This window comes from Corapipo altera, unplaced genomic scaffold, assembly GCF_003945725.1.
Source record: "Corapipo altera isolate COAL_440 unplaced genomic scaffold, ASM394572v1 49, whole genome shotgun sequence".
In the NCBI taxonomy this organism is placed as follows: Eukaryota; Metazoa; Chordata; class Aves; order Passeriformes; family Pipridae; genus Corapipo; species Corapipo altera.
Genome location: NW_020884879.1, coordinates 9,339,330 through 9,411,418, shown reverse-complemented (window position 1 = coordinate 9,411,418; position 72,089 = coordinate 9,339,330). Strand labels below are relative to the sequence as shown.

At 38.9% G+C, this 72,089-nt stretch overlaps 1 protein-coding gene across 2 annotated transcripts; it reads left to right on the top strand.

The window, feature by feature from the left end:
* The first annotated feature begins 15,054 nt into the window (after positions 1 to 15,054).
* ATP6V1H (ATPase H+ transporting V1 subunit H) lies at positions 15,055 to 62,181 on the top strand. 2 transcript variants are annotated; one of them, XM_027638677.1, is made up of 14 exons: positions 15,055 to 15,145; positions 16,459 to 16,585; positions 23,856 to 23,958; positions 25,391 to 25,480; positions 30,796 to 30,909; positions 33,548 to 33,652; positions 34,704 to 34,757; positions 37,366 to 37,463; positions 38,907 to 39,099; positions 42,115 to 42,293; positions 42,963 to 43,088; positions 45,344 to 45,445; positions 51,448 to 51,561; positions 61,798 to 62,181. In XM_027638677.1, the coding sequence occupies exons 2-14, from the start codon at positions 16,482 to 16,484 to the stop codon at positions 61,856 to 61,858; spliced, it is 1,443 nt and encodes a 480-aa protein (XP_027494478.1). In that variant the 5' UTR covers positions 15,055 to 15,145; positions 16,459 to 16,481; the 3' UTR covers positions 61,859 to 62,181. The 2 variants fall into 2 exon arrangements, with proteins under 2 accessions (XP_027494478.1, XP_027494479.1); XM_027638678.1 differs by lacking the exon at positions 15,055 to 15,145 and adding an exon at positions 15,337 to 15,454.
* The last annotated feature ends 9,908 nt before the right edge of the window (positions 62,182 to 72,089 follow it).

The window sequence follows — 72,089 nt, the reverse complement described above, 5'->3', positions numbered from 1 at the left end:
CTTCATTCACTTCCAGGGAGGGGGGCATCCACATCTTCTCTGGGCCACGTGTTCCAGTGCCTCACCACCTACACAGTAAAGAATTTCTTCCTCATATCTTATCTAAATCTACCATCTTTCAGATTAAGTCCATTCCCCCTTGTCCTATCACTACATGCCCTTCAAAACATCCCTCTCCAGCTCTCTTGTTGGCCCTGGAATTCTGGACTAAGGTCTCCCAAGAGCCTTCTCAGGGCTGAACAACCTCCATTCTCTTAGCCTGTCTTTACAGGAGAGCTGTTCCAGTCCTCTGATTACCATGATAGTGTACCCCACATCATTTTCCTGGTCACTGGAAGGATTTGCTAATTAGAGTGGACTTGCTGACACCTGCAACTTATTCTGTGTATTGGAAATAAAGCAGAGGGTAATGGGAACTCCATGCTCAGGTGGTCTCTAACATATCATGGCATCTAGGCAAAACCACAAGTCAGAGCAATACCAACTGTATTATGTTGGGCTGGTGATGCAAAAAGGTACATAATTTTAATTTTGTATTTTAGTGGAAATCATTTACTTTCATCATTCTGGCTGTGAGAAACATATTATGGAATAAAGGTAAATTCCTTCTGACAAAATTCCTAGACACCCAAACCAGATGCCTTTTCAAGAAAGTCTCCATCACCTTCCAGAGAAATGCTGCTTTTCCCTAGTGTCCTTTATCTAAACTGTTAATTCTTGCTGCTGAAAGGGTATCCTAAATTAATATCTTTGTAAATCTGAATATCTCAAATGAGTTGATTTAGTCTTAGGCCGAATAGCTTATTTATTAACCAGTATGACATTTTGTTCCACTTAAAGAAGGTCATTGTATATTATAAAAAACAATCTCTGTAATTCAGGTCAGTATAGGATTGTTTCACTGAAAAATTTACAGAACTAGTGTAGAAACAGTTTGCCTTTTGATTTTCATATTCATTAAATTCTTTCTGACAGTAACATCCTAATCAGCCCAGGAATCTGCATTTTTTTCTATTTCAAAGGTACACACCTGAAAAGGAAGCTTTAGGACTAATTCAATAGTAAAATATGTAAATCACTAAATTGGAAAACCACATGATTGCAAATTAGTACAAATTATCTCTGAGGACTAGAAAATTTGAACACCATTAATATGCAAGTAATCCACCCATTAATGTGTAGTACATTATTATTTTGACAACTTTTACAAAAGAATGCCCTCTGATTGCTGTCTACATGCTATTATTGGCTCACAGACAATTGCTGGCTGAGCGATACAGCCTGCTATTTTCTGAACAGTTTTTCTGGACGCAAAACAAATTTTTTTATGAATTAAAAATATTATTATGCCATATAACTACAGAACAGTTTAAAAAGAAAGACTTTGAAGAGCTCTTTATTTCATGGAATAGTTGAGACTGGCTGGGGCCTCTGTGTATTTTTTGGTCCTGCCTCCTGTTCCTCATGTTTGAAGACCTCTGAAGATGGAGACTTCAGAACCTCTCTGGGCAACCTGTCCCACTACCCCATCATGAGAAAGCACACAACTTTTTCTGTCTGATAGTATAATTCCTGCATAAGCCACATTCATCTTGTGGTAGTTTGGTCTAGGCCTTCCTTGGTGACCAGTTTATAGCCAAGGAAGGGCCCAGATTTACCCAGTATTCTCTACGATTTTTACGTAAGCCAGACTATAAGAAGAAAGGAGGGAAGGCTTTTGTTCTCTTTCCTTCCGGCGGCTTGGAGGTGCAGGTTCCCTGCTGTTGAGTCTGCCGTGTTGGGGAGCGAGGCCTGGTAAGGCCTTGTCGACCTTGGGAGGCGGAGGTTGCCGGCGATCGTCCCAGAGGGACTCTCGGTTGTCCCAAGGAGAGTGGAGGGATATTTCTTTGCTAACTCTTTAGTTAGTAGATCTCGGGCTACTGATTGGGATATAAATATATATATTTTATTTTGGTTTTGTTCCTTTTCCCTTCCCCCTTCCCTTTCCCTTGTGAAATTATATATATATTTCAATTGTATATAAGTGTAAATATATTTATATATATATCACTTTAGCTGTCTCTCTCTCGTTTCGGGTTTTCTTAGTTGTTTTTCTCCCTCTTCTCCCTGAGGTCTCGGGGGGGGGACGGACACGGGACTTCTTGTGGTGAGGTTTGGAGACTTGGCAGGGAGCCAGCTTCAAACCTTATCACATCTGTTCTTACTTTCATGCATAACGCTAAACATTAAAACATACAGTTTTAAAAGGAGTTACATTTAAAGGTTTGAGCTCCCGGGAGCAGACTAGTATACTATGGACATTCAGAGGAAATATGACAAGAAAACTCCAAACCCAACAAGAAAAGTCTCTGCAAGGCTGCCCAGGGGTAGCAAGCAAGTGGTGAAAATGAGTCCTATCTACTGACATTAGCTAAACCAGTGTCTGGTTTAGCTGCATGTCTTTCAAGGCTAAGCTTGCTGGAGGGTGTCCCATTCACAGCACATTGTGCTCCTCCACTGTTCCCAGCATGACCATAGGGCTGAATCAGCCTCTCCTGGCCAACTGTCCTCAGTTTATATACTGGGCGTGACACCCTATGATATGGAATATCCTTTTGTCACATTCAGGTCAGCTGTCCTGGCTCTGCTCCTTGCTGGTTTCTTGTGGACCTGCTCAGTGACAGTGTGGAAAACTGAAAAGACCTTGTCTTAGGGCAAGTGCTGCTTAGCAACAACTAAAACTTCAGTATGTTAGTAATGTTAGTCTCATAGTGAATCCAAAACACAGCTCTGCACCACCTACTAGGAAGAAAATTAACTTTATCCCAGCTGAAACCAAGATAACACTGCAGATCTCAAAAGGATTTATACAGTCTGTAAAAATGTGCAGGAGTAGCCCTTTCTTAACTAGTGAAAACATTTCAGGAACAGACATATCCTTGTTATAAAGGACACATGTCAAGAAATAAAAATTAACCACCACAGAAGATCACAGAGAGATGATGTTCTCCAGCTTGTTCTAGAAAAAATTTTGCTTACCTTTAAAACCAAGTGCATATGATTTTATTTTATCTTAATCTATACCTATCTAGCAAAAACCCCACTCTTTACCAAAAAGTATACTGTATCACCAAAGAAGCTGTCAATAAGACTAGTTGCTCATAATTTGGTGGTCCTAAATGCTCTGTAATACTCCTAATTTCTTTCCCAGAATTCTGTCTCCCTTTAAAGCATTGCTCCTGAATAAAACAGAGCATCAGAGATCAAACATCTCAAATTTTACATCTGCTATGTAAGAATAACTATTTTTGACATAGACAAAGAATGCTGGCTGCCAAGTGATTCAATCCATACCCATACAGTTTGCATCCCCTGCCCATCTCAAACATAAGAATTAGATAAAATGTGACTGTCGAACTATGTTTCAGTTATTTATGCACAACACCTGCTCAAAAGAACAGAAGGAATGTGCTCTTGGTATAAGTTACTGCTTGATTTGTTCATAACACCCTGTGACACAATCACAAGCTTTCAGACATACAAATGTCACCGAGACTAAGTATGAAAAATAAGCTTCACTCCTGACATAAAAATGTACCTAGTAGGGATTATATTGCCTAAAGAGGGTGAGTATATTTATATAATATATTATATTAATATAATTATATATTACTAATATCAGAATTGTTTCCTACTCTCGTAAAAGAGAAAGACAATATCTGACTTCAGAGGGACTGTCAAGAGTAATAGCAATTAATGACTGACAGCACTCGTTACCTGAGGGTACTAGAATACTTGGCAAGGCAGTGCAATCATTCAACTAGCGTCTGGCTTTGAAAATAACATCTTTTATGATTTTTGAGCTTTCTGGAGTTGTTTGTGAATGGATTCCTCTTTTATCAAAGAAATCATGTGACCAAGCTGTGCATGGTCATGAGTGACTTCCACATTACAAGCAGTTCACAGAATAATGTTTGACATCTCCAGACCCAAAGGGTTCTTCCTGCAGACCTGAGATTAACTAGGTGAAGGAAAAAGGATGCCATATTTCCCTTGGGCTGCTCCTTCAGACAGTATGCTCGTGGCCATTTCCATTTCTGCCTGGAAATGGACTTGGTAAGAAGAAAGGCCATGCTGGTATAACCAGGGTATCACTATGTCTCAGCCTACAGGTTATTGTTTAAGGAGGCTTAATACTTGCTCTCTACCTCTCCTTGGCACACACCTTCTCACTTACCACTTTGCTTTTCTTCACCTCTCTTCTCCATGCCTTGAAGAGGAAAGAAAGCCTTTACAAATGAGGCAAATGTCAACAGGAGCTGGAAAGGACTCTGCTTGAATCCCCAGCAAGAACAAGGCTGCTCCCTCAGAGTAGGTGAGCTGGAAGCAAGCGGATCCCACATCCCCTCCCCCAGTACTTGAGCAAGGTAAACTGCACAGACACAGGGACAATCCAAGAAACATCCAGATCATAAGACAGTATCATAGCAAGGTGGAAGTCAGCTCCTCAGATCAACCACCAGGCAAGCCCACACTGACAGGAAACAGCCAAGGTCAAGCCAGAAAGCCAGCCCAGGGTAGAGGTTAAGGGCTCAACTAGGTTGCTCCACCACATGGCTGTTACTTGACTGGCAATGATCACTTCAGAACAGCTCAAGGGAACAGGCCCTCAGAGCTAAACTTAAACAGATCTGCTGCGTCCACCGGTGAGGGTGGAAGCCCCAGCTGAGGTTGGTCAGGGCCATTAACATTTATGAGTGCCCTCAGGGCCCAGTCACTTATTGTCTGTAGGTGTATTGTTCATGTAACCTCAAAAAAATCTGGAGATTCTAGGTTTAGAAATCATAATTATGTTATAGAAGTGAAACAGGTTCTCTCCAGGTGTAATCTGGACATGAACCAAAAGTGGTATTCCTGTGGAGAAAATAATATAATCATAGAATCATAGAATCATAGGATCAGCTGAGTTGGAAGGGACCTCTGAGATCATCAAGTCCAACCCTTGATCCACTATCGCTGTGGTTACTAGACCATGGCACTGAGTGCCACATCCAGTCTTATCTTAAAAACCTCCAGGGATGGAGAATCCACCACTTCCCTGGGCAGCCCATTCCAATGTCTGATTACCCTCTCTGTAAAGAAATTCTTTCTAATATCTAACCTAAGCCTCCCCTGGCACAGCTTAAGACCATGCCCTCTTGTCTTGCTGATAGTTGTCTGGGAATTCTCATCATCTTCTGAGGAAGCGATAGCAATGAGCTCTGTGGAACAAGACTTTCACCAAATTTTGTTAATAAGAAAAAACTGTGATATGTTTGAAACCTTGCACTAACTCCTTGTGCTATGTAATTTTTCTGGAGTGTTTATTTTGTTAACTTGCAGAAAGCTCATTGGGAGCACACAAGAATGTGTCCATGTTAGCTCTGGGTTAAGAAAATTCTTGCATCTTTGTGTTGAGATTGGTAAAAAGAATTTATTCCATTTTACTTTTTAACACTTCTACAAATCAAGATACAAACATGTCAGAGGGAAAGGCTTTTTAAGCAATGCAAATGGAGATTAGAAACAAGCAACTTCTTGAGCTAATGTAAATGTCACAAAGAGTATTTTAAGAGGCCTTTAAGCTCTGTCTACCACCTTTCACAAACCTTTCTTTGGTAATTCAGTTTCTTTTTGAAAGCATGTTCAAGAATAAATAAACCTAATTCAAGTGTACTGCTAATTTTTGAAAACGATCTATTTAATATTTTGACTTTTATACTCTTCAGCATGTTGAATTAAATGCCAGCTTGCTCTCAGAAGCAGTCACCACTCATATTCAGAAGCATCAAATTCAAAATCTCATCTAAAGTGAAAGGGAACATGGGAATTAATGAGGACTGTGGAATCAGTCCAGTCAAGGACACTGCCAGTCACACAAATTACAGGTCTAGGAACATAATCTGTCTATTTTAACCAGTATCACATATAGAAATTTTTTACCAGAAAGAATCTGAACTTTCTGTATACTTTAATGCCATAAGGACTTAAAAAAAAAAAAAAAAAAGTAAGTTTTAACATGATCTCATCTATTCTGGAAGTGTAAGTGACAAACCAGTCTTGAACCTTACAAACTTCAAGTTGGTTTCCTAAATACTACTAGGAAATCATGTAAACCTTAGAGCCATGGTTCCCTATTGGTAAATAAGAAAGGCATTTCTTTCCTATGTTAAGTAAAGCTCGCCATTTATTTGAGTTCCCTAGCCTTAGGGCTGTACACATTTCTAGATGGGTAAGTTTTCTAACTTCCTATCACTAACACAATTCTTGTAGACTCATTAACTACTAGTAACATTGCTTATGTTACATATGTGAAAGGATCATTTGCTGATATGGTTTATGAAGTTTTGGAGATGTGTTCCCCCAGAGTATGTAGCCTCACACACGAGATTCCATGTGACAGCAGCTTCAACTCAGCTGAGATCAAGAAATGGCTATAGAGCATCTCCTGGGTAGTCTCTGCAGACTGCCCCTGCTTCCAGAGATGAGAGCCACATCAGCAGAGCTGCAGCACTTATAAACAAAAGCACTGAACAAAGGAAATGGGACAGATAGCCAGCAGAAAGGAAGGTGGCAGCACTGCTGTTAAAGGAACCAGGGACAGTAGGTGGCTCTGAACCTTTCAATGGCATTTAGATACCTCTGTAGATAAATCCCTTTGCAGATCAGAGAAGTAATAAGTTGTCCTCTGTGAGGTCCCTGACTCAGTCCTGTGCACCATGTTCTCAGAGACTCAGCGACAAACTACAATTTCAGGTAACATCCATAAAAGTAATCACCAAGCTGAAGGGAACAGTTAACCTGAGAAGAATTAAAGGATGGGTAAAACAGAAATGTCTGGGAACACGAGCTGTCAAGAACTCAATATATGTATTTCAGAAAGGATTAAATTCAGGAGCCATTGTACCTGTGAAAAAAAATCCCTTTGCCTTCAAGAGGGCCAAGAAGTCCCCCGGCTCTTGTGCTAAATGGACAGATAATGAGACAGATGACATGAAATTCTGAAAGGAGTGTACTTTGTTCATTAGCAGAAACAGTTTCCCAATAGCAGCAAAGCAGACTGAGCATTTCCTCTCAGCAAAAGCAATGAAAGTTATTTAGGATGAGTGCATTCCTATAATTCAAATGAAATGGTCTTGTGGAAATGGGCATGCATTGGCTAAGGAGATGGGATGGAGGAGTCAATTCTAGCTTTAACTTGAATCTCTGTAGGGCAGATGTGGAATGGAGAACAGCTTCTTTCCCTGTCTTGCCTTTCATCAACCCTGCCAACAACCTCAACTGGCTGCCTTAGCCCCTCTCTACTGGTTTTAAGTCTGAAAAAATGCCAAACTTAGAGTGGTTCTAAGAATGCAGGACTTTGCTGTCACATTCTCTTCCCTATCATACACCAAGGGTGCACTACTTCTGCACCAAAGCTTTAATAAGATACAGTTTCTTGTACCTGTCTCTCTTGCTCTGCTGAGCTGCAGAAGAGCTTGCTTCTCACCATAAACAGTAACAGCTCAGCCCTCAGGCAGCTTTCAGGCTTTTGACAAAATCTAGAGGATACATGATTGTTGTTTTTAATTAAGGAAAATAGTTCACCTCTACATGCTTACTAAGGGGGATTTACTGTAACACCCTAATAGATTTTAGTATTATGCTGTGTTTGATTTCTTTGGCATATCTTCTTTTGTTAACTACCAATAAAAATCAACTGAGACAGCATCATTAAAGAATGCAGACCTCTTCAGTGTCTAAACACCATGAAGCAACATATTTTCCCTCACCATATTTTCCCTCCCTTTTAACAACAGATTAGCTTCACAAAGTATGAATCATTTTTATGAGTTAGATGGATATGTTTAAAATGTTCTTTGAAAGCAAATACTTAACAGGAAGGCGGATCACCACCTCCTTTTTCACTGTGGTTGGGACACACTGAGGAACAGAGTGCAGAAGACAAGGCTCAGGAATAAAGGAAAACTACATGAATGTGTTGGTGATAAACAATCTATGGCTGTTATTCATGACGTTAACATTTTCTTTCTCCTTCTTTCCAGATATAACACTTCACCCCCTCCTTCAGGACATTTGGGTAACCCTGCATTTTTTTCTTACCTTGAAAATCCATTGTGTTGCTTTAATCTCCATTTCTTCTTCATTTTGTAGGGTCTCCTTTGCTTGACAGTTGTCTGCATGGTAGCTTTGAGTCCTGAAGTAGAGCAAAACTTGCCTCCACATCAAGAAATAGAAAGGCTGTTCCTGAATCAAAATTTTCAATGATGTTCTTGGAGAAGCACCACTTTTATTTAATGATGAAACTAAACCAAATCCCAGACATCGGGCTGAATGACAACAACATAAAGATTGTTCGTCCTTACACTGATGGACAAACGTCAGGGCCTCTTGCAGCTTGCCAGTCCTTCCTGCAGCCTCCACAGCTCTGGAGACAAACAGGATTATCTGCCCTCAGATATCTGCAGTGTCTCATCCCCTCAGCATGTGCCAGCTTAGAGATTAGATTTACAACTTTGTAGGTTTTAGTAAGTTGAAAAGGGGAAAGACAGGCACATGGGAGTGGAATACATGTCAGAGAAACAAGCTGTAATAATCATGAGACACATTTTGTCACCTCAGAGTGAATGTATTTAATTTACAACTTGCAGGAAGAAGCAACTCAGTACACATACTCATACTCTGCAGGAGGCACCAAGAGGAGATGTCTGTCTTAGGACAGTGGCACCTGTCAATCTCATTTTTTCTCTCACTGACTGAACAGATGGTCTGCTGGTAATCCTCCCAGCACCAATGAAAATGGCACATGAGTCACAGCCATGTCTTAGGATAGAAACAAACTAAATATAAAGACTAAGGCCCCACTTAGATTATTAATAGATTATTTCTCCCAGCTATATAGAGGGCTGCCAGGGTTTCGCCTTCTGTTTGTCAACATTCACTTGCTATTGTTTACATATTTTTTCAAGTTGAAATTTTTTTTTGCCAAGAGTCCAAAGTTTTGACAACTCAGAATTGTAGATACAAGGTAGATATAACACCATCTGCCCCCACAGCACCTCTTGTGAGAAGAGCTGCTGTGGTCACATCTCTATCTTTTTTTTAGAGAAATCCAGTAAGTGCTGAGGAGAAAAACTAAGAACAATGAGGCTTGACAAGCTGAATTGCACTAGAAGTCATTGTATAGTAAGAAAGCTGTGGCATAAGCTCTGGTAATAAGTCTGACTTTGGCAGAGTTGTTGCTGAGGTCTAGGAAACTACCTTTTTTTTCCTTCTATCCTTTAGCCAGGCTTATTGTCAGCATTTCCTTTTTTTCTCCAAAAAGATACTGCTCTGACCTTGCCTCTTCCTGTGTGAGAGGATGAAGTTAGAGGATTTATTACCTTTCTGTTCCTACTTCTGCATAGTACTTGACTTCCAATTTTCTGTCAATAAAGCGTTGTTGCATTCTATCGGGGGGAAAAAATAGAAGATGTATTAGTTACAATAAAAGGTTTATTTTTCTTTCAAAAACACTGCTTCTATTGAGGGTAAGTACAGTTCCTTCACTGAGCATGCGAAAACGAATTTCAAAAGGGTAGTGGGTCAACAGAAGATTGCCTGCTACAACATATGCACAACTGTGGTATATTAGCTTTGCCAGGTCCTTTGGGCCAGGATCTGATTAATTTAAAAGAAAAAGTGATCCATGTGCTATGACTTAGAAGTCATATAAGTCATTATTGGTTGCAGGAAGCAGAATTTACATGTTAAAAGAGATACTTACTAAATAATGTTCTCCCACGATGAAACAGAAAATAAAATGAAGGTAAAATAAGAGGAGAAAACAAACACAGATGAAGCAGTAAAAATCCGGTTCACAGTGGGCCAATTTTGCTATAATTACTCAGAAAAAATGTCTAGTGAAGTACTCCATATCTCCTCACATCGAAAAATCACTTCTGTTTCTGTACAAGGAAGCCTCTTCCGTGATAACCCTCCACATTTAGACAGGAGAGCAAAAAATATCTCTTCAATGTTTTGTGGATTAGAGAAGTACATTAGCTCTTCCTGACCTTCTAAGTATGTTTTGCTTGGATAAACTTTCTAAGCGTTTTCTTCTATTCATGTTAAATACTTGTACAGACATGCAGGAGACAGCCTATACAGGTGAGGTATAGAATGCTGAAAGGTTAAATGGCAAAACACTTCTGTAATTTGCATAATAGGTGATAGACAATGACACATCATTCTTATTACAAGAAGGAAAGAAGAACAGAAAAATACTCTCACGATCCAGCTGTCTGTAGTCTTATTATGAGGGTGACTCTGTATTAATTTTTTAGTATTAAACTATTGAGCATTTTTATTCTTTGTGATCCAGGCAATTGATGAGTTTTCTTCCTGCATGCTGATATGCTTTTCATTTTTCACTCTGTCTCACACATCAATAAAGTCACCTAAATATAGGTGCCAGGAGTTAAAGGACAAGCACTGATGCGACCAAAAATAGTTAAACGAGAATTGTTTTGCACACCTGAATCCTCAAGGATAGATGTTGCCGAAAAATAGGAGCACAGCACTTTTACAGTCATTACCTTTAGCAAGATCCAGAGAATCAACTAGCATGAATAAGGTGCCATGAGGTGCTGTCCAAGGCCGATGACACAGGATGTGTTTGTACTGGCTGCTGAGAATTGCCTCTCACTGTCATAGTGATGACATGCACACATGAGACAGGCTCCTACAATGACTATACAATGCTTTTCTTTCTCAAAGCCTATCATTGCAGTGCAATGAAGTTCCCTAACACAGAGAGGGCCTCATGGGACTTGCACTGAGTGAAAATTTTCACATGTCCCCAAGTGTTTGACAGATGGGGCATAAGAGCACATGTGAATCTGCAGCTTACCCACCATCCTCTGAAAAGGTGGTTCAAAATTTCACTGTACACTTGTCAAAGGAGCAACACCGTCACCAGCAAAGTTTTCACTACACTATTTACCTCCTTTCTCAAGCATTTCTGAGTGTGCTGAACAGTATAGACTCCAGTCAGATGTTTTTTACACCCTGTTGAAGACCCTTCTGCATTGTGAAAGCTGGTAATTTCCTCCTACCCTATCTTGTATATATCTCATTCAGGAGTTATGAATCAGTTCATAGATTTTTCCCTTTAGCCCAGGAGAGTTGTTGGATGGAGTCTACCTGTACACACCTTGTCTATTCACATGAAGAACTCCTGCAGAGCTGTGAGACATGACTGTCCCTTACAGAGCTTACAATAACCTTTTGTTATTGTTTTGCCTTTTTTTCCCTTACACGGCATAGAAGTATATGTAAATTAAATAAATTTCTATACAGGTATATTCAGGAACAATGTATTGTTTTCATCCTTTAACATGGCACATTGGGTTCACTAATTTGATTCCTCTGCTAGAGATTCTACTGCCTTGCCTGGCATAGATGTCATGCTTACTGTTTTATAGTTCCTTAAATACCCCCTGGAACTCCTGTTAAAAAAAGAAAAAAGTAATACAATTATTTCTCCTCTCTTTGCCTTTCTCCTTCTGCTAATTCAGTAGTTGCATACTTTCAGACATTCTGCCTCACTCCAAGGTTACAGAAATGCTACAGGAAAAATATTTTTTACTGTAGCCTCTCAACAGCCTGGGAAATGAATAGTAGAGCCAGAGGCTGCCATTTATGACGAAGTCAACATGCCAAATCACAGCTTTTCAAATTTCTTTTCTCTAGACAAATGATTATGTTGTTGTAGTATAAAAATTTTGACTGGAAATAGCAATCCATCTTCTTTTAGCCAGACTCCAGGCTGAATGGATGGTGCTAGACTCTTGCAGGTCGTGGAATTAAGCAAAAAAATAGCCTACTATAAAAAAAAGGATGATCACTGATGACCTAATGCATGCTCCAAATAAGAGATCATGTTGGGCACTGAAATGAAACCACGAATTTATAATTCTCCGCTTAATATAAAGTACTGAAACAATACTGGAAGCAGTGACTGGAAGGGGGAGAACCACAATCCTCTTCATATGCAGGTTCATGCAGAGTACTCTGCTACTGGTGCTTGGGTTAAGCAAGAAATGTGCTAAAGGGATGGGAGAAATATGCTGTGCAAAGTAGACTACAATCCAATGTTTTGAATAATTTCCTTTAAATAGGTGATTCCCAGCAGAATAAATGTCTTTGCAAGCATTCAGGACATTACTGGGCTAGACATGGGGGCACAGGATGGGAAGCGACTCTATTTGTGTCTTAAAACTGGCAGCTGGAAATGCACATTAAGAGGTACTGATCCAGTTTTCAAGGGTTTACTTAATCTCTGAGAACAACGATTAGACTGAGCTTGGAAGGGTGAAGGTGGAAGAATACCATACCTGGCCTAGGTAAGAGAATGCACAAAGTTGTCAATGTCTTAGGTGCTGGGACAGTTTGGGGTTTGGGCAGAAGTAATATCGTGGACAATTGAGGAAGTTTCATGGAGGTAAAGCCTGATGTGACCCTCAGATGAGGGCTGACTGGTAGCTTGCAGGATCACTGAACAGGCCTTTGATGCCTTGCTGCAGTTTAACCCCAGGTGCCTTGGTGCTTTGCAAGCCCTGCTCTGCAGTGATGGAAACATCCCTGTTTTCAGCACTCATCCAAAACATAGCCTCATACTAGCTACTGTAAAGAAAACTAACTCTATCCCAGCCAAAACCTGCCTTCATTATGCAAATTGCATTTAAAAAGCTTCAAACCTTGTTCTGTTTATCTTGCCAGACCTTTGTGCTTTGGTTTATTTGTAAAATGGGTAGAGCCATATGTATCATCAGTAATGTGGTTTGAAATGACTGTGGAAAAGGTGAATATGTGTATTCCAGATAGCTGATGGTGGACTCAAAACAAGAGTGGCAAGTGAGACATCCCATAAAAAGGCAGAGCAGAGGTAGGAAATACAGAATGCCACAGGACAGAAGTTACAAGCAACGTTTTAAAAGAGGTTAAAATAAGGTCAAATTCTATTTCTCAGCTATGAAGTAAAAATCAATTTCAAATAATCCTTAAAAGTAACAGATTTTTTTTCAAGATTGTGTGGATATTTCTATGTCAGAGATCAGGAGTTGTGCCAGGTTTGTTATCACAGTACGTAGGCAACCTGCAAGAACGCAAATTTGTTAGATTAAATTTCCAAGTCCCACATGCTGGGTAATCCACAGAATCATATTAATGGATGTGTTTATTACAGACTAGATGACACAGAGTGTACTCAGGGCTTAGAGAGCTTTCTTCTGATGAAGCATAAAGAAATGCAAATGCTGTTACTTGGATTGTGCCTCAGATTTAGGCTTGTGCTATCAAGAAACCAAGAGTTTTATTGTGGTATGAAGAAATATCCATTTTAAAAGCAAAATTCTATGGAAGTATAAATCAGTGGCAAAGTAATGACAATACTCCTTGAGTTAAAACAAGCAACTATAGAGATACTTGCCAGGTATAATTTAAATAACAGTGTAACCTCTAAGTGGAAAATGCAGAGAGCTGAGAAAAATTAAGTTAACTGTACACCAGTTCTAGGCCACCTCTACATTGGCTGTCTTGATTTGCTCACACACAAAACTCTGATTATTTTTGTTTTCTCTGCTTTTCCTCCTTATATGTTAGCAGAGTTGTCCTTCGGGATCATTTCTGACTAGGAGTGGTATGTCTACGCACTTCGTCACAGTAGGACTGGAAAACCTCACTCAGCAACTGAATGCAATGAGAAGTTTTTTCTCAGAAACATGGAAATTTAAGCCCATAGCTGCTGAAACACTTGGGCTTTTAGTCTGAAGAGTTTCCTGCATCTTTTGCTTGCAGAGGAAAAGCCCAACATATACAGGCCATCTTTCAAAAAAAACACAACAAAGGAGTTGTGCAGGGTGTATCTCCCACTGAGGTATGACTGAGGAGGAAGGAAAATGGTGTGACACTGATGCATATCACAGAATGAGTGGCTCATGAGGTGAGAGAGAGCTGTGACACAGCGGATTCCAGGCTGGCACAGCACAGCCAGCATAGGTACTCAGGCCTTGCTGCCAGGAGCAGGAGCCCAGGAACACCTGCCTGCTTCCCAGCTGTAGGAAAGAGCAAATTTTGCATTTCCATTGCAGCATGAGAGGCAGAGAGCAAGAGAATGCTGGGTACTGGAAAAACAACACAGCTGGGGCATTGCCTGCTTTGTTCCCAGCCCACCCACCTTCTGTGGCTCTCTGCTGAGCTTGGTGACCCCTTGCCTCTGTGGGGTGCAGGGGAGAGCCACAGGAACCTTCCAGGGGCCAGGAGGAGCTTGCCCTGGGGGACAGCACTAAGGGGACTTTTGGCAAAGGCATGTAGTGATGGGACAAGTGGTAACAGCTTTAAAATGAAAGACGGCAGGTTTCAATTAGATATTGCGAAGAAATTCTTTACCGTAAGTGTCATGAGGCATTGAAACAGATTGCCCAATCCCTGGAATTATTCAAAGCCAGTCTGGTCGAGGCTTTGAGCATCCTGGTCCAGTGGGAGGTGTCCCTGCCCACAGGAGGGGGGTATTGGTCTCTTCTGCCAGGCAACCCACCAGTAGGACAAGATGACACAGTCTTCAGCTGCGCCAGGGGAGGTTTAGGTTGGATATTAGGAAGAAGCTGTTTACAAAGAGAGTGATTGGGCATTGGAATGGTCTGCCAAGGGAAGTGGTGGAGTCGCCGTTCCTGGAGGTATTTAAGAAGAGACTGGACGTGACATTGAGTGCCATGGTCTGGCTGACAAGGTGGCGTTCGGTCACAGGTCGGACTCGATGATCTCAGAGGTCCGTTCCAACCTGATCGCTAAGGTCCCTTCGAATCCAAAGCATTCTATGGTTCTAGGTACGTGTATGTATAAGTGCATATATATATATATATGAGTATATATGCGTGTACTCTAAACGCACACGGTCACGCAGGCGCTGCCACGCAGACAATCCCCCGTCAGCCGGCGCGCGCTGTCCCTCGCAGGCCGCCGTCGCGCTCACGTGAGCGGCGTCACGTGAGGGCGGCGGGGCCGGGCCGGCCGGTGCGCGGAGCTCCCGGGCTGCGAGGGACGCCCGCGGCCGCCTCCCTCCGCCTGCCCTCCCACGGCCCCCGCGGTGAGTGAGAGCTGCCCGGACCCTGGGGCCGTGGATTGCCGCGGAGGGCTCCGCTGCTCCCCCGAGGGCTCGGGCTGTGCCGGGCCCCGTGTCTGAGGGCAGTGCAGGGAGCGGCAGGACGGGGCCAGGGCTCTTCTCCCCGCCTCTCCCGGGCGTCTCTCGGCTCCTTCGGCTCAACTGTAGCTCCCGTACTCCTGGAACCGCTGCTGCCGACTGTGCCCTCGGGGGGTGTTTAAGCGGCTCTGAAAGGGTCACGTATGAACTGGGAAACCTTCAGTGGTCATCGAAGGACGTAGTGGTGCCGCTTTTGTGGGTGTCTGCTCCTAGAAGTGGTTTTTAAAGGGAGGAAAGTTTTGCTTCTCCATTTGTCCAGAATGGTTCCTTTTTTCTTTTTCTTTTTCTTTTCTTTTTTTTTTTTTTTTTCCTTTTTAGAATCGTGTTTTCCTTCAGTCATACAAACGAGCTGTGCTTGCTCGGGACGGGGCAGAATGTGCCAGTTTGCTCTTGCTTGCTCTGTAAGGGGGGAGTCAGAACAGTCCAGAAATAGGCTGCGTGGAGAGGCTCGGTACAGTTTAGGTTGTAAAGAATTCCAGCTCCAGCTGGGTCTGAAGGCTCTGCAAACACAGTTTTTGTTTTGGTATCAAAGTCAGGTGATGATTAAAGGAAGGAGGAAGAAGTGGTGAAGGTCACTGTCTATGGTAATGTGTGTCCTGATGAAGGGCTTCTCTTCATATTTATTTTTTGATTTGTTTCTATACAGTAACGATCTTAATTTTCTTGTTGGTCTGTATAGCATGAGTTTTAATTTATATACTTATAGGTGGTTTTTTTTCCCTGAAATTGTAGTTCACATGTTTCTAATGTCTAAATACTTTTAAAGAAATAGGGGAGGTAAATTAGTCCTAATGTGTAAGAGTGGGGAGGGTATGCACTCAATTTTAACCCTGATTTGGAAGGAAGATGACTTCTGTTATCTGTAGGGCTACTTGGATATTGCCTTTATTCAAATAACTTCTTTCCATTGTTCAAGGCTTTACAAGACTGGAAGTTATTTAGTAATGGTATATGTCTTTTATTTTAGCAAATTTATGATTGGTTACAATTTAGTGTGTTTGTATGGCTTATTTTTGTTTCAGGTAATCTACATTTTGAGTACTTTACAGAGCTTTGATTTCTCAGAAAGTGCTCAGTACAGTTTTAGGGAACAGGATACATGAAAACAGATTTTTATTTATATTTCTTTAAAATGTTGGACAGATACTCTGGTCTCTAATACTTTAATAAGAGATCTCAAATCTGACTTGTATTTCTAGGTGCATTTTAATTATCAGTCAAGATGGATATCCGAGGTGCTGTAGATGCTGCTGTCCCAACAAACATCATTGCTGCCAAAGCTGCTGAAGTTCGGGCAAACAAAGTAAACTGGCAGTCGTATCTCCAGTAAGTAAAAATTTCCCATGAAATTTTTCCCTCTTAATGTTAGACTTCTTGAGATTTTAAGCTGTGTCGGAACATTAGGTTACAGTGAAGAACATTCCATGGAAGTAGTTGGTAAAAGTCCACATTAAATGGAAGTGGTTGTGGAAAATTTTCTTATGACTTATTACCAGAAGAGGAACTCTATTTTTGTCAACTCAACGCAGCAATATCAAATAATAAGTTTGCACAAATGTGTGGTATAACTGTCCATTTTTTCCCTCTTCATTCAAACACCATTCTCAAGTTTAGCCTTACTGGGTGAGTACTGAATTAAGAAAAGTTTCCAGTAATGATTGTCTTATATGTAGGTCTGTTATCTCTATTGCTGAAGTGCTTTTTGTGGGAATACAAATTGTACTAGCAAAAGTGGACTGGTAGTCCAGGAAAATAGGCTGTACCTTAAGTCAAGGAAGAGCAGTACTGGAGAGCAATTGAAGCAAGTAAATCAGGGAGTAGGCTGAAACAAATACTTTGGTGTGGGGAGAGCTGTGCTGGTGTTTCAGGTAAGCTCAGAGTTGACTTTGACATGGATATGTTGGCACTAGGAGTAGCAAGAGAAATACTGTCCTAAGAGGATATAAGGGCAAACTGAGGAAGATAGATTTGTGCATGAAGTAGGGAACAGGGAGCAGAAACGGACTTTCACTAGTCCTCTGTACTCCGAAGTGAAATGCAGCATCCTTGCAGCCCTGCCTTCCTGATGAGAGGCACCTATAAAAATATTGACAAAGTGTAAATTGCCATTATCTCATGAGGGTCCACGTATATTAGCAAATTACTTCATAGTTCATTGCTCTGTAACTAAAGTGACAGAAATCTTCATGATTGTAGAGGTGCAAACCATACTGATGATGCTTTGTGATTATCAACATTACCCCACTTAAAAAAGTTTTTTTCAGATTGCTGTCATACATATGTAAATAAGTGTTGTATATTAAGATAACCCACAAGACTGTACATACACATGCAAACTGAGAAATGCTAACCCATTAGAAGCTTACTAATGACTACCTGCTTTGCCCTGTCCTATGTATCTCAGACTTGCTTATTCTGTTCATTGAATTGTATTATTTTTATCCTCTTTGTGATTGTATATCTGCATTATAAATCTGGATAAAGGATCTACTGAGGAAACTTCTCTTTTCTAGGCTATTTTTAAGGTGGATCAGTTCCTGGTTCAGTTTATAGTGTGGTACTCCAGTGGCTTTGCAGGCAAGGGAGGAAGGCTGGTGTGGTAACTTGACAGTGGCAGCTACCAAGCACTTTTCAAATTATGGCTTTTGCTGTTACTGTGTGCCCTGTTATCCATCTGGTAGGAAGTGTGTCCTAAGGAAGCCTGAGCAGCTGTGCTGTCCTAGTGGCAAGTTTGCAGTTACTTGTGATGAAAGAGGGAGTACAGTTGTACACTGCTTATGTAAGTGAATATGAGACTCTTTCACTGCTTCTTGGGTGGTTTTGACTGTAGGGCTGGTGAGATTAATCTGTTGCTTTTGTTAGTATAAGGGATGGGTTCTGTTTGACAAGGAGTTGTATTTTGAATATTAATGTAGTAATATTTGTTTGACTATGCTTTTTATAATTTTCATTCATTCTTGGGATTCTCTTTCTCTGGTGCTGTATAAGGATGGGGGTGTTTTGTTTATAAATCTGTCACCAAATTTTTATATAGCTTCTTTTGACCAGGAGGCAGGGTTCTTTTTCAGGATTCTATATGTAGAATTTGACTTTGTTTTGTTCTGGAATCTGTGAAAGAAGAATATATAGCTATTTCCTGTCTTTGAGCCAGCCAAGTTTTGGAAGCTGTTGTAGTCTCTCTGGCTAGTGTTTGTGATCAGATTGTGAGACTGTTTGATGCTTGATGCACTTTGTATGTCAATGACAGTGTGTCCTCTTTGTTTTTACTTTGAACTGAATGTAATCTTGTGTCTTGTATTTACTGATAGCAGCCTGGCTGTGTGGCTGAGGTAGCTCAAGGATTGACTTAAATGGTGCCAGAGGGATTGTGGAGCATCGTGAAGTAACTGTAGTTCCTTGCCTGAGGAGTTTTCTTATAATTAGTTATTGAAAAACATCAGCAGAACTTTTGTGCTTCTGAAGAGGAAATAAAATCATAGCTTGTGTTGGACATGTCCTTTTTACAATGGACAGGCTTGGATGTGATAGTGTCTTTGAGGCTGAGCTTTAAGGGATTTCTTCAAAAGTCAATCAGTGCAGCTATATTGACTCATTTCTAGAATGAAGCACATTATTAGATGAGTGGAAACTTTATTCTGATGCACCTGTTAGAGGCAGCTCTGATTGGTGTGGTTTTGGTCTTAGAGCAGAAGGAAAATACAGTCCTGGTGAATAGGAAGGGCACTTCTCTTTCTTTTGAACTCCTTTTTCTGATGGCTGGTGCACTTAGTGTGGTACACTTGCACATAAATCTATGAAGGCATACTTAAGTCTTCAGATGTTTTTACATTAGAGGAAATATTTTTATTTTCTCTAAGTTCTCAGCACATTAGTGGAGGCATCACATAATTTGTGCTCCTTAAGCTGTAAGTAGTATTTATTTAGTTGAAGTTGAAGAACTTCACGGGACATTCTGACAAAATTTTTTTCCCCCTGACTGTGGCAGTTGTATGTGTATGAAGATGCTTAAAGATTGCATTAGTTGCAACAGCTTTGGAGTCTGGGTCACACAGAAAGGTGTTCAGAAGTTCTTTTCTGCTATCTGTTCTTCAGTGCAGAAGTAAAATGGCTCACTAGTAGTTGGTCAGACTCTAGTAGCCTCACTTCTCTTGTAGAGTTAGTTCAGGCTAAAGATTAACTGACGTAATGTTTATTCCACCTCTGAAGGTTGTAACTGTAAACTAAGTATGAAACTATGCTAACACACATCTGCTGACTTCTGATGTTTTTTCTGTATACAGTTGGCACAAAAGTGAGGTATTTAGGTATTACAGCTGTACATATTACCAGTTTGCTAGTGTGTTCACTGCTCCCTACAAAATTAGGCTGTGGAAAAAGATAATTTGTTTTCTGGTGCTAAAATTTACCCTTTCTTTGTGTTGAATTCCAGCTAGGGTCTGTGCCTGAGGGAGAAGGAAGTAGCAAAACTTGGAACAGTGGAAGGTGATGTGTAGGTCTGCCAACCTTTTGGAAACTAAATGTAGTTGAAGGCATTAGTTCTGTACGGACTTTCTTGCCTTTAGTTCTTGAGACTTGTAACAGTTTAGAGGTGTGGAGGCCGTTTGTGGGTTGAAAATACAGTAGGTTGTTTGACTGTTTTGTGGTTGCTTTCAGTGTTTGTGTCAGGGTGTCAGAATGCCTTTGAGGAGGGTGTATTGGCTTGCTTGAAGTAGGTTTGGTTTTGCTTTCTAAGGGTAGTAAATGAGTTCTGTAGAAAAATGAACTTGTTTCAGAATTTAACTTGCATATTACTGTACTGTAGGTTTTCTAAATATACAGCATTTGACAGTACTTCATATTTAATCAGATGAGATACCTGTTGGTTAATTTGTAAATAGCTTCCCATGTGTCTTCAAGTACTTCACATACATGTTTGTGAATTCTGATATTAAAATATCTATTCTATGTTCCCGGGGGTGGGGGAACCTTCTAAAGTGGTTAAATATCTCAGACTTTAAAAGCCAGTCTTATGTTAGAGAAAATATAGAAGTTTCTTGATTTGTAGTATGTGGGGTTCTTTTTTTTAAATCTGATCCAATCTTGTAGAGTACATTCAGCCTGTTTTACTGTTTCAAGTTTCTATATGTTAAAACTGTTGGGCAACTGTATAAAATGAGTATTTCTAGGTACATGCAAAGTACTGTAGAAACCTGGATAAAAGAAAGTTTGGCTTCATATGAGCTTCATATTTGCTGCAGATGCAGTAAATTTTTTTGATATTAAAAACAACAACAACAAAACCAACCAATGGAAAAACACCAAAAAATCCAAAATAAAAATCAAACAAAAATACTCTGACCTCCAGAGTGTCTTTTGTTAAATCACTCAAACAAAAAAAAAAGGAACAAAAGCTACTGGAGGAAATGCATAATTAAAAGAAGGAATCACAAGTTTCTGAATCATATTGAGAGACCAAGAGGTTTTAAAAATGGTGCTTTTGCAAATTCATGCTTTCTAAATCTTACAGTTTGATTTTACTCTCCTGTAGCTAGTGCTCTCAAAGGCAGGCCTTGGTATATCAAGCACGGAGCTTTGAAATGTGGTTCCAGGGCTCCTGGTCTAAACCTGATATACTCAGACAGCCTGCTGTGGTTTAACCTAACAGGCAGTTAAACACCACACAGCTGCTCGCTCACTCCTCACCCACCACAGGGGGATGGGGAAAGAATTGGGGAAAAAAAAAAAAAAGAAAAAAAAGGAAAATCCAGGTGTTGAGATAAAGAGATTGTAATAGGACAGAAAAGGCAGGGGAAATAATACTACTGCTAATATAAAATATCAACAACAAAAGGATTTATATTAAAACTAGAACACAGCACTGTACCAGCCACTGGGAAGACCATTAACTCTGTCCCAGTTGAAACCAAGACACAGTTGAAGCTCAAAGTGACTTCTGTCTGTTGACAAAAGACTGTGTAGACACATCCTGGAAAATAACAAATTAAATACCTGTTAGGGATAGAAGGAAGCTTTGGTTACTTCTTTTCTTAAAGGTGCTGGGAAATTCTTTTCTCTTTGAAAAGGGGATGAGGAAAATGTGTAATAGGATCATGGGACCTGATATCAGCTGTCTGAGGCTGCTCTGCATTTTTCTCATGGTTTGTTGGTTGGGTTTTTTTCCCCCTCCAGTGGTTGCTGAGGTTTACTACATAATCAATTATTTCAGCATTAAAATGAGATGAATGGAAATAGATGCATTTGAAGTTACTAAAACTATTTATCAGATGTATGAGTTCCCTGATAAAATATTAACAAGTGGTTTACAAAGCTGTCAGATCCCTTGGAATGTTTTGTATGGCTTGGAAGGTGTCTTTTTGAATGGTGCTAATAAAACATTAAATAGTAAATCCTAATGTCTTTTTTTCTCAAGGCAATATCAATCCCCATATCTTTTTTCTTTTTTTTTTTTTTTTTCCCCTGTGGTCTAATGTAGGATAAAAGCAAAAACTCAAATGCTTTTTTCCTTGGCAGTTGGCAGACCTCTTCTAATAGCTTGGCTATAAAGAAGCATCTTTCTTCATGAGCTGAGGCTTTCTCCAGCATTAAAGCTGAAAATTAAGGGTTTCACCTTATGTTGGCTTTGAAGTGTTTTGTAAGTGACAATTTTCTTATAAACAAACAGCTTATCTGGTTGGTTTTATATCAGTATGATCCATCCATCCCTGACTTGGCCAGCATTGTTTGAAGCATGAGAGGTTTTTAGTTATGGGTCGTTAAATCCAGTATTTGTGTCAGATGAATTGTCCTCATCTTTCCACAACTACTCAAATCCATCCTTAATAGACAAGAAAGGCATGTGTTTAGCAGCATGGTCATCATCAGCTAATCATATATAATTCATCTATAATTAGTTAGGTTTTTGTAGAAATCAGTCAAGGACTACCCCACCACTGGCTTTTTGAGTCTTCCATCTAGTCAATCTTAATTACCTTTCTTTGGTGCATATGAGGATGAAGCAGCTGGAATACAGGAATATCACACGTGGTACTAGGCTGTTTATATTCTTGACTTGAATAGTAAATTGGTAAAAAATGGCTCTTTGATGAGGCCATGCTCAAGACATAACCATTTAAGTTAGAGGAAAGATAAGAACACATTGCAGATCTTATTTGTTTCTGTATTTCAAGAATCCAGGTGATTTTGGAAAAAAAAAAAAAGTGGACATTTTCTGTAAGTTTACAAGGATTTTAATGTAACCTCTAGTCATGGAACTTCTGAAAAGTGACCTTGAATGTGGAAAAGATGAGTTAAAAGAGTCCATGCTACATAGCTTTGCAAAGTGGAAGAGGCATTTGATTCAGTGGAAATATTAAGAGGAGATGAGTCTTGGAAATAACTGAAACAGAGCAATGTCTAATGCTTTCATCCCCAGTGACTTTTGTATTGATGATGATGTGCACAGTTTTCTTCTTTCCTGAAGCACTCATGGTATTACCTAGTAAAGGCTGTCACCTGTTAAAGTCTCGGATATTTTTAGGACTAATTGATTTACAACTAGTTTTCTTACCTGAAGAGTACCTGATTGTACTATTTTGGCAAGTTTGTTATTTCTTATGATGTGCAAGTAGTGTGAAACTACCAGGAAAAACTGAAATGCTGTAATTAGTGACAGATAAAAATAAATTAGCAACCATGTTCTCTGTCCTCCTTACAATTCTCTTAATTGCTTGTGGCAAATTTAAAATAACAATTAATTTTGTTTTTCAACACTTATTTCAAGTGGATTAGACTGTTATTCATGTTATGTATTATCTTGGCATAATATGCAAAATATGCACTGGAACAGGTTGCCCAGAGAGGTTGTGGGTGCCCCATCCCTAGAAGTGCTCAAGGCCAGGCTGGATGGGGCCCTGAGCAACCTGATCTGATGAGTGACATCCCTGCCCGTGGCAGAGAGGTTGGAACTAGATGATCTCCAGGGTCCCTTGACAAACTCCCCCTCACGGAACCTTTCCACAGGATACAGTCTTTCAGGGATGGACAGTAACAGCATAGGTCCTGCATGGGGTCATAGGTCCTGCAAGAAAATCTGCTCTAGTGTGGGCTGTAGTTTACTTCAAGGCATACCTACAGGCTTCATCATGGGGTCTTCCATGGGCTACAGGTGGTTCTCTGCCCCACCATGGACCTCCATGGGGTGCAGAGGGACATCCTGCCTCACCGTGGTCTTCGCTATGGGTTGCAGAGGAGTCTCTCCTCTGATGCCTGGAGCACCTCCTCCCGCTCCTTGTGCACTGACCTGATCTGAGAATATATTTCTTCCACATATTCTCAGTCTTGTCTCATGGCTACTGTTGCACAGCAGTTTTTACTCCTTAAATATATTATCACAGAAATGTTACTGTTGTCACTGAGTGGCTCAGCTTTGGCTCGAGGTTGGTCTGTCATGAATGTGGCTGGAACTGGCTCTGTATGACACGGGGGCCAATTCTCCTATCTTCTCATAACAGCCACCCGTGTGGCCCCCCCCGCTACCAAAATCTTGCCACGTGAACCCAGTACAGTTATTTCAAACTTATTGTTCTTGTTACTTATGGTTTCATATTTTGTTTTTCAGAGGGCAGATGATTTCAGGGGAAGACTGTGAATTTATTCAAAGATTTGAACAGAAAAGGAGTCCAGAAGAAAAACAGGAGTTGTTGCAAACAGAAGGCAATCAAGTAACTATCCTTTCTTTTAATGGTCTCTCTTTTGTGGAGGAAGATGGAAGGAAATTTTCATAGTAACTCTTATTTTATTATTGGTTGTATACACTTAAGATGTTACAGAATAAGTATAAAGCTTGCTATCCTGATTAATTTTTTTCCCCTTGGATATAGGTTGGATGTTATTTTTAAAACCTATTAAATAATTATCAAATGTCATCTGACTTTGACTCTGTTATGAGATAAGCCAGCTCAAGTCTTTCCTCATCCCAGTTTTCTTAATCGCACACACTTGTACTTGAGTCACTTTTTTTTAAGCTTTTTTCCTTGTAGTTTATTGATGATGGCTGCTACCAGAGAGATTTCTGCTTAGTTAGCTGAGTAATTATAATTTAGTGCCAGCAATAGAATCCACTGACTGCTAAGGTGGATTCAGTTAAACACAGGTGTCTAGTGTCATTTTAAGCCTGGTAAGATACAAGATATCTGCATTGGACAGAACTGGTTCAGGACTGAATCAGCCCTTATGGAGTGAGGCAGGATGCTCAAAGACACTTTATTGACATTTGAATCAGTAGAATCTCAGCCTTGAAACCTGAGGTTCTAGCACACAATATCAGACATTAAGAGGATTGGGCGAGGCAGAGAGGTAGGTGAAGAGAAGGTTTTTTTAAGACACAAAACTTTCCAGCCTTTATTTCTACTTTAATTTTAGGTTTTTCTGTGGTTTTGTTTTTTATTTCCCCTCTAAATTGTATTGTGTTACTGTTATGTAATGGACTATAATTTGTGTAGTAGCAAACACATATATGGTGTAAATTATATGCCACTATACAATTATGATGTAGCAGTTCAGAGATCCATTTCTCTTTCAGTTTTAGGTTGCATGTAGTGAAAGGGAAAGAGGAACTAGTGTTGAAAGCATTTCGGCCTGTAATATCTGTTGCTGAAATTGTAAAATAGTTCAGGAGGCATAGCTCAGATAGGAACAAAGATTTGTCCACAAGGTATATAGTAAGTGAAGAGACAAGAGTGACCTGTCTTCCTCCCTCCCATTCATGTTGCTGAAACCTTCTTGTACTTTGTCTGATTTTGTTGCTGTTCTTTCAATTTACTTGGATCTTCTCACTACTATAGGAAAGGATGCTGAGGGAGGCTTTTCTAATCTGACCTCCAACAAAGCATCTTGATGACTTTCCCTAGCGAGTACTTATTTCATTTGAAAGCCATAAAACAATTTGTAAAGGGTAACGATCAACGTGACAGAAAATTTTCTTTGTGAGATAATGTCAAATGTATTCATCTCTTACTGCAATTAAGTAAGATGTTGGGATGCTCAGTGCTTATGTAAGACTTAACTGTGAATTAATGAGGTCCTGTTTTATATTATCAAAAGGAATGAAGACAATTGCTAATATTAATTTTAATGTTTCTCTTATTTTTCTAGTGTGCTAAAACATTTATAAACTTGATGACTCATATCTCCAAGGAACAGACTGTTCAGTACATTCTGACTATGGTTGATGATATGCTGCAAGTAGGTCAATAACCTGTATTATTTTTAAGTCTTTAAATGCATGCCTGAATGTTTCCTTAGCCTAATTTATGTCTCTTCAGGTGTTTGTCCTACTGTGTTAAAAATATTCTTTTAAATTTTCAGATCTTGTCTTCAGAGATTAAATGTTGGATCTAAAGTTGTAAGGGTAATTTAGTCTTGTGTGTGTGTGTGTATGTATATGTTCAAAATCTGGAAATAAAACATACCTGTATGCTTGTCTGTGGGTTCTCAACCTTGTTTAAGGCAGAACCAGGATGTTAAGGCTGGTATTGCATAGCAGTTTCTTTTATGTGATCTTAATTTGCAGAATTTTTTTTTAAATATTTTTTGCACTTAATGTATTGGCTTATATTGTGGTGGACTTGACAGTGTTAGGTTAATAGTTGGATTTGATGGTCTTAAAGATCTTTCCCAACCTAAATGATTCTAAGATTCTGTGACCTCAGCCTTTCCTGTTGTGTAGAAGTTCTAACTTGAAGTTGTTGAGGCTTTTCCTATGAAGGTGTTAATTTGGCCACCCTCAGCGAGAAAGTTTAGTTTCTGCAGCTTCAGGTTTCCAGCATAAGTTAGGTTAGTTATAAACCAGGAACTTTTGAATTAATGTGATATACAGCTCTTTGTAGCTATGGCATGCTGAGGCTTATGAGAGTAGGCTATTAAATTTGGTTTCAGGACTGCTGAGCTGACTGGGACAACTGAAGGGGAGGCTTTGCCCAATCCTCCTCAATCCTGCTTTTATATTTCCTTGCTCTGAAGTAGGCTAAGAGAAGTATTTGGAGTGATGATGTAACAAGATGGGGGGAGTCGTGTGAGGTTTTCTCCCGGTATTCACATGAACTATCTGTGTTTGACAGTTTCTCTTCTCCTGTTTCATGTTATATTTGATACAAGGTTACAGTGAAGTGTATCTAATGATATCGGTTTAGGTCATCACCCTAGGAGGTGAACCATATGAGTTCTGTTGCCAGCTCTGAGTATTCAGTATTTCAATAGTAAGCTGAAAAGTGTGAACCTCTCCACAGTACGTATAACATGGGGATTATGGTGTTCTTTCAGGCACTTGTCTGCACAGTAGAGCCCTAAGTGAGTGCTCTGACATCTAGGACAATAGCTAGTGGTGGTGACAGCAGTTTATTTATCTGTAGCTTTGTCACTCTGACCTCTTCCTCTTTAGATTTACTTTTTTGCAAGTGTGGCACAAACATCAAGAAGCAGAGAAGACAAAAAGGAGCCTCAGTGTCGTTTCTTGATTATTGCGCTGAGTTGAGAGTACCTTGTTTTATTTTACATTTAGCATTTGATGACAAACTTTGTCTCAGTGTGTGAGAACTCTGTTTCTTATAGCTACTTTTGTGAGGAATGAATCTCACTTTCTGTGCAAGAAATCAGTAGCCACAGAAGTAATAATTTCTCTTAACATTCTTCAGAACTTTTTGTGTTAGTACATCTTGTTTTCCTTATGCACTTTGCCATTAGCACATAGCTTATAGCTACAATACACAATAGCCCATATCATCTCTTGTGCTGTGGAATTAATATCCCAGAGGTAAAGGCTTTCACTGGCCCACTCTTGAACAGTTGCATTAGTTCTAGGTGGTTACAGGAAGTAGTTTTGAGTAATCTCTTATTTGCTGTATTGTTTCTGTCACAGACCCTGCAATTAGCTCAGTTGGTCAGAGCATGGTGCTAATAACCATGGTCATGGGTTTGATCCCTGGGTGGGCCATTCACTTAAGAGTTGGACTTGATGATCTTTGTGGGTCCCTTCCAACTCAGAATATTCTGTGATTCTGATTAGTGGTTAGATGACTTTATGACATTGCTGTGTTCAGGGTCTTACCCTGCTACAGAAGTGGCACGTGTAGAATTCTTAATGTTAAACATAATGGCTTTAAATTGTCCAGGCTTTATAGTGATACAGGAGAATAGATATATACTAATATATAATGGTGCACGTTATATATTTGCTTTTGTTTGAATTTGGATGCCTTTTTCACTTGAGAAATACTGCTTCAGTTTTTAAAAGGCTGCACTGGCTTTTGTAATGCTGTGTGTGAATGCATTATTCAGGGATGTCTTGCTGCTGGCATAGAGGGCTTGTGTGTAGGCAATCCACATGGCTTCATCCCAGGGACTCCTAATCTGCCACATCTCTGTGCAGCAAGGCTGAAACAGGGCTTCTGTTTTGTTTTGGTCATGTTCAGGTGGTAGAACATGCTGTCAGTGATGCCTTATGGACCCCTGGTTGCACGTTTTCAAGGTGTAAGATTCTTGTCAGAAGGCAGTATATTGACCAATGACTGTGAGTTTAAGGCAGGTTCTCTGCAGAGTTCATGGGCAGAAGAACCCACAGTTTCATAAAATCATAGAATGCTTTGGCTTAAAAGGGGATCTTGAAGATCATCTCGTTCCAACCCCTGTGCTGTGGGACAGGACACCTTCAACCAGACTAGGTTGCTCAGAGCCCCATCCAGCCTGTCCTTGAATACCTTCAGGGATGGGGCATCCACAACTTCCCTGGGCAACCTGTTCCAGTGCCTCACCACCCTCAGAGTAAGGAATTTTTGCCTGATATCTAATCTAAACCTTCTCTCTTTCAATTTGGTCCCATTCCCCCATGCCCTGTCACTACATGCTCTTGTAGTCTTACCTCATCTTTCCTGTAGTACATATGGAGTCTCCTGTCTTGCCTGAGTAGTCTTAATTCAGTATATTCAAAGATTTTAAGCAAGAAATTGTTCAAGGACATGGCCTGTCATGGTGCCGTTGACTCTTTGAGTAAAATTTGCCTTGAGCATGGATGTTCGCTGCAGTTTTACGAGATGAACTAATGAAATAATATTTGAAAGCTACTTTTGATAGCTGAAACTTCTAGAAACTATCACAGGTAACAGTATCCAGATTTTGTCTGTGTTGATAATGAGTGACTGTGGTTCTTCTGTTATCTTTCTATGCTTTTCTTGTGAGGTGGTAAAAATTACATCAACTGTGTTCTGAGGTCACCAAAAGCCTACCTGAATGTCTAGGATTGTTCCAGCAGTTCTACTTATGGATCTGATGATTTTTCTAAGAAAGATTTCTTTGAACTCTGGCAAATATGAAATTAATGTGGTGTTTACCTTGTAAGAATATTGCTATTCTGCTTACTTCTGAAAGTGGAGAGTGTTAGCATGCTGGAGTCCTGGAGGAAACATTTCTTTTTCTATTCATCTGATAAATTCTTGGAATAATTTCTTTAAGTTGGTGACCCCATCACACTGTACAGTCTTTTGCTTATGAAATCTTTAAGAACCTACCCTGTAGTTGGTGCAGGTAGTACCACCCAAGTGAACTTCATTATGCTTTTTCAGAAATGACAGATGTTAAATTATTCAACTGTTGATGTGAGAGCTTCAGGATTTTCTTTTTAGCAGTGTAGTCAGTAGCTGCCTAGGAAGGTGCAACACTACAAATTTCAGGGCCGGAGGCAGTTTTCCACTCCTTCCCTCCTGTCTTTAATCCTGCAGCTTAACAGCAAACCAGATGAGTCTTCTGATTGACAGTGTGTTGAAGTTATTTCAGCATTTCTACTTCCAGACCTGTTGGTCTCCTCCTTAGTTATGTTGTAAACTGAACTCATTGATCTAGTTATCTTTGATCTTTTTTTTAGCTAGACTGTGTAGCACAAGCATAGATGCAAACAGTAATTTATTGGATCGAACTGCCATTTTTCATCCAACAAGCCCTCACAGAGTGCAAGCTCTCCACCAAGGCACTGTGTTCCTGAGATCTTACTTTTTTATTTACTTCGTAGTTTGAACAACAAATTTCAAAAGCATTTCTGTGTGTTATTTGACACATTGATCACTGTAAGGGTGATAGCTGGCAGATAACTGGTGACACCTCAGCCTCCGGAGTCAGTGATCAGGACAGCAGTTTGCAGCCCATGTGCTATCATGGTTTAACCCCAGCTGGCAACTAAGTATCACACAGCCACTTGCTCACTCATCCACCAGCTGGGTGGGGAAGAGAATAAGAAGAATAAAAGTGGGAAAACTTGTGGTTGAGGTAAAGGCAGATACTTTCAATGAAGGATTGGTTGCAACTCTGATGCTTAGTAAGATGCCAGTGTTTGGATCACAGATACATTCAGGTCATCTGGTGCTTAGTGAATCTTGGATATTCCAACAAGGAGGCTTGCCTAGCTGAGTCTTGGTTTGTAGAGTTAACATTAAGGTGTAGAACTGATGGAGAAAAGCCTTTCTAGCTAGGGGACTTTGAAAATTAAAATGTTTGGATAGTGGAGACTTAGATACTGTTCTCATGCAAGTTTGCCAATACAGTGTTTCAAACAGTTTTGCCTTCCTTGATAGGAGTTGCATACTTGGTAGTAGTAGCTTGACTTCAGTGGGGAGACATCTCTTCAGAAGGAAAGCTTCTGGAAGAAGGCTGGAAAGTATATGGAAGTGTTTGAGGAAAAGCAAGAATTCAAATATTAGATTTTTTGGCAGACTGTCTATATTTTAGGCTACTAGGAAAGAGCAGAGCTTCCCTTTCTCTTTCATGTTTGTATGGCCCGTTGTCTGGCCTGCTTTAAGAACTGTAATAGCTACTTTGCATAGTGATTATTAGGTGAAATACTAAAAGACTGTGCACAGTGCCCAGGTTCAGGTACTTACGGTCACTTGTGGTTCGGTATAGAGGCCCCGGGGAACAGACTTCTGGTGGCTGTGCTCTCTCTTAGGTATGCAGGTTGCCTGAGAACTGCTGAATTAGTTGCAGCCTCATCTGGCAGAGAAGGGCTCCCTTCCCGTTGAGAGGAATAGAGAGGCAGGGCTAGTTTATGCCTCTGAAGTTTCACTTGTAGCACGTGGAGCCAAAGTGAACAACAGGCTCATGTCTAGAAGTAGCAATACATGGAAAACTTTGTATGGACTTTAATCAAACATAATTGATTGGATGAAGAGTAGTGTTCCTCTTAAAAAATGACAGTAATTGTCTTGTTTCTCATTTCTCTCATTCTACTTGCTATTTCAAATGGATATATCCATTTTTGCTTACGCAGGTGTTGAGTGCTGAGATATAACCAGAATTTCAAGGTTTGTTTCCCCTGGGCCAGATCTCTAACCATAATGTTGAAGTGCTGAAATGAACTGTATCCACAAGTAATTGCCAAACCAAAAAATTTCCATGGGCTCTTACATGCCAGGATGTGCTCTGATAACATGTGCCAACGTAACAAGGAGCAAATAACTGCATTAACTTTGAATGCTTTTACAAGTCCGTCATCTTTTCCCCTCTCCCAATTTTTGCAGGAAAATCATCAGCGTGTTTGCATCTTCTTTGATTATGCAAAACGTGGTAAAAACACTGCATGGTCTTATTTTCTGCCGATGTTGAATCGACAAGATCTCTTCACTGTGCATATGGTAAGTTTTAAATCTAAGGATGGCAGCGGAAAATGCTGGTTCTGTTTTTCTTCACAAGATTTTGGATTTTGAAGCTAAACTTCTGCCTGGCCTGGAAAGTTTTCCTCTTGCAGTCTAGATGAGTCATTCTTAATACAGGCTTCCTTTAGCCACATTTTAGAAACAAGAGTTACATTGTTTACTGACCTTTTTTTTTTTTTTTCTGGGAGGTTAGAACAGGCTTCAAAAACTCGGAAAAGCAAGGATTTTAGACTTAATTAAGTACAGGAAGACATACCTGAAAAACTGACTTTTATCAGAACTGCCAGTCAATACTCCTCATGCTGTACAAATACTAGAATTTAAGTTCTCATCCTGTGCAAGGAAAATATCTTTACCTTGATGAACCTTATTTTCTCATATGCGTGAACTACCAGTCAATTCACTGAAAGCTGTGCAAGTGTTACTCAGCAGCAGCTAAAACATTTGATATGTTATCAGCACTGTTTTGGGCACCAGTCTACACCACAGCATCGTATGGACTGCTATGAAGAAAACTAAGTTCATCCTAGTCAAACTCAGTACAATCATATGCAGTGTATGGTTTCTTCTGTGTTTTGAGCTACTGGGTGCTGCTCATGTATATGGAGTAACTTTTCTGGAATTCTTTTGTCATCAGTGGTAAGAACTGGCTATTTCATATTGGCAGGGTTTTTTTCCTTGTGGGGCAAAAATATGGCTGTATTACTGTAAATTCCCAGTGAAGACCGTAGTTTCCACCAGTGAAACTTACATTATGGCTTGAAGAGGAGAAAGCTGTGAATTGTTCTTCACTGCATATGTTTATGCTAGCATGAGATGGTAGAATCAAACCAGGGGCTCAAACTGCAAAACCATGTACCTGGCCTGCATTAGACTGTAGTGGTGCAAGGATTCCAGGCAAGTCATGCTGTTTGCCCTTAGGTGTGGCCAGTGCAACCCTGTTTGGGGCTGTGCTGCCACTTGAACAGTGAGCTGGCCTGTTCTCAAGGAAAATGTCAGGGTTGCCTTTTTTTTTTTTTTCTTCTTCTTTTCCTTTGTTTCTTTTCCTTTTTTTTAATTGAACTGATTGACTGCATGGATGTGAATCAGGTTTCTTTGTGCAGCTGAAGCAGGAGGTGGCTGGGGTTTTTCTGGTTAGTGTAGATTGTTTCTTGGTTTATTTGGTGGTAATGCTACTGAACACCCATCCTGCAAAACTGCAGTTTGAGCAAGTTCAGACAATTTTGACTTCCCAAATATGCAGGTAAAATCTGATTGTTTTGGCCTCTTGCAGTGCCATCTAGTTAGTCTCCCTGGAATGGTGGCTTTTAAATGTGTGGAATGGAAATTTTGATCTTCAGCATTTCTTTACTCAGAGATGCGTTTTTCAGATAGCGTTTCCTTTAGGTACTGCAGAGAACCTCATGTGAAGTGAATCCACTTTAAAACACTAAGTTTACTGCCTTATTATACCTTTTCATAACCCTTGTGCGTATTTTTTTAAAGCACATGAATGTTTTCTAAACCAAGTTTTAGGATTGTGTAATTTTTGTTGTTTTTATTTTATTTTCCTCCTTATTATGCATACTGGAAGACTTTTGTTGCCACATCATTGCATTTGCCTAGCCAAATAAAAATACTTACCCTCTGTCTAGGCTTAAATTCTGCTAAGTGTAAATGGTCTCTCATTTGTGGGCCAGGTAGCAGCTTTAACTCAGGAGCATGGTAGACTAGAGAGCTAATATCTTGTCTTGTAAAGCTGGAGGGATTGTACAGGGCTATTTGATTGCATTCAGAAGGGGATTTGATGTGTTTTAGTGTAGAGATTTTGTTCCAGACTGTCACTTGTAATCCTCTAGAAATCGGTGGTGGTGGTGCTGCACATGTGAATGCAGTGAAGTGGAAAGGTGCCTGGAATAGTCTCCTCACTGCATCATGGAGCTGTATGCAGGCAAATGAACCCCTACTTCAGTAGTTTATTGATTACACTGTCTTTTTATATCTAAGCTGGCTCAAATGTTTTTGCAAATAAGTTGTAGGCTATAACATAGATTTACTTCAAATATAATTTGGAGAGGCTGACATAGAAATATATTGTTGTTTCAAGTATTCTTGAGCCATAGGCACCATGAAAATTTTTAACCTTTTTACTCCTCAACTTCATTCTTAAATTCTACCTTCCCTTTGAGTTTCTTTTTTGTTCTTCTTTTTCTGGCCTTGAAACTTTTACCTTGAAGATGACTTGCTTCAGTTTAAGTACAAAAGAACTTCAATACTGTGTCCTCATTTCTGTTGCCATATACCATAGTTGCTTAAATCAAGCCTGCTCATGTGTGTTAGGCCATTAAGTGTTACTGCTGATCAATTCTGACTGTAATGGTGTCCTACAGCAGTAGCCCATTGATAGCTTCCATCCGTCTTCTGAGTTCTTCATTGGTACCTTGTGAACTTCAGCAGCTATGGGTAACAGATAACGTTGTGAAAATAAACCAGTTACTGGAAGTAGAAGCATTGAAAACAGGTAGATTTTTTTAAGGGACCGTTTTTTCCTTAGGCTTGGTTTCCAAAGCTTATAGGACTTCTCACTGAATTCTGAAATTGCTGTGTTTGAAAAATCTGTTTATTATTATTTTTTCAGGCAGCAAGAATTATTGCCAAACTGGCTGCTTGGGGAAGGGAGCTTATGGAAGGCAGTGACCTGAATTACTATTTCAACTGGATTAAAACTCAACTCAGTTCACAGGTAAAAAGCTGCTACTTCTGTTTAAACATTAGAGTGACTCTGAAAACATTTTTTAAGAATATTAGCGTATAGATGTGCAAACAAGAGGTATGGTTTTAGTTTTAGGTTTTTTTAAATGAAATTTTACTTTGTCATTTTTAAAACTAAATATCTTTTATTCAAGCATGTAGTTTTTAAACTTAGTATTTTACATTTTCTACTCTAGTCCTTGAAATTTAAATTTTAAATAAGTAAAGCTTTTTACCTTTTCTGTTAGTTAACAATAATTTTTCTTCTGGACACTGAGGAAATAGGTGATGGAGGTTTTTGTCTTGCCTCTGTTGTTTTGATTATCAGAACTTTTTGCTGGGAAGAAAAATCTCATGGCAGCAGGAATTGAATGTCAAAAGTCTTTTCCAGTTGACTGTAGTATAAAGCTTTTATTTTTAGTCTTGTCTCTTGAAATTAAATAAATTCTGGCTTTTTTGGACATCATTTTATGGTATTAACTCAGTATGAACTGCTTACTTCTGGCTTGTGCTTCAAAGATAATTCATTCTCCTTTGTGTTCATTTTTGCAGATTTTTCCTTCAAAAACCTAGTGATATATCATTCCCTAAGGTAGTGTTGTAGCAGAAGTGCATTCTGGAGAGTGGAGAAACATACAGTAGATTTAGTAATTGTGTATTTTTCATAGTTTTCTAAACTGGGTTTATTAAAAAGGAGTTTTATATTTTTTCCTTTGAAAGTAGTATCTTAAAGTTGGAATTTCCTTCAGAAAGATTCAAGACAACAGTTTTCAAATTCTAAGTTGAATATGTCTTGAGTAAATCTGCACATAAATAAAAATTAAATCTTGATATATAAGAATCAGGTCCAAGCATATTTTTCTAGACACGAAGTGATATAATACATTATGATAATGTATTGAGCAGGAAAACTATCTAATAGTTTCTAAATCTGTTCTTTTTCTATGACTAGAGAGACTGGAGAACCAGACGAAACTTGGTAACAGCTGTTCCTTAGGGGTGAAAGACAGGTCTGATTTTAAACTTTTTAATTTTTTTGCTAGAAACTACGTGGTACAGGGGGTTCTGTGGAAACAGGAGCAGTCTCTACAAGTGATGTGAGTATGTCTTTGAAATCTGTCAATTTGCTATTTTGGGCAGGTGATACCCACTCCTTGGATTAAGATGCAGATCTGTTCTGGTGTCAGTGATAAGAAGTACTTGGAATTAGAATTGTACAGCAGAGTGCCAGGTGATGGCGCCAAGAAACAAAAGTATTTTTAAACACTCATTTCACATTGAATGTTGACAGTGAAAGTATATCTTTTACAAGTTTGTTTGGAGCTGTTAAAGCTGTAGATGTATCTAGCATTCTCTTTGTTAAAACTTGAAAAAATTATGTAAAATTTAATATCTCAACAATTTTAAGTCACTGACTGGGTGGTCTTAGAGGTCTTTTCCAGCCTAAATGATTCTGTGATTCAATATTGTCTGTTTAAGACAGAGCTGTTGGACTTGTAGAAGAAACCTAAGGCAACAAAGCTTTTGGCTGTTGGGATGTTGAACTCAGAAAGGGCACATCAGATCTTAAAGCTAATGTTGCCACTTAACCATTGTAGCATGAAATTGCAAGAGTGCTTTCAAAGCTATAAGCTTCTCAGATTTGAATAGCTTGAATTCAAAGGAAAAGGGATTGTCTTTTTTGCATCAGTATTTTTTTTGATACTAAATTTCATGTAGCTATAATGGCTGCTGAGCCTGGAGACAAAGTGTGGCAGTTTAACAAATGCAATGATCATCCTAACAGGATTTGCTGTGGTGTTGTGGCAGGATGAGGCAATTTATCTTAGTTCTTGGATGTGGAGTAGAATTCAGTTTGGTCTCTTGTTCCTTTTGCAACCTGAAAGTGTTCACATCTTTTCAAAAGACTTAACCTGGAATTTGTTGTTCTTCTAAGTGTAATCATTGCTTTAAAGTTTTAACTTTATGTAGAGGAGAGCATCTTAAATTGCCATCTGTCTGCTGTTTAAAGTAGGAAAGATGAAAGACTGTTATGCATGACCATGGGTAGGGGGTGAAGATGAAGTATTTCAGTCTTTCATGTGCAGATCTTTGTGCCATACTGTTAGGTTTTGTTAGACTGACAGCCCTCTATCCCATAGCCTTAAAAGAGTAGATAGCTCTACAACATGCAACATCACTTACTGTGGAGCTCTTCTGACTTGCTTAGAAATCTGTATTCCTTGTACTGTAGCACTGCCTGGATGTGCTGTGCCACAGCAGGGTCCCAGAGCAGCAGAACTGATAGTGCAAATACGTTCTTGGCTAATTAAATTGGGCAAGTATTGTCCTAACTTCGTTAGTGTTCCAATTTCAGATCTAGCTTATACAGGATTCTGAAGCAGCTCCTGACTAATTTATTTCAGAATAAATTAGAGATGCAGTTGTAGCATTTTATAATGAGGGCCGGAATCTATTATGAAATTTCAATTATAATAGTGTTGGAAGAGAATGCTTTTATGAAAGCAAACTCCAAGTTCAGTAGTATACGGGCTGGTGATGCAGATAACTTAATATATTATTTGGAGTGGGAGAACTGTCTGTGTTTATAGCTGTTTTATTTGCATGGGATGTGAAAGTGAATGCTTACCCAGGGAAATGAGTGTTCTGTATGATGATTTGGGCCTAGAGGTTCAGACTTAGTTTTTACATAAAGGTCTTGAATCTCTCATGAGAGAGAAACAGGATGAGTTACTCTTAATTTTAAATTCTGCTTATTGTGTCTTCTCTTTTCATATGGGATCACCTGGTTTCTTTACTTCATTAAATGTTTGAAAGCTTTGACCTTATATTATGTGAATGAGCTACCACAAAACTTTCAAAACACTTAGTAAAGAGAAAGGCTTATAGGAAAAAAAGCCCCAAGCAACATTTTCGCAGCAGCATATCTTAGTGTTAGTGAAGATAATGCTGACAATTGAGTAAGAAGAGAGAAAAATATGCTATTTCTGTTGTACCTTTGGATTTTTCAGTTGCTGTAGTGGGAGGGACACTGTGTTGACCAAAACCCATTTTTGAACTGCAGCCCATCTTATATGTTACTACACAGAAAATACATGTTTTACTGATGAAAAACTGTTTAATGTGACTGTTCATGAATGAAAATAGAGTTAATTGGTGCATCTCATCATTTTTCTGATGGGAAAGATTTAGTCTTATTCTTTTCTTAGCACAACTTACACATTTTTCTGGTGGCATTGTTTTTGTCTAAATACATATCTCATTATGATAAGTATGGTACTGTGTGGCAAATGCATAGCAAAATTTACAGTTATAAGGGCACCATTGCTGTTTTGAGTTGGAGTGGGAAGAACCTAAGCTCAAGATTCCTGTGTCTACAGTGACCTCTAGCAAACTCCTTCAAGCTTTGTAACCAGTTGGCTGATTTGTTTTCCAAAGTTTGCTCAGTGGAATAACAGTTGACCCTGTGGATGAAAGGGCTCTGACAAGTATAATCAAGCAGAAGACAGCTTTCATTCATGGATACTGAAGGAAGGCATGTTCACATGTTCTAGTAATGTAAAGTGGTATCACTTGTGTAACACTTCTTTAGTATTCAGAACTCTTCTCGGTTTCTGCCAGTAAAGCCTAATTTGGAAAACTGAAGTTCAGCACTTAGTACCTAACTCTTCTTGTAAGAAATGTTGTGTTGTTCTCTTCACCCAGAGTTCTCAGTATGTACAATGTGTTGCTGGATGTCTGCAGCTGATGCTCAGGGTCAATGAATATCGCTTTGCATGGGTAGAAGCAGATGGAGTAAATTGGTGAGCATCTATTTCAATTTATATGGATATACTTGCACCTACAATAGCACATTCCCCAGTGACCTATTTTGCAATAGAACTCTTGTAATAGACAGCTGTTCTGTTTTGGGTACAAAGAGGTTTGTTTTCAAACATTAACACAGTCAAATAGACAAATGAAACTTGCAATGCTGATGCTTTAATGCTACTTTCCTCTTCAAGAACTGCTTAAATAGGTACCTGAAGGGAAAGGTACCCATTTGTCTTCAGCTGAAGGTGCACTGTTTATTATGTAATAGAACAAGGACTAATGAAATGAGTTTCTGCTAATCATCCTTGTCTTTGAGTTTGGAAGTGTTCAGTCTGAAAACATTAGTGAAAGGAGAAATTTTCTAGAGCTAAGCTCAATTTTTTGCCACACGCAACTTCAAGTAAGTCTTTCTTTTATCCAGATTCTCTTTATAAATAGCTTTGCTTGAGGCTAGGATGGTAGCACTAACCTTATTTAAAAGATGGTTGTCTATAAACAGTTTTTCTGCCATTCATGCCTCTGTTGGGGGTTGTTGCTATATGATTTGCACTTTAATGAAAAATACCCCTGTATCCTGAAATGGAGAAAAGTCAAAGTTGCCAGTGAAGTAAAATTTCAGATGAAGTTCGTATGTGTCAAGATGACACTATTGGTGCAACCTTTTTCACAAAGGAGGCTTTTTAATTAAGTATTACAGTAAGCCTGTGTTTCAACAAATTTGAATTTGTCTTAAACTTGATAGCAGTGATTTTGAACATAGATTATTTTTTAAGTTTAGGTTGAGTTAGCTATTTCATGATTGACCTGGAAATTGCTTGTTAAATTTTAAAAATTTCAACTGAGCACATCTTCTGCATGATTTCTTCTTGGAGATCTTGTGATATTATTTCTTTCTAGCAGTACTTTGTATATTTTTGTCTATGAGCCATTTTCTGAGAACTCACTGTTAAATAATGAGTACTTCAGCTCATTTCAGACACTCCTGTGGAGAGGTACAATTAAGGAAACAAGTTCATTTTGTGTAGATTTTGTTCTGTCTGTTTACTCCTTCTTAACTCTGAGGGAGTTGCTGTGTGTTTTTCTGTTTCTCCTAGAATGACAAATAATGCACTAAACATGCCAGGGGAAAAAGTGTCCTGGTGAACCTGAAGATAGATACAGTACCACATCAGTTCACATGGGAAAAGCTGCTTTATGGCTCTCAGGCTAAGGAGAAACTAACTATATCTTTAAAAGACAGCTTTCTGAACAAGCTGCTTGTACAATGATAAGTAGTGATGCAGGATACTGTGAAGTGTGCACTGTATGCTCATCCTCAGCAGCTCTTTCCAATAAGTTCCTGTTAACCATTTGTTTTAATGTTTCAGGGTGGAAATCTGCAGTCTACAGAGTCATTATTTAAAAATTAAATGTGTACTATGTCAATTTTTCAGCATCATGGGTGTCTTGAGCAACAAATGCGGTTTCCAGCTCCAGTATCAGATGATTTTCTGTGTGTGGCTGCTGGCATTTAGCCCTCAAATGTGTGAATATCTTAGACGGTATAATATTGTCCCAGTGCTGTCGGATATTCTTCAGGAATCTGTCAAAGAGAAAGTAACTAGAATCATTCTTGCAGCATTTCGGGTAAGTACCTGTTGACTGCAATGAGGCTGTGCTTCTCTCCCGAATTCCTAGGTCTGAGATGTTGCTGATGGACAGCTGTTTGGGCTGGGCCACATTAGTAAACTGGATTGAAAGCTTAATTCTCCTTTTTTTTTTTCTTTTTTTTTTTTTGTGAACTGAGTTTTGCTACAGGTAATAGACATGCTATTACAAGTAATAGATGTCTGCTATTCAATGTATTCCTAAAATAAGGTTGACTAAAAAACTAATCTGTGTTAACACAGTCACTAGTGATTTCTTTTTTTAATTCAAGATTCTTTTTTCTGTTTGTACTAGTGTAAAACAATTTAGTTACTAGTATCTGATAAATTTTGCCTTAGGAAGCTTTAATTAACAAAATACTACTTTGAAAACACACGTGTTTGTCCAACTGAGAAATTATTTTTATCTGCTAGTCCAAAAATCTCCTTTTGGTGACTGTGTCAAGACAAATGAGAATATCCATGTAAGAGTGATTAATTGGTTTACTGTGTCTACATTACCTGAAATCACTGGTCCTATTTAAGATAATTTGGAATAACTGAGTACCTAGGCTTGATGTTTTCAATGTGAGAGTACTATTTTATGTTCATGGATGCTCATATTTTATGTGCATGCTTGTCAAGTGTCTTTGTGAGTAATACAGGAATGCTATAACAACTCGAAATTCTGTTTTAAAACAGGATGATCTTGTAAACTTTTTGTTTTCCTCGGTGTTGATTGTGTTTGTTCTAATAGTAAGCAGTTTAAGCAAATTAGGATGAGGAGAGGGGAATTGTTGTTTGCTGACTGGCTGATTAGAAATAATAAGGTGTGTGAAGGTCCTTACTCTGTGTCTTAAATGGTCTTTTTATCTGAAAACATCTACCACTGAAAAATGTCTGGATAAGGCAGATTGTAAGAATATGCCATTTTTCAGGTTGAAGGAGTACAGTGGTGTGAGGACTCAGTGGGGACTTTTCTTAATATGTAGACCTCTGTTGTAGTGTTCTTTAGGATCTCAATGTCAGGATTAAGCAGGGCCATATAGCAAGATGGATTGGAAAAAAAATAAAATAAAAAAAAAGTTGTTGAGGGGGTCAGCAGTTTATATCCAGCTTCTTCCAATTTTAAAGTCATAAAAAGTAGGACAAATAGCAGCTAGCTCTTAGATTTAATGTGTTTTGCAAGAGGAGAAAAAAATGAAGCCAAGTTTGGTTTTTGTTTTTAATAAATAAAGGCTAAGAAAGAATTAAGGTGGTTCTGTTACAGGCTTTGGGGAATGTTATTTAGCTGTTTCCTTTCACCAACATTAAAGACTCGTGTTGGCATGAAAATGAGTTGTAAACTGGCAGCCAGGAAAATAATAGATGAGAAATTAGACATCAGAGTTCTGAAGCAAGATTAAAATTGGTAGAATAGACAAAATAGCCCTTTTCCCATGTGAGATGCTACAGTATCAGTTTATGGGGCATGGGGGGAAAAAAAAAGGGTGAATTGCATAAAAGACTAGGCTTGATGATTCCCCAAATCTACCTGTGCCTTACTGAAGGTGTACCATGAGTCTTGACAACTTGTATGTCTTCTCTACTACTTGATTTCTCCTAATTTGACATATTTCACCTCTTTGCAAATTGCCTCAAGTATATAACCTTAGTGTAATAATTCTTTCTATGAAGCAATAGGTATTGGGTACTTGTGTCTCTTTCAATTGCTTTCTTTACCTGTAATTTTTTTCCCCTCATTTTTCATACTTTTATTGTCTTTTATATCTGTTTCCTACCTGTAACTAATTTTGTACCTTAAGATTTTGTTTTTCATCCCTGAATGGTTTACTGATCCATTCTATTTAGTCACCTGTTCACGTTTGTAATTTGTTATCATATCCTTTCAATTTCACTATGTAAAACTTGAATATCTCACTATTGTATGAGGTGGATAATAATATTTGGAGTAGCTTTCACATCTACCTGCAGTTCTCTTAACTAGGAGTTCTTTGGAAACTTTGTCTACCTTCTCCTTGAACTTGAATTGTCTTTTAAGTAGTTAGCACTTTTATGTAATTTTACTTTACTTCCTCTGAATTACCTTTCACTTCTCTTACTGAAGTAGAAACAGGGGTGGGGTTTTTTTTTGAACGTTAAAACTAATTGTATGTGACCATTAAAAGCAGTAATATAACTTACTTTTAGTTTGCAAGTTTTAACATTGATTTACAGTGTTCTGTCTTACTAACTAATAGGATGTCTGATATCTAAGAAACCTTATATGTAATAGTTCTGTGACATGAGAGTGATGCAGTCAAATTCCTTCTATGTAGTTTCATTGCTTATTTCTGGTAGATGTTTTCTTATTTATAGGAACACATGTTTTGTTTGTTAAGGACTTCATCTTTATATGAGATTCATGTTTTCAACTTTATCAAAAAGTGCAGGTGGCCAACTCTGATTCAACAACGTAATTGGAAACTGATTAAATGGAGTAGAAATGTAATGAATAAATGACATTGGAACTTGACTGTTACATACTGTGCTTGTAATTCCAGTCTTACCAACATGCTTCTATTTGAATAAAAATGTCTATTTGGAATATTCCCAAGTTTGAAAGGAGCTGCTTTAATCCAGATGGTAACCCTTCAGTTGGAAACATGACTTCAGGTTGTTTTTTGGGGTTTTTTTTAAGCCTTTTTTGCTTTGTGCTGTTGCTGCACAGAAAGCTAAAATGATAATTCAAGATAAAATAAGGTATTTATGGCAGAGATTCTGGTATTTGGAATATAAACCTGCTCTTTTTTCTTTGAATAGTCTTTGTAGTCACCCTGATTTGATGTGGAAAATGTTAAAAAAAAAAGTGAATTAATACTTTCTAATATTGAAGAGAGAGATTATTTCAGGAAGTGGTCAGTTCTGTCACTTACTAAATTAAAAAATGCCAATAAGAATTTGTTAAAAATACCACTTTTTTTCAAGGTAGTCTTTTTTAAAAAACCCCAAAATAAATACATCTTTACTTCTCCAGAATTTGTTAGAGAAATCTACTGAGAGAGAAACTCGCCAAGAATATGCCCTTGCCATGATTCAGTGTAAGGTTTTAAAGCAGCTGGAGAATTTGGATCAGCAGAAATATGATGATGAAGACATAAGTGAAGATATCAAATTTCTACTGGACAAGCTCGGCGAGAGCGTGCAGGACCTTAGGTATGCTTTGCATTGTGAACTTTAAAAAAAAAAAGGCAATTGCACGGGCTTTGGTAAAACTTTTTTCCTTTGTAAGGCTAAATAATCTACAGAATTATGATATGTAAATACTAGTTGGTAAGGTAGAGCATACAGAGATGCTGGTTGTATATAATAGTTTTCTGTTGTAAGGGAGTAGAGGCTGAATAGAACATAAATCTTCATTTAGATGTATGATCTAGTGCTTACCTAGTTCTTGCTCTTGTGCCTACATTGAAGTGCATATTGTAGTTCATGTCAAAGGTTTAATTGGATGGAAAATGAAGACTGGGATCCTTGGCTGAGGAAGTTTAAAGCCTAAAAAACTGGCAAAATAGCTAATTAAATTCCAAAATGTCACATTCTTGTGGCTTGGATTTTTCCTTTTTTTTTTTTTTCTTTTTCTTTAGGAATAGTGTTCTGGGGTGGATAGAGAGGCATGTTTGAAAACAAATTTTTCATCTTGCCTTTCAGGCACTTCCTTATTTTACAAAATGTTGAGACGGAACTGTTCTCATGCTCTGCAGATCACCAACTTCTAAATGCGTCATAGCAATTTGTGCTCCAGCTTTGTTAGGATCAGGCTTGGGCATGCGATTCAGGCTGTTCATACAAGCTTAGCCAGTATATCATTTACATCTTGTGTCGCAGCTCCTTTGATGAATACAGTTCTGAGCTCAAGTCAGGAAGACTGGAGTGGAGTCCTGTGCACAAGTCTGAGAAGTTTTGGCGGGAGAATGCTGTAAGACTAAATGAGAAGAATTATGAACTACTCAAGTAAGTTTTCAAGTCTTGAATCACATAGTTCTGTAATATTTTTTGTGTTTAACTGAACCTGTATCTAATACAGGTTTTACATTTCAAGATGAAGTAATGTCTAGAATGAAAGCAAGTCAGAACATCATACATATTTTAGAATATGTGGTCCTTACTCATGTATGGTTAGTTTTCTTCAAAAGCAGAATTGTTTATTTGCTTTTACTGCTCAAATAGAGGGAATATCTCTGGGTTAACTTGTGTGCAGATTTGTACCATTGACTCTTTTCATGCTTTCGTTTGAAAGACAGCTATGCTAAGTGATGTAAATAAAAATGTTTTTAATATACCTTAGGGGTTGTGTGGTGATGTTGGTCCGAGTAATGAACTCCCACCTTGAATATTTTGGGGCTGAAAGTTGTGGTAGTGTTCCATGGAAAATCTGACTTGCTGCATTACATTCCGGTCTGTCCATTTTGTCTTGGGACTGTGTTTGGAGTGCATAGGTTGTTAGACAAAGCGAAGTGGAAACTCATGTTTTCTTTTGGAGTCAAGGACTGATTTGCGGACTTAGGAAATTATGTACTGAAAAGATGTCTAGGTCTTAAGTAGCTTGTAAGAGCTCTTAGTTGTTTAACTGCAGTGTCATTAACTGATACTATGTGGTGTTCTTTCAGTTCAGGGTTTGCTAATAAGTGCCAGTCTTAACAGAAATCAGGAGGTCGAGTGGAGCATATGAGATGTGGAGCATATGAGATGTTCAAAGGCCGGGCAAGAGCAAGCTGACCCTGAGCTTTATATGCATTTCAATCTGCCCTGAGACCTCACTGAAACAAGTCTGATAAGTTCCTCCCTGCAGGCATATTGCTAAATATGTCAAATTATGGAATTGAAAATTTTAGATGGTGACAACTGCAGCAGGTTGATGTTGAGGCTTAATATTTCCTGTAGTGGTCACAATGTTTTGCTGTATTAATCTCTCCTAGTTCTAGGACTGTTAGGTAAATTTTATGGTCTTGTGCTGCTATGAAGACAGTGATCTTCAATAGTTTTTTTAACACTACCCAAAAAAACCCACCAAACCACCACCACAACAACAAAACCCACAAAAAAACCCGCCCACCCTCCCCCACAATGTGATGGGGACATGTGTGCACCTCAGGACTTTTTTTTGCATCGTAAGGTGTTTGACAGACAATACTTATTTGCTTGAGGCCTCATAATTCTGTTTTCCTGATCTGTGTACTTATTAGTTTTCTAAATCTAAAATATTTATGCTACTGTTAAACTTATTTTTTTCATACCTTCCACCATTATTACCTACTTTGATGCCAGACTTGTATTTTGTTCAGCAATGTTGTATGGATCTTTAGTATCTTATGATTAGTGTTATGGTTCAAGTTTCTGCTTCTACTTCTTGTCCAAATTAAGAGGTTTTTTTCATTTAAAAAGTGCTTCATCTGTCACTTGCTGGCCTCTTGGGAGGCAGTGGCTGTAGTAATTTAATTTTAGCAGAATGTTCTTTAACCCACCTATTTCAACTTGCTACTAACTTTCTGTGATTAGAACACGTTTCTCATCTCACTAAGCATACAGTAATCTAATTTTCCAGTGATCTGTGTGTTTAACCTTTTCAATTTTTTAGTGCCTAACCTTCATAATTTGTATAATTTTTCCCCCTCCTCATTACTTGGCTAGCGGACGGTGTTACTGGTAGCTGTTTTCCACTAAAGGTGATTTAGTTACTTAATTCCAAAATGCAGACAATATTAAGAGTTGAGAAGTGATTTTTCTGTTTCCTACAGCTCTGGATTTCTGTGCATGCTAAGAAAATAACTAATCTATGGCACTGGAGTCCTAGACAAATATATAGCTTTTCTCATCTCAATCTCTGAGTTAGGACAGAAGTGCTTTTTAGTTCAATTTATCTTGAACTCAGAACTGCTGGTCTTTAAGCCAATGTATTAAAAAAGGAGAGATTTTGTAAACCTTGATTATAGGTATTTGTGGATGTGGCTCACTAAACTGACTTTTAATAATGCTGTTAATAAGGGCAGAATCTCAGTTGCTTTAAGTGCAGCTGCATGTTGAGAAAAAATTCTATTTTAGCTTTGCTGTTTGGGTGATTTGTAAAGCATTTTTATGGTTATGGGCTTTGTTATTTTAAGTTATCACTGATTTAAAAATAAAACAACAACAAAGAAAACCCAAAACAAAACAAAAAAATAAAAACCAACCCAAAACCAAGGACTTGATTGTTTCAAATCCTTTCCTAGAATCCTGACAAAACTTCTGGAGGTTTCTGATGATCCACAAGTGCTGGCTGTAGCTGCTCATGATGTGGGAGAATATGTACGACACTATCCCCGGGGAAAACGGTAAGAAAAATTATTCAAGAGACTACCTGGAGTATGTACTTTGCCTGTGGCTTGTTTTGCTTATTTATATTAAAATATTCTTCAAAGGGATTGCAGGTTATACTTGAGTTTATTTCACTGGGAAGGTGAGAAAGCACAAACTAGATTGAATTAGAAAATGCAAGCTGAATCTTTGACTTAATATATATCAGTGTCTCTTAACAGTGAGGGGAACCAGTGTTTAAAGAAGTATTGAATATGTTGTTTAGACTAAGCAGAAGACAGACACCAGAAGAAATTGGAAGAGCTACCGAGAATTTAATCAACATATAATTTTTGCCCTCTGTTATGACTATTGGACTGTAATTATTGGACTTACAGTAGGGGTGGACTATTCCAACGATGATTAAGACTGTTTTGTGACGTAAGACTACTGAGATTTTTTTTTTTACAAACAATTGCTAATGTAATTTCAGTGATGTTAGCACATCTTCTAATTGTCACTCTTCTAATTTAGCGTGTTTTCTTTTAACTACACAAATACACATTTCAGTGAAAATGTTTATTGTAAACCTGAATTTCTACAGAAATACTATTTTGTTTAGTTTTAAAAACCTGTGATGTATAATGGCCCCTCTCAGGTAGAGACCACTGAAGCAGAAGGGAACCTTTGGTTTTTGCAGGAATCTGTCTCATCAGTCACACAGAAGGACAGGTGACTTAATTCTTGTAGCAAAGAAGTGATCTGTTTCTGATTTCTGCCTTGTGTTTAATGGGTGTCTTGTTTAACCCCAGCTGGCAACTTGGGCCCATACAGCCACTTGCTCACTTCCCACAGCAGGATCGGGGAGAGAAACAGAAGAGTAGAAGTGAGAAAACTTGTGGGTTGAGATAAAGACAATTTAATAGGTAGAGGAAAACAAAGATTTAATTCACTGCTTCCCATGGGCCAGCATGTGTTCAGCCATCATGAGGAAAGCTAGGCTCTATCAAGCATAATGGGTATTTGGAAAGGCAAACAGCATCGCTTTGAATGCTCCCCCCCTTCCTCCTCCTTCCCCCAGCTTTATGTGCTGAGTGTGATGCCATATGGTATGGAATATCCCGTTGGTAGGGATATTGAGCACAGTAGGGAAGATGAGAAGGGCCTTCTAGCCTTGCTGGGAATTTCATGAACGTTTCTTGGGCAGACTACTTGACAGGAGTAGAATCACGGACAACAGACTAAAACTTCATGCCATATGTATACTAGAAAGATTTGTTCGCTCTAGAAAGACTCACAGCTCTTGTAATCTTGTAAGCAACTTCAACTGAAGATATTTTTAGATTATTGGAAGAAATTAAATGTTTTCTAGGTCCACTAAGAAAGGTCAGAGGTGTTCATTGTGAACCACTTGTACTGAGCAGTGCTGTGTATTTGTTAATTAGCTCTTGTGCCTTCCAATAGAGATGGAGATGGACAACTCCATCCATACATCCATACCAGATGGGCAACTGGTATTTGGAGAAGAGGCAAGATATCCTCTAATAACATGGAAAGTAATAGTATTGCCTGCAAGTGGCAAAGCTGAAGGACTATTACTGGTTGCTCTTGCTTTGAGTGACTCTTTGAAACCATTTTGTTATGCATTTGCCATAATCTTTAAAAGAACTTGCATGCATCTACCTGAATGTGCCATAACATTTGGGCTAGTATGGCCGTGCAGTTGCTGGACCAAAGCTATGAAGTCAGAAGAGTGGATAAACAGGACTTGTGTCTCTCTGTCTGTAGCTGGAAAAGTGTATTGCTGTTGGGACCACAGCTCCGCTCAACTCCCAGGCTGTTAAACCTATTCAGAAGTGCGTTGACCTTCAAAGGAGTGGTCATCAGCAAATAAGAAGTGCTAGATACTGTTCTAACCCACATTGACATCTCAAATTCTAATACTTTAGCTGCTTTCTGCTTACAGACTTGGCTTATTTAGCTTTCTGTTCCAATGAACAAACTAAAATGCCTCAATCTCTTTCTTTTAAAGAATTTTGTTTGTAATCTGGCATATTCTTACCAAGTATGACTTCAGCAATTTTGAAACTAACTAAAAGCTTAAAATACCTTATGTATCAGTTCCAGCATAATAGTCCATTTCTTACCATGATGTTTTTTGATATATAGTCATTTACTGTTCCCACGCTTGAATGGTATTTCACACTCCCATTGCATGACTCACTTTGAAAGTGGATACTGTTCCTTGGTTTAGAAGAGTAGAAGAATTCAGATGTCTTATACTTTTGTTTCCTTTAAGTGTTTATTCTTAACTGGATCGTCCTATAGCCTTTGAAGGTTGCAGAGAAGAATTGGAACCTAAAACTTCTTGACTTTACCTGTTGCACACAGTAGAGACCTTGAGTTACAGTTCTGACTAACCTTTCCCTTTGTCTGACAGAAGAAAATATTTGTTAAACTAAACACTTATGTTTTTGCTTGGTTGTTCTCCAGTGCTGTCATCTTAAATAATCTTAAATTGCCTTTAAAATTACACATTGTGGACCAAGTTGTCAAGACAATAGCGCTGTGGGCTTCTAATGAGGCTCACCAAGATGCGTTTTCTGACAATGTAACAGCAGAAATAAAGTATGGCACTGGTGTTTCCTGTCACTGAAAATAAATGCAGGCTTCCAGCACAGCTTCTATGTGGCCCAAGGGTTATTGCTATGTGCTGTCAGCACTTTCAATCTCTTGAATGCCATGAACATGGTCTGTGTGTTTTACATGTACAAGAGATGGACAACTAGAATCATTCCCTTCCTTAGCTCACAGTTCAGAAACAACTCGCTTTCCCTTTTTCACCTTGATCTGCTTTTAGATATGTAGTGTGGATTTTATATTTTTTTTCTGCTATAGCAGTCTAACTTGTTCTCATTTGTCTTTACCTTCCATTTCCTCTTTCTCTGTTTAAATGGGTCATGTTAAAATCTGGATCAGCATCCAGACACTTTTTTTGAAATGCCACTGTTTTGGCTTAGTGCCCTGGTATTACAGGAAACATTCCCTGCAGAAGATGGTGCACATACGGTAACTGTTCCTCTGGGCTCTGTTTACTGCTGTAAAGTAAGCAGGAGTTGAGGGGAGGGGAAACAGAATTAAATGTAGTGTTTTGGGAATGTTTGGAACTTGAAGGAACAGGATTCACGTGAATGTTCCTCACAGTTTAGACCTTTGGGTCAAAAACTGATGTCTGGGAAGAGATTTGTACCAGTAAGCGGCATTATGCAAGTATGATAATGCTGTTCTTCAACTCTTCATATTGTCAGCCATAATTTCAGTGATGTATTGTCATCTGAAAGAGCCTATTAGCATTTGTGATTATAGGCTTTTAACTTTTCATTTTGGTTCTTGCACTCTCCTAGCATAAGGAAGCTTTTGAGTTTAATGCCTTTTTTAAATCCTTTCAGTTCCTGAAAATCCAGTGGTTTAAGTCAGTCCTATAATAAAGAAAAATGCTTGTTTATGTTTCATAGTCTTGTCTTTGTGTGAGGTGGTTTTATATTTAACTCAGTAAAAATGTGAAGCAGCCTAAGGCACGCATAAAGGTTTTTTGAATGTTACATTACTAATAAGTCCTTGAATTCTTGGCAAGGATTCTCCAGCTTAAAACAATTGCACTTTTCTGAATGCATTCCTGCTTTATGAAACATACTTAAATGTTTTAATATTGTTAGGAAATAATATTCCCTATGATCTTAAGGATGGATTTGGCTGAGTTATAAAACAGAATTGGATACTCTTTTTTCATCTCCATCCTGTGTCTTCATACCCGTTCTGCAGTTTACAAAAATACATTTTGTTGTGGGCCACGGCAGACCTCGAGGATCAGGATGGTATCTACATTTGATATCGTACTGATGGAAGCCTTTTCAACCTAAGGTGACTGAAGGCCCACACTAAACCTTAAACCATCTTGTCTGGGAGCTGCTTTATGCTGGTGATGCCGCCCTTGTTGCCCACACAGAAGCAGCTCTGCAGCGTTTAACATCCTGCTTTGCAGATGCTGCTGAGCTCTTTGGGCTGGAAGTCAGTTTAAAGAAGACAGAGATTCTCCATCAACCTGCACCTCAGGAAGTCCCCCATCATTCCCACATCACCATTGGCCAATCAGAACTCAAATGAGTCCAGCAGTTTAATTACCTAGGCAACCTCATCTCCTTGGATGGTAAGACTGACGAGGAGATAGACAGCAGGTTGGCAAAGGCATACAGAGCTTTCGGAAAACTCCACAAAAGAGTATGGCATAATAAACACGTGAAGAAAAGTACAAAGATCAGTGTTTACAGAGCCATAGTGCTGTCTACTCTCTTATATGGATCTGGATCATGGGTCATCTACCGCCACCACCTGCATCTCCTAGAATGCTTCCATCAATGCTGTCTCCATTCAGTCCTAAACATCCACTGGTCAGATTATGTGACCAATACATCTGTACTAGAGCAAGCAGCAATCACAAGTATTGAGGCCATGTTACTGAGAACACAGATGTGTTGGGCAGGGCACGTCTTGCCCTGCCCAACACATGCTCTATGGTGAACTTGCCACTGGCTGCTGCAAGAGAGGAGCCTCGAAGAAAAGATACAAGGACTCCCTGAAACAACATCTCAGCCTTGGCCATATTGATCAACATAACTGGTCTACTCTGGCCTCCAATCAGGAGGTCTGGAGACACACCATCTATAACGCTGCTGATGCTTTTGAGAAAGCAGCAGGATCACCCTTGAGGAGAAAAGACAACACAGAATGAATCGTGCCTTGCAGAATATACCACCTAAGGAGTCTTTCTGCTGTGCCTTTTGCAAGCAGACATGGCTATCTCATATTGGCCTTTTTAACCACCAACGCGCTTGTAACAAACGTGGGTAGAGCCCTCCCCAAATCTTCTTTCGTGAAGCCCAGCCATGATGATGTGCAGGAGCAGTACATTAATTTGGCCATGAAAAGAGCTGTGCTGAACTCAGGTAGCTCATGCAAGCTTAAAATGGCAGGACAGCATCAGGTTAAGACTAATGCAAGTGATAGCCTCTTCACAGGATAGTATGTTTAAATACTAAGTGATCTGTGAGAGAACTTATGTAGAAAACCATATGAAAGTCAGTGAGTAATCAACTTAAATATTCCTTGCAAATGCTCTCTGAACTTTATTATTTTTATTATGACAGATAGAAGTGCTGCACATAGTCATCTGGATGGTGATACTTTTTTAGGTTTTAAGTGTGTTGCCTTCTATTTTTTGTTTTTATGAAGAAATGATGTGTTCATGAATGCGACACAAGCTTTCATGTGTATTTCACGGGGGATTTGGTATAGCTATGAAAAAGCTATGGCTGACTATGGTGGTAAGGTTTGTAGTGAAAGATGAAGCTAAAACATAATTTTTCTGGAAATGGTACCTTAGCAACTGGTTCTGCCTCTTGTGCAGGAGTAGCTGTGGCTCTAATACAGTTTGAATATCAAAAAGTACTATATGTACCAGGTGGGTGATTTAATAGGTATTGGTGTGATTACAAGGATTTTTCTGTGCTGGACTAGATTGGGGTTTTATTCTTACAAAAAATGGAGTGACCTGGTTATCATCCATTTGTGGAGGAGAGGGCAGCACTACCTCCTACCTAATAATTGATAATACTGTACCCTGCTGACCCTTTCAAGCTGATATTGAGCTGGATAAAACCCCTCTGAAAAGGATTCTTTCCTTGATTGTTTATTTCCTTGATTATAGTTAATAGAAGTAGATAGCGGGAAGCAAACAGGAGTCCAGTACAAACACTTTCTGTTGTTGTGAATTCTTAAAAAAAAAATTTAAAAAACCCAGTAGTAGGTAGTAGGAGATAATCTACATTTGTAACATGTGAAATAAGATGTGTATGTTAGGAAATAAATATTATATGTAACTTAAACTTAACCTCTTAATGCCTTGAGTGTAAAGTGGTTGGATAGGATAGCTACCCAGAATTCAAAGTAATGTCAAAAAAACTGCTCCCCTCTACTCTTTCAGAGTGATTGAACAACTTGGTGGTAAGCAGCTGGTAATGAACCACATGCATCATGAAGACCAGCAAGTTCGTTATAATGCACTACTGGCTGTGCAGAAGCTGATGGTTCACAATTGGTAAGTGAAGATTATTTAACTTGCAACTAACAGTGAGAAATCTTGGGTGTGGAGAGAGGATTCAAGACAGTAGATTTCTTTAAGGGGTAAATAGCATTTTTATGTGGAAAGACAGCGATTTTTAAACAATAGAGCAATATGATCTTGATTGTAAGAACTTAGCTTTTTTGTGTGTTTTGGAAGCAGTTGAATAGAGTAGCTTTGCCTTACATGGTTGAATGTCACGTGAGTAATTCACTTGAACAATGTATTTTAACTAAGATTGGATATTAGGAAAAGTTTCTTCAGCCAGAGGGTGATTGGGCACTGGAACAGGCTCCCCAGGGAAGTGGTCACAGCACCAAGCCTGACAGAGTTCAAGAGCTTCTTGACAGTGCTCTCAGGTACATGGTATAATTCTTAGGCCGGTCCTGTGCACGGCCAGGAACTGAACTCGATGATCCTTGTGGTTCCTTTCCAACTCAGGATATTCTATAATGATTTTGTTTGGACTGCTTAATATTCAATACAAGCTGTAATTTAGGCTTGTACTTATTCAAGTACTTAATTGGCAGTTGCTTTACCAAGTGCTACCTGACCATTCCTTTACCTTGTTCTTTGCTCTAGTCCTTTCTCCCATTCTACACTGTTATTTTTCTGTTGCCATTTTAAGGGTTGCAGATACAACTTTTTTGAACTCCTGGAGTAGCGGACATTTATAGGCTGGTTGGTTTGATGAAGTTGAAAATCTCATGTTGGTACCTCTTTCATCAATCACTGAGAATAGTGTTTGAAGTGAAGTTTTTCTTTTGTTGCTTGTTAACTAGTTCTCTAACAACCCTGAAGTCTTGGCATGTTTTACCACAGAACTTGCTGGTGGGTGATGCTGCCTTTCCAACAGAGCACAGGATCTTTATAGGGAAGCACCGAAGGGGTGAAGTTATGAAAAACTTTCATGTAACAACTTTGTATAACTTGCCAAAGTAATTAGGTATTCTAAGCATAAAGCATGGAGAGTTAAAAATACTAATTAGGAGTTCTTAATCTGATTATTAATTATGATTACATCAGAGCTCATTTTCAATTTGGCATTACCTGAAAGTAAGGTGAAGTGCAACAGTACATCTGGGTACATTGGAACATAGATGTTGGGATACAAACAACTAATTTAATTTTGAACTTTAACAACCTTTTATTTCTGGAAAACTTAGTGCTTGGAAGTATCTGTAACTTCTTTCAGTTTTGTCACTTCTGAGACAATGTGATCTTTTTAAAAGACTGAGTAGTGATGATGCTAGTGTGTGCAAGTGGTAGGGGAACAAGGTCTATTGAGTGCCTTCTGACAGTTTAAGTTGCCTACTTGTCCTGACAGGCTGGCAAGGCTGACAAAGAACTCCTGTCATCTCTCCCTGCAGCGTATCTTAGGTAAAACCAAGCTATTTTTCTACCTCTCCTTCTGAAGAATATGGCTTTTAGTTCACACGTGTGTTATATTCATTTTTTCCTGCTCTCTCCCTCTCACATATTGTGGGAACCTTCTATAACAGGAAACATGTTTAAATATCCTACTATGAAAAATCCAGAGTTAATATTCTCCATGTGTAAGAAGTATGTTGGTAAATAATATGGAATTTCTGAGTGTGTGGAGATGGAGACTAAACACATGGTCACGTACAACCTAATTTTTGGTCATTATTGTATATTACACTCCACTCTGCTTCTCAGTTTGATACATTTCTCGCTATGCTATTCTCATATATTTGAAACATTCTGAGTATTATAAACCAGTTGTAACTAAATAGAGATTATGGCATGGGAGGTTAAGTTACTAAATTTGCTTTCTGCAGAAGGGGCAGGTGTATTCTGATGTCTTGAAAATGTGGTAATAAATATATGAAACACCGGTCTTTCTCCAGCACAAACCTCACTGGTAGTAAAACTTTTCCTGAATGCCTAACCTGACTCTTTTGCACTTTCAACTTGAGAATACTACTTGTAAAAACATCATGTCTGATCATCTAGATTTGTCTTGGTTTTTCAATGGCATGAACATTTCTGTGCCTGCTTTTCACAGTTTTTGAACCTTTAGACTTGAGACTGAGAGGGGGATGGCAAAAATATCTAGTTTCAGATCTTCAGAGGTGTCAGTAAAAGGATCTGTATAACTTAGTGCCATTTTCAGATCCATGTGGTCATCTCTGTAGGGAGTATTTTCCTGTTCAATTCTTATTGGAACAAGCCTCTGAGACACATTATCCTTGCCTCATATTTGCCAGAGTAGTGCTCCCCCTGCCATGGACATCAGATAGTTTCAGCTAAGGAAATGACACACTGTTTGAATGTGGGAAGCTGGATCTGTCTTTGTATAGATCTGTTTTTTGATGAGTGTCAGGAGCTCTTCTGTTTCATTACTGTCCCTTCTCCCCAGAGAAGCCAAGTCCCCTGAATGCAGCACAGTGCAGTTTAAGTGCCTACTTATTTAGCTTTACTTCATCATGAGGTGGATTATTCAGCAACTTCAAGGTTTTGCTTTCCTTGCTCTTCAGAGCTGGAGAAAAAATAAACATTTTTCCTCTTGCTTCAAGATATTCTGGCAGTCCAGTTATTTCACTCAAAGCAATTGTCGCGTGTCCTTCAGTTTAATTGGCATGGAACAACTCTATATTACTGTCTGTGACACATGCATGACAGAAGTAGTCAGGCATTTCCTAGTCTGGAGGCTGACTGAGATAAGGATGCGAAAATACAGGTTTGCTCTGCCAGGATGAGACTTGGTGCAAGTGCTGTGCCCTGAAGAAGCAGAGTAAGGAAGACTTCTGGTACCTGAATTGAGGGAGTGTCATGGGGCAGCTGAAGTATCATCCTGCTTAAGATGCAGCTGTATCATTAGACTGCTAATAACTCAACTTAGAGACAGTTAACTCCTAAGTAATTTGAGTAGTTCATTACAGGCTGCTCAACTATCTTTCCCTTAGGGGTTTTTAAGTCAGGGATAAGTGGGGAGAAATCAGACTGTCAAGAATTCTGTTAAATGGTGAAGCTGTGTTGGCAAAAGCAGTAACTGCTGTCAGCTTTTCAGATAAGTTCAGGTGAAATATTCCAGTTACATTTGCACATTAAATCATCATGCACTTGATGCAGCAGGGAGCAAAATTATCTTTTTGGCATCTCTTAATGCCTATACATCGTAATTAATCCTGAGTTCCACTCTGATTTGAACTGTGTTAGTCATGGCACCCCGTGCTGATGGTAAAAACCTGTTATTGGCAAGTGGGAGAGTTTGGCCTGGCAACGATAACACAAAGTTTTTTTGTGTGTCCTGTTCAATCTTTGCTTTAACTATATAAGAGAAACATCGTCTCTTTATTCCCTGTCTTTGCTGGTGTTCAGAGGCAATACCAACTTGTTGTTTTTAGTATTAGAAACTTGTTTTGGGAACCTAATCGTGCTTGGAGCAATGTTCTTAATGATGCAAAGTTTAAAGGAATCAAATCATTAAGTTCTAACAGCACTTACATGTATCACTTTAAAGAAACACAGTATGTTAATCACTATAGATGAAGCAGGTGCCTTTCGTGTGCTTCATGGCACAACATTTTACTGAATTTCAGGGATGGGTTGTTGTGACTCAAAGGACCTTCAAATTCCTTCTATGAATAGCAGAGAGAAGCAGGTTTTTAGAGCAGTGCAGAGCAGCTTCAGTGCCTGATGTTAAGCAGTAGGAACAATCTTTTGTCTTTAAGATTTGTAAACGTAGCATCTCTTGGCTTCATTTTAAAGGGGTTAGTTCCAACCTTCTCTTATTTCGCTAAAATAAGATCTAGGTGAAATCTAGATATCGTGCTTTAATGCATATTTTATTTGTGACCTTGCTGGTCACCTAAAACATAGTGCATTAGTTTCCACAACTTGCTTATCTTCTAGGCGGGTTAGGCCCAGGAAAGTTTACTCATGTCTCGTGTAGTTAGAGCAGCATATTACTTTTTTCTTGCTCTGTTAGCAGCAGTACTGCTGGGAGTTGGGGACCAGAGGTCGTAAATAGAAGAGAATGGTTGCAATATCCAGCCAGTCTAGCTGACATGCAGAGATAGATCACGTGTGATCTTGTTCATACAAATGTAAAATAAAATGCAGTGGCTTAACCTCTGTAATTCAAATGTTCTTCACTATTCATACAAGTACTACTGAAACCATAGTGGATCTGATTGCAAACTTGTTTATTTTTCCTCTGGCTGGTTCAGGGTACTGGGAGAGCTGGTGCATTGGCAGTTGCTCCTGCTGAGTAAACTAGTGGACTGTGCTGCCCCATCTTTCTGCTTATGCTGTAGTAGTGAGCTGCTGTCAGGGAGGGATCCAGCTCTTACCTCTGGGCTCAGATGCAATACCTCATCTCCCAGGTTCCTGAGCTATAAACTTCCTTTCAACAGGCAGACTTTTAGAATAAGTGCTCTCCAATGCATTGATACCTACATGGAGGGTATGAGTATGTTGGCAGACGCTAAACAGTGGAAGTTGGGATGTATCACTTCAGCATGATCAAGTATGGTTTGGGAAGTGGAATTAATAACTGGCATACTGATTGAAGCAACAAATTTGGATGACTTTTGAAGATGCAACAGTTTCATATGTGATATAAGTGGACATCCCAGACAAAATTGCTTGCTTTCCATCTTTTAAAATTGAGAGTTCTGCAGAGAGACATTAAAACAATTTGAAACTGCCTAGGATTTGCAGTATTCTATATTTAGAAATTTATTCTATAGATAGCTTCCATACCATGATTGCATTTGGTAGTGAGAAGTGCAAGGTGTAGTGAGAGTTAACTGGCAGCCATAAAGCTTGTACCCTCTGCCCCTTGGTTTTTCTCCCATCCCAACACTGAGGTCTGGAATGCTTAATAGGGTAGTAGACTTAAATCTGGGAAACAATGCCTACAAGATAGTGCACTCCACTGTATTTATTTGTCCTGTTTGTTAGCCTTCATCATCAACACAATTCCCTTTTAGTAGTTAAAAGAAGTTAACTAACTGAAAAGTTTGAGAAGTGTTCCTGATAAAAGGTAGTATTTTTTTAAAAGAACAGTTTCTAGCTGAAATGAGAGAAGTTAGGCAAAAATCCAATTAGTTATAGGCACACTTAGTATCTAGTGGAGTGCTCCATCTTTTTATTTGAGCATAAATATGTATTATTTATGTATATGCATATATAAAGCTTAATTCCATACAGGTAGGAGGTGTGGTTTTTATTGTGCATATCCTCTCTGGTATTCACACTGTGATCATGTTTTCTGTCATAAGATCTCTACATATTGCAAAACCACAGTTTTAGTATTTCTAGAGCATGTGATAATGTGGAGCAAATATTTTGCAAATATCAAACATTCTCAGTTTGCATTTTCTTTTTTCAAAGAAATTGCTCATTTTCATGTCTTACACTGAAAAATGTGTCACCAAAGAAGTAACTTTTTGATAGTTTACTTCTGATTAGTATTACTTTAAAGATTTGATTTCCTAATAGGAAAAATCAGTTAAACATTATTTCTGTCAGTCATTCTGACATATGCTGGGCAAACATTAAAGCTCATTTGTGTTGAAAGCAACAAAATTCTTTGTGGCAACTAAATCTTCTGATTAAATATAAAATTACTTTCAAACCATGTTTCATGATTTAGTCATGTGGTCTTTTTAATTCACAGAAGGGCTCTGTGTGTGAGCTCACAGTGTATCTTATAAGTGAAAAATGACTTATACTTTGTCTCTCGAATAGAAAGGCATATCTTGAATTGAATTTGTAGTCTATTTTCTTTCAAAATCAAAATCAAAATACTTAATAGCCTTGTTATAAGACCTCATTGATCTGCTGTTTCTTCATATGTGAAGATGTGAAGTTGTGAACTGGAAGTCTGTAATAACTTCTTCAAAAAAGGGACAAAACCTCTCTGAAGGGAAACTGCTTAGTGAAAATCAGGTTCTTGCAGTGTCTCAGTTTGAATGCATTAATTTTGCATTTCATGTCATAAGGAGGGCTTTAAACCATCCTATGAGTAAAGATTTTAGTAATCAGGAGATTATCTGTAGATTTTCTATCAATGTTATTGCATTCAGCTGAAGACAGGCTCCATTTGGAAAAAACCCCACCTTTCATGTAACATTTATAATCCTTCTGCACAACCATTCAGACTGTTTAGTTTTAATGTGCACATCAGAATGTTGAATGTCTCTCTCTAGTGAATAATTAAAGTGAAACAATGTCCTAAGTGCTGTTCATCTTAACAGTTGGCTTTTGTTCTACTTGTTTTTATGAAGTGGAATCTGTAAAACTACATATTGAGAACTGCAGAGAATTTTGCAGTATCTCCTCTCTCTTAGGATCCCCAGCCATATATGTAGGTCAAGGAGACACATGGTAAAAATCACCATGGTTCCAGTGAAATAACAATTTGACGTGGTGGAGTCCCAGACTGTTTGGTCAAAGTAGCTTTGATTCTGTTGCGTATACGTTTGTTTGGTTGGTTTTGGTGTTGGTTTGTGATGGCTTACCTTCAGCACTACTTATGGTCTGCGTTGGTATAATAGACAAATATTTTATAATCTTTAACATTTAAAAATTGAAGTATTTCATATTGCATTAATCCACTGAGTCAAAGAAGAAAATTGTGTTCAGCAAACAAGTGACAGAAGACGGCTGCAGTTTTCCTGTGATAGCACTCCAGCTTTGTCAGTCTTCCCAGCCCAGCTCTCTAGGAAAATGTCTCTTTGTTTTTTTAGTTTACTGCTTTCGCAGCTGTACAATTTCTGTTGACTTCTGTGAAGCACATGATAATGAGGAGCATAAAATGATACATAAAAATATCCAGTGATATAACTTGGGATCCAGCAGTATGATATGTTAATATTCCATTTCAGGAACCAAATATTAACTTCAGGTTTGATTTGAGCCCTGGCTTCTTTATTTTCTTTCCTAGCTTCCAAGACCATGACTCTGTGGCAAGGCAGATGCGCCTGTGGTGGCCCCTCTCCAGCTCCACCTGCCTTTCTCCCAGGCATTTCTAGCATTAGTGTGACACTGCAGGTGTTAAGCCTTGAATCAGGTTCAAGGGGGCTTCTTAATAGAAAGCAGTTCAGTTGAGAGTTAAATGAACAGAGAGCAGTCTCACCAGAATGCTTTAAATGCCCCGTGAGAAAGGCAGGAGTACACAGCTGGAATGGGTTAAAGGGCAACTGTTCCAGCTTTGTCTCCCATTGCATTAGGTAGAGCTTTGACAGATGGTTGCAACCTTGTGTTGCCACTGTGTGTCTGCTGCTCAGAGCTTCCAGGGAGTGCTAGTCTGTGGAGTTGTTTCTGCAGCAGTGTTACACTTCCAAGAGCAATGCTTTCACGGGACAGTTTAACCTGCTTAGAATTGGGAATATATCAGTTGTGTAATTCAAATACCTATTTGTAAAGCCACATTACTGAAACTGGTCCATCTCTCTCTACAGGTCTAATAACCTCTCTCCACGTTATTAGACCGCTAGCAGAAATGCAACATAAAGATGGCAAAACTGTTCAATCTGTTCAAACTATTCTATCTGCTGCCTGTCCTGTGAACTTGTTTAACTGTTTGTCATATATTTATGATTTTTCTGTAAACACTGTATGTTGGCAATGTTTTTTGAATGTGTTGTGTCAAGTGGCAGACTTTCTACTGTAGCTTTATTACACTTCTGTACCCTTTCATAAGGGAAAGGATTTCTTTAGAACTAGCTTTTCAATTTCACTCTCAAAAGCATGGGACTCTAGGTTTGTATTTAGATAGAGAAAAATAAAATCAATACTTTTATTTTGTCCTTTGTCGAAGGAAGGCATCCTATCTGTTGGGAACCTCAGTCTACTAAACCAAGGTAGAAATTGCAGATGTTCAAGACTATCAAATGTTTTTTGGATAACTTGACTCTTTAATAAACAGGAAGCAAAGTTTGAAATAAATATTGTAAAAAAGAAAATATGAAAACTTTACCCTTTGTTTCTTCTATGCTTCATCTACTTTTCTTCCCTTCCCTATAATTTTCGGTGTTCTTTCATGGACAGGTAAATCTGACTGCACTGGAATTTGGAGTATAACACTAAAAGCAGTACTACTTAAACTTCAAGGCTTGTTCCTTTTAGCACACAGCCTCTAGAAATCTGTTGTATGTATCTTAAAACTTTCCCTTCTGTCATTGATTGTTGTTGACAACAGTCCATTGGTATATAGTATATATTAGTATAAAATTTTCAGGTAGTGTCTTGTGCCACTTTCCTTGCCTATGGACTTAAACTTCACACCTACAAAAGGTTTCATAGGGAAGATACTGTTCTACTTAGTGTATGTTGTTAGAAGTCGAATATGTCTCTGGGGGCACTAAGTACATACAAAATGTGCTACTGCTCTGACTTCTTGGAGATTTTTGCTCAATATACTGGACTATGGTGGGAGCCTTCATCATGTATCTGAAACAGTGCAAGCTATGCAACAATTGTAGTGTTATGGATTGTTAGCTTGATTGATTTTCCTACTTCAAAGTAATGGTGTAGAAATTTCACATTCAATGTGGTTCATCTGTGCTTTAAGAATAAGTAATGTTGTGGGCTTGTAATATGGTGAACAGAGCCATGTATGAAGCAAGTGTCAAGGCTTTCAAAGCTCAATGTCAGAGAAGAAACACTAGAGTCAGTACATGCATGTAGGCATGAAACAAATGAAAAAAAAATAACTTCCAATGGGCAGGACAATGTTTGATGAGTTTGGAAGACCTTCCATAGTTGCTGGCTGTGTTTCTGGACGACTTTCAAATTTTGTTTGTTTTGGTGGTACACTTTTGAGTCCTGTAAAACCACAAAAAAGAGCAGCTCATTTCATTCTTTGCCCTCAGGAGTCTCTACTTTGAGGGTGATAACCTACCTACCTGTTATGGTCAAGAGTCATATCTATTGAGTGCAGCCCAAGCATTCTACAGCAACACCTGATGAAGCTGTGAAGGAAGGTGCTAAATCGTAGCATATGGTTCAGCATACAAACTCTGTGTTATTTTCTTTGCCAGTAATGTTTGAAGGTAACAGGAATTTTGTTTTTCTGGATGCTTAACGCTAAAACTGAGAAAAGGGGTGTTGGGTGATGCAGTTGAGGTGCTAAACTTCATTGTGTGATAGGAGTTGTAATGCACAGGGAATAGCTGTTCCACAGGACACTAAGCTGAAAACTATTTTTTGAAACGTGCAAAAAGAACTGATTTTTTTTTTTTTTAAATAAAGCAAAAGCACATACTCGAGTTAGGGGGTTTTTTTTTGTTTAAGACTTCATTCTGAACATCATTCCTCTGAGCTGCTTCTATTGTTTAACCTGTGTAGGTTGAAATATCTGTGTAGTGAGAAAAACGTGGTACTAAGTGTATGATCAGCAATGGAAAAAGAACGCCTACGTTTCACAAGTCCTGAAACCTCTCTTTCAGCTGATACAGTGGTGCAAATATTGTGTTTTCTGTAACAGGCAGCAACCCAAGTATTATTATTAAAGACCTCTTTCAGTTTTTTGTGGTTCTGTGAAGTGTTGATCTTCTTTCACAGGAGAGATTGAAGGATTGAAACATCCAGAAGAATTGTGCAGTTAGCACATACTAATAATTTGGGGAGTGTTTTTTCCTGGGTTGAGAGGAGAGATAGAAAATAAGTGACTTAGTGCACTTCAAAATGCAGGTGAAGAAAACACTTTAAAGAAGTGTTGGTATACTGTGGGACTAGATTGATTCTGTCTTCTTTTTTTCTAACTTGAATGTGCAGTTATTCAGTCAGTGTCTGTTTTGTTAACCTATGGGTTATATTGCCAGTATGTCATTGGTGTTACTTGTGCTCATGCAGCTGGGTTATGGGAAGAAATACTTTTAAATGTTTTGCCACAGCCTCTGAAATGTATATTGCAACAAGCAAAATCTGTGAGCTTCATGTGAGTGTCCTGTATCAGTTTTCAGGGTGTCTAAATGTTACCACTGGGCTTTGACCTTTTCTAGACAGCTTTGTTGATATTTGATTTGTATTTTATTTTCATAGGGATAGTTGATGGATACCTAAAGCTTGGGTACTCTGATTGTTGCTTCAGTTGACTGTTGACAGTAGACGTTATTTGAAGGAATAATTCTGAATTTAAAACTTTTTCTTCTTTATCTACTTCATACTTCCCACCACTATCCCACTCCCCAATCTCCAGGACATTTCTCAATCTAATTTTTTGCTGTATTTCAGGGAATACCTTGGAAAACAGTTGCAGTCAGAACAACCTCAAACGGCCACCGCACGGAGCTAAACATTTCCATCAGTTCATGCAGTTCATGCTTACAACTACAGTATATTTGTCTTAAAATTAATATAAAGAAAATACTGAAATCACATGTTCCCTCTCTGCTACTGGTGCATAAACATTCCAACTTTCCTCTAGTGTTGTTAGCTTGGTAAAAATTTGTTCAACTAGTTCTGATGCTTATACCTATTAGCTTCTTGTTCTATTCTGAATGTATATGAAGAAATGTGGCTAATATATTGCATTTGTTTTATGTATTTATTCTCATAATAAAGAATATTAATAAAGGATGTCCCTTCCATAATGGATGTTATAATTAGCCCAGAAAATTTGTTCTCTTCTTTTTGTGGGTTGTCAGTGTTGTCACTTTCCAAGGAAAGCAAATAGTCCTTATATGTCTCCAGACAAAATTTGACTTGGTGTTCCACAGAAAGTGCAATAGCCTGAGAAATGTTGATTATGGGTACTAAAATATGAACCAACTCTTAAAACAGTTTTAAAATTGTATATAAGAGCAAATGTATAGGTGGGGCTTTTTTTAGTGTGGGGTACTTCTCTTGTTAGAGACTACATTAAAAAATCTGGAAATGAGAAGAGGAAAAGAAAATGAACACTCTTCCATCAGTGAAAACTGGTGCACTCAACACTATTAGTCCAGCAGTATAACACCACTGTTGAGGCTGTAGATCAGAGATCAAGTTGGGTTTTTTTTTTTAATAACAAATTTGGCTATCAGTATTTTATGTGTTTTATAATTTGACAGTATAAAATATGTAAGCATCAATAAATGTAAGATGATCTTGGATTGGCATGTGAAAATAGTTTTGTTGCATAGATAGAAGCCTGGCTCCAGGCACTTGCAGCATTACATAGTTAATATTCTTGCAATTCATTTTTAGAATTTAAAAAAAAAAAGGAGCAAACATAAACTTGTTGGTAGTCTTGTGAGGTGCAAGTCTCTGGGGAAGCTTAGAGTACTTTGTTATCAAGTGAAAAGGCAAATTTGGAGAACATTTTTTTTCATCATACGTAATTAAAATTTGACCACTGTTACAGTGGAGAGAGAAGACAGTTAAGGGATTATGGTTTGGTGATTTCTCGGCCTGCTTAATTAAAACTGGATTGTGTAGCTTAATGACTATTGTTTACTTCTCCATATGGGAGGCAAAGGCTTTGATATTGCAGTCAGTATCATGAGGATAGATGCTGAAGCTTGAAAAGAATTAACCCTCACTCAGACTAGTCAGTTTACATGAGTGGATCTTAGCTCTACATATTCCCACAGTGATGGAGGATACTGGTTGGGAGAACAAGGGTGCAGCTACACTGCCATTTTTATCTTGGATCAGTTGAATGCTTTTGAAATGAGTCTTTGAGTCATCCCTGCGTTTCACACTTCTATTTGCATCGCATGATGGTGTCAGTACGTGAATGGGGTTCTTCCAATAAAGCTAAAGCTCAGGACATATATCCTGTGTGTCTTGGCTATTTGGCAAGTGTTCAGTCCGCCGGAGCAGGTAAGATATGTCTGAAGTAAGGCCTTTTGAAATGCACGCGGAGTGAAAGCTGGATTCTTAATGCCAAGTACCTTGCTCTACAAGTCAGATTCTCATGTCACACTTGTTGTTGACGTAAGGAGAGCCTAAGACTTATCTTGCAAATGCTATAAAGGGTTTGTCCTATGGTTACACCTGTATTGTTGGGCCCAAGAACCATGGTGGGGCATGAATGGGGAAGGAATATACCCCCATGTTCAAAACCAGGTATGTTGTTTACTTTTCTGAAAGGAACACTGAAACACTGCTTGGTAAGGAGATTTAGGGTTCAATTGTATGAGTAAACATGATGAATGCTACCACTAGCAACCCCTTGAATTTCTGGAGGAACTAGAAATAACCAAGCTAATCATTACATGAAACAAAATTGCTTACAAGGGTTGTCCTGAAACATTATTTTTCAGTATTGTGAGTATTATGTTCATGTGTTCTACAAAGAAATTCTCCTCTCTTACTTTTCTGGTATTACTCTGTGCATAGTTTAATTCTTCATTATGTGGTCTGTTTCTAAGCTATGTGATACTTGGCGTTCTCCACCATTTAGTTACCACCTCTATCTCCAACAGATTTTTAATTAAAGAAATAGTTCTGATGTTTTACTTATATCCCTGTGCAGTATTGATACTGTAGTGCCTGTGAAACCTGAAAGCCCTGAGACTTCCAGCCCCCAGTGGTGAGATTCAGGTGGCTTAAGGGTTATGGTCTGAGTGAGTTGATGCCAGCCATTGTACCTTAAGGAGGCTGGAAACCTGTGGGGGAGGAATTTCCTGTGTAGCCAGTAATTTGGACTGAAGTTACCAGAGCTGAGGTCTCTGCAGGAGTCAGAGTGCTCACTGTGTCCTAGAGGTCCTGGGGAATTTTTTCATAGCAGGGGGCTGTAGAGTAGGTTCATCATCTCCCATCCTATGGCAGGCCTAGACCTGTAGGCACTGAAAGGCCTTGAATCCATGGTCTCAAGACAGAAAATAGGGCAGAGGTGTCCTGGAGCTTTTAACCTTTGGACTCAGGAAAATCAAAAGTTTTTGTTGAATTTTAACTAATTCATAAAACTTTCTACTGCATCTGTTTTGTATCTGACAAGTTAAACTTAGTGTTAACTTTTGATACTGAGCACTGTTTTTAATAATCACCTGGTCACATTAGCTCGCTTACCTTGCTCAGCCTCGTTCTCCCAAAATCTGGCATGGTGCAGGGCAGGTAGATGCCATGGTAGCAGATTGATTGCTTCAGGGCTGTGTGATGACAGTGTGGGAAGAGCTTGGTGTTAGGAAGAGAAACGTGTGTCAGCAGCTTCCTTGCTTCCCTCGGTGACATGAAGATTCAGAGATCAGCTGCCATGGACCAGATGACTAACTTGCTTCTGAAGTGAGGAGATCCTCCAAATTAGGGTAATCAGTCTTCTCTTTGTGAAATTCACCATTTTCCAAACTTTTGATTTCATTCTTATGTTCCATCCAACAATAAATCGAGTTTGATTTTTCTGTAATGAAAGTAACAGTCTTTGAAATCTTTATAAGCTGACTTTTTAGTTTTGCTTTTGAGATTTCTTCTGCTTTTCTGCTTAAATGATTGTCTTTAAACTTTGGGTTTGGTCTGAAATCTAAATGGTAAATAAATTTGAGATGCAGCAACTGTAAAAAGAATGTAACCTGTAACAATTCTGTGTAGGAGGGATGGAGGGGATCTGTGATGAAAAACAGTACTGACACCTAGAACTAAGGAAAATGCTTTTAATCGTATGTTAAGTGAATGTTTATTATTCCCACAAGTCATTTGAAATCTTAAGGCCTGCAGTCAGATGAAGAGGAGGCCAAATTTTGCTCTTGGCCACTGTGAGCTACTTTTCTGGAAACAAACCAGGGCTGAGCAGGAGAAGGGCTGCCCAGGCACTGGATGTACCATGCTACATCAGACCTCTCTTCAGTATCTCATCTGAGTTTCAAAAACATCTTTGTGCACCTGCGTGAACAAATGAAGACAGTCAACAGTTTCTAATGCTCACAACTGCTGGGGCAGTATTTTTTTCACAAATATGACATGCTGGTTTTAGCCCAGTGAGTGACAAGGAGTCAGAGGGGATTTGGTTGACTCATCTCTATCCAAAAGCTTTTGCTTTTCCCTTTGGCAGCATCTGCAGAATAGTTGGGAGTTGTCTTTTTAGAACCACGTGTTGTCAGACCTGTGAACAGAGCTCATGCTCTCATGGGGATCAGGTATGTTATTAATTGTATTTGCTTCCTCTTAGACTCCAATATGATTATTAAAAAAATCCAAACTACTGTTCAAATTTTCAAATGGCCAAGGGTATCATCATTTCCAGAGAAAGCAGGAACCTGTTTTGCAAATGTTAGGTGCAGCATTTAGGGTGTTGCCTTTGAAGTCTTCTTGCCTTGGGATGTGTGTATTTCATTGCTACAGCTGATTCTGAGATACATCAGACATCAGTGAACACAAATCGTGTTCTAAAAACTGTCAATATCCTTTGTTTAAGAATATTTTTCATGACCTGCCACTTGGCCTTACCACTGCTTGTAAGGTAAACTACTGTGTAGTAAGCAGTCTTATAAATAATAATAATAAAAAAATCAAATAATGACTCATTTTCATGCAGAGTGTTTTGTTTCTGTTTCTTGGTTGTATCCAAGAACATTTCTGTGCTATGGGAATGTAATTTTTTTTTGGAGGCAAAACTTGAAGAGGAAAAAAAACCCTCTTCATGTAAAAGTGAACACAAAGGCAATATATATATATATATATTTTTAACCTGATAGTCACAGATTTTCCTGAAAGCACACAATTTGAACCTCTGTGTGAAAACTGAATATGCAGAAGGGAAAAATTTAAGTTTTTCCAAGAGTCATCTTTGGTGCCCTTATGTGCACATTTATAATATAATTTCTTCAAGACTCTTGTTTGCTGTGTCTGGATTCTGTGTAAAGACAAATTGTCAAGTTGAAAATATAAATAACTTTTTCAGTGTCATCAATAACTATTTTAAACTGCACACATCCAGCTCTGCCAAGAAATAGGCAAAGAAATTAGATAGCTGACTGTGGCAATGACGGTTAAAACCTTTTGATTTGGAAATCACAGAACTACTACAATATCAGATTATTTTGTAGCAAGAAAACATGATAAATTGTGGACTTAAAGGTCGTCTTTCTCTAGGCAATTTCCATGGTGAGGAAGTGTGCAAAACAAACCTGTTCTGTCAGGTTTAGTTGGCTGAAATAAAGCTTTGGATTATGAGTCTACCACTGTGGGGATCACAGCAATACTTTTTTTTTTTTCCCCTAGAAGATCACAGGATGTCTTCATCTTTGGGACTTACAAAGATCACAATACATTTGCAAAGAATCACTTTTTATCTGGCTTCCTCAGCTGGTGCGTTTGAACAGAACTAGTTCTTTTCTACCCAAGTTAATGGGCATGAGACCACTGGTGAAATACTAAATTCCACTTGGGACGTCTTCAATTGGTGAAGTCCTTTTACCGGACATACATAAATTGTACGTTCTGTTGTGTTTCTGAATGTCACATCTCTCTTAGTGTTTCAGTTCTTAGGGGTCATCTAGTTATTTCTGTGTTATATCCTATTTTATCTTAGAATTGGTAGAATTTCACAATTCAAATACATTGTCTTGCTATGTTAAGCGGATGATGGATGAGACCTAGAATAAGGGAAATATTTCAGAAAAAAATAGTTTTCTCCAGAAAAGGCTGTTTATACCTCTTCTGTCTTGTTGTATTTTACCTGTTTTTCTTATACATTCTGATTCGAATTCTGTCAATGCTATTTCTAAAGAAAGAGTCGAGATTTTTATCCTATTGCTCTTAATCTGGTAAGTGGTTTTTTTTTCATGTTTTTTCTGCAGCAGTGGGAATGCAAACACGTATCCCTTGCTGGCTGTGAGACTACAGCTTAAATTTTTTCTGTATGCAGATATGGGAAATCACAATTTTGGTTAAAAAAGCCAATTCATACTACGGAGTCATCCTAGATCACCAGACACAATAAATATAATACTTGAAATCAATAGATTTTTAAAAGGTTCCTCTTCACCTTCTGCCCCAAGACAACTTGAGGAACAGATGTTGAAAAATCATGATTGTGAAGAGTGTATTCTTGAAGACCTATTTCATGCAGTGCTTGTAATAGATATATTGTGCATTCGCTGTGGTCATATCTCACAAGACCCTGGCTCTGCAGTATCAGCAACATGATACTTAAAATTTAATCTGTGTGCCCTGAACTCAGTAGCCTGAGAGAATTAGATAATATATTATCAATTTAAAATAAAATTCTGATATAAATAAATAATAACAAAAGTAACAAAAAGGTAACTTTTTTCTCATAATTTTTCTATTTACTGTAAATCAATAACAGTGACGTGTAAACCACTTTTTGAGAAACACTGAAAGGAACTCCATTGCAGATTCTGTGGGTGATATGGTTTGAAGCTGGCTCCCTGCCAAGGCTCCAAACCTTACCACAAGAAATTCCTCCCCCCAAACCTCAGGGAGAAGAGGGAGAAAAACAACTAAGAAAAACCCAAAACGAGAGAGAGACAGCTAAAGTGATATATATAAATATATTTACACATATGTTACAGTTATATACAATTGAAATATATACAATTTCACAAGGGAAAGGGAAGGGGAAAGGGAAAAGGAACAAAACCAAAATAATATATAGATATATATACCTATTAGTAGCCCAATATCTAGCACTAAAAGAGTTAGCAAAGAAATATCTCACCACTCTCCTTAGGACAACCGAGAGTCGCTCCGGGATGATCACCGGCAACCTCCGCCTCCCAAGGTCGACAAGGCCTTACCAGGCCTCGCTCCCCAACACGGCAGACTCAACAGCAGGGAACCTGCACCTCCAAGCTGCCGGAAGGAAAGAGAGCGAAGGCCTCTCCTCCTTTCTTCTTATAGTCTGGCTTACGTAAAAATCGTAGGGAATACTGGGTAAATCTGGGCCCTTCCTTGGCTACAAACTGGTCACCAAGGAAGGCCTAGACCAAACTACCGCAGTGGGTGACACTAATGACTTGTGCAAGAGCAAGTTAAATCTTAGTCTTTGTCAAAGTAGACTGCTCTGTGCCATCTACCCCTCCCACTGCTCACTTTCTCAAGTCATGTTTAATTTGAAATGTCCATGGTGCAACATCTCTAGAGCTGTTTGCTTCTCCCTTATCCCCAACTGGGGATGCTTGTCAAGTAAATGGATGCAAAAAGAGGTCAGCAAGTGGAGGATCTCAAACTGTCATTCAGCTGTCAACAGCTGGTGTGGCTTTGCAAGACTTGAAAAATAATTGATACTGTTGGCTTGTTTTCCGCTCCGTAGACAGCCAGCTACTACTTACCTTAGGAAAATCCAACAAACCAAACCCCTTCAGGATGCATGGTGAGGCTTCAGTGTAGCGCACATTGTGATGGACTGAAATGTTGGTAATGTCTTAAAAATTGTCAAAATCACAGAAAGACTTTTTGTCAAACCGCAAAGAAATAACTGTCTGTCTGCAACCACCAAGGTGTCCCCCCTCCACACCTCCTGACTGGAATGTGGACTGGGGACTTGAGATAAGACTATTGTCTAATCATCTCTGGTCTGAGGAGAAGTAAACAAGGCCCAGGCAGTGGTGGAGGAGAAGTGTGATGGTGAAATAAATCTCTTCACGCCAAATCGAAGGACTAAACCCCCCCCCCCCCGCCCCACTCTGGGAAGACCACATACACATGGGACATTCATGTGAGAAGTAGCTAAGAAGGGCTTGTAAACCATCAAAGACCCACAAAACGCCCCCCCTGCAACTCATTCCTGAAGCCTTCCACCACCAGAGGACTGCATGTGATCCAAGTGAGGTAACAAATCCAAAGGCTGTCACAAGAGACTGCAAAGCTTCCCCCCCACCCCCAGGGGAGGTGCCTGGCATCTCCTGAACATATATAGATCCATTGGACTCTGTTTTGTGGGACCCTCACCACCAAGAAGACCAGAAGAACCAGACCAATGGGACACCGCTGGCTTACACAGAGTGGTGATACATTTTCTGTTTTAATTTCTCTCTGTCACTTTCTTTCTTTCTTTCTCCCCTCCTTTTTCCTAATTCTTTCTATCTCTCTTCCTCTGTATCACATTTACCATTAAATAAAACCCATACTGTTGACTTTGGCATCTGGTCTCATTTGTACCTCAATTCAGGCAGAGGCATTTCTAATAATTTTAATAACCAGATCATAACACACGTGTAGCCATTTCACTTTCCTCCTGAATGTGTCTGGATTAGCTGTCTAGTTCAATGTTGTGTCTGGACACAAGTACTTACTCCTAGGGTAGTGAGGAACTGCTTTCCGTTCCCACTTAACCTTCTGGCTTTCTGGGAGCCTGACAAAGCAGCAGAAGGGGTTGCATGGCTTGTACTGAATGTATTTCATTGCTGCCAATTTGTCTCCTTTTGTAAGTAGACCTACAGCTTCTTTTTTCTCTCTTCCACCATGACTGCAGGAAAACCTGTTCCCTCTGAGGCATAAACACCAGGTAAGCCAAGAGAGATAATACTTCCTCTTGGTGAAGTTATGGATAAAGAGCTCCATGCAGTTTTTCCAAGGGGTGAGAGTTGCTTGTATTTCCTTTAAGGCTACTTTTTTTAGTCTCGATTATGTTTTTTTTTCCTATTATGTGAAGCTGTTAGATATTGCAGATAAAACTTGTCATTTTATGAAGTGGTAGGCAAGCTATTACCTACTAAAGTGCCTGGAGAGTGAGTGAAATAGAGTCAGTCCTGATCAAATGATGCTTCTGAGACTTACTCAAAGGGCTGTCAATAGTATTGTGGCTTTCTACCTTTAGCCTGACATGTGTGCCATGCCCTAGAGGTCATCATTCACTAAATGGGGTTGTACAGATAAATATAACTGGCAGCAAAGAATCTGTGCATCTAAAGGATTCTGCTGCATTTCTATAGGCTGGCTGGGGAATTACAGCAGAAAGACACAGTCTGAAGGATCCTTGGTAATTACCCAGGTCCATATGAATGGCGAGGTTTAAGCACTATGGGGTACTGGGGGGAAGTGGACAGCTGCCTCTAGCTTCTACCTGGATTCCCGTTTTGGTAAGTTCACCTTTCCTAAGCCCCAGTGTCCTTGTATTGGTCTTTGACAAGTTAAACTGATACCTTACGTACCTGCAGAAGTATGTAGTGGTTTGCTTTCAGAGGGGCTCCTCAATGATGACCAAAGGATAAACCATGAATGGTTTTGTTGACTTTCCTGAGCTTTAAGAAACTCTGCTGCCAGATCAGGTAGTAACACATCTGTCTATTTAAAGTACCTTTTGGCTATTGTATTTTGAATAAAAAAATTGCCATGAAAGATCTTTACAATGGGGTCTGCATAAAGCTTCTCTAAATTTCTCCAAATTCTCTTTGGGAATTTGCTTATAGTAAACATTACTTTAGCAGAAGTGTCTGCCCTTCTCCTTCCATTTTTGAAAATGAGTGGCTGGTGAGTGCAAGGGATGACCAAAGTAGAGGACAGTGCTTTTTCTCAGTACAACTTTGCAGTGAAGGAGTTAAAGATTGCAATACTATCAGGAGCTCCTGTGTGACATAAATAACTTAGTGATGCTGCTTACTTAAACCAGTGCTTGGGAATGCTGTTTAATGACCACTGTTGTAGCCTGGGATTTGTAATAAGCTAAAGAGGTTAAACAAAAGAAACCTGTGTGCCAATTTAGTTTGTTATGAAAATAGTTTGGTTTATGCCATGCAAAATGACCAGGCTGCCATGTAGCCTCCCTTCCAAGGTATGACATCAAGAGGTGACTGGTTTGTATTAAATAAGAAGGTTTTCATGAGAAGTGCCCAACTCTTTTAGCAGACACCATGAGCAGTGCAGGGTATTGCTTTATGCTGTGGTTTAGGAATGGTACTCCCCAATTTAGTGCTCTCACTGAGACTCTCCGAACCACATTGCCACTTGCTTGCTTCTCTCCTCCCACTCCCACTCTCCTCTGTGGTGGGATGGAGAAGAGAATTGGAGGCACAAAAGCTAAAGATCACAGGCTGAGATAAGAACAGTTTACTGGAAGAAGCAATGAGATAAGAAAACAAACAGTAACACCAACAGTGCTAATGTCAAAACCCCAACAACAGAAAACACCTGACTGCTCCCTCCTGCTTGGAACCACGGACACACCCCTGCTCCCTGCTCTGCTTTTACTTGACCTGAAGGAACTCCTACTCCTCAGAAGAGACTCCCTCCCCGCCCCCCCCCAAGCAATGCATCCAAGTGGATTTTGAATATCACCAGAGAAGACTCCACAGCCTCTCTTGGCAGCCTGTTACAGTGCTCTGTCACACTCCAAGTAGGGAAGTTTTTCCTCATATTCAGATGAAACTTCCGGCATTTCAGTTTATGCCCATTGCTCCTGGACCTGGGTATTGTAACTTATTCTTGTGCTGGTATTTTCCTACAGCTGCTGAACCTTTAGCGACAGCAACTCTCTCTCAGACACCTCCCAAAGAATTTTAGAGAGAAATTACTTAGAAACATTGCTATCTCTGTTTCTAATGGGTCTTGATAGTATACCAACTCTTCTTCCTTGAGTCAGAATGCAAAAATTAAGAGCATGACAGACGTGATGTATTAGAGGTGTCAGAAAGTCCTGACAC

What these genes read in the sequence shown, in the direction of transcription:
- ATP6V1H (XM_027638677.1), top strand. Translation starts at nt 16,482, where the DNA reads ATGGATATCCGAGGTGCTGTAGATGCTGCTGTCCCAACAAACATCATT. An exon ending in AACTGGCAGTCGTATCTCCA is followed by an intron (nt 16,586 to 23,855) that starts GTAAGTAAAAAT and finishes TTTGTTTTTCAG; the next exon opens with AGGGCAGATGATTTCAGGGG. An exon ending in CACTATCCCCGGGGAAAACG is followed by an intron (nt 45,446 to 51,447) that starts GTAAGAAAAATT and finishes CTACTCTTTCAG; the next exon opens with AGTGATTGAACAACTTGGTG.